We start from the raw sequence: 72089 nt of genomic DNA, 5'->3' as shown, positions 1-72089 counted from the left end.
ATATGTTTAATTTATCAATAATTGAGAAAGTACTAGGTAAGATTGAGAAATTTAGAATATGCATAATATATAACAGCAGGAATTATAATCTGAGAGAGGTAAGATCCTAAGATTCACAACCTCCAAATGTATACAACCCAGTGAAATCTCACAAATAGGGTATAGGGAGGGTAGTGAGTACGCAGACCTTACCCTTACCTTGAGGGAGTAGAAAAACGACATAAGAACCAAAAAATAGATGAAACGCAATAACAATAACAAGTAAATAAGACACTATACTATGGAAAACGAAAGAATAGTGTGAACACAATATTAACCACCGGCAATCTAAAACGAAACCCTATCAGGCTAGCCTCACACCCGGTACGAAGTAGAAAAATGCTCAACTACCTCCTAACCTACAGCCCTAATGCTCAACCTCCACACCTTCTTATCAATGGCTTTGTCCTCGGAAATCAAGCCACATCATAACATCTCCAAATGTAATTATTTATATTATAGTTTAAAAATTCATTTTTTTTTGTTACAGCTGAAGCAGAAGCTGCAAATGGGGGTAAAAGGAATAGAATGGATGGGGCAGCCAATGGGAACTATCATCACTACTACAATATTAATGACAAAGCCTTCTTTGGTGCCCATCCTTGGTTCGTCTAATTAACTTTTCGGAGTCTCTTTCTTTTTTCTCATCAATGAGTTCATGTAATTAAATTCCATTTTTCTATGAAAAGTTATAGGAGAAATAGTGAGTTTGATTTCTCTGCACTAGGAGCATGAATAATTTTTACACGATCAATATAACTTAACAATAATGTTGTCTAGCTTATTTTTCAGGCTATTAATTTCAGTTTATGAGCTGCATTATATAACTTAAACTCTTGCTTAATTTGCTCAATTACAAGTAGAATAAGCTAGTAACCTAAAATGAGAGACATGTAATCAGCTCTAACATATTAAATTACATTGATTGTAAAAATATTCTTTAGAATGCTGTTGTTGTACATATATAAGTGCACTCTTGCTTACTTAGGTCCTTTTACAGGAAACATATGCAAGAGACCAAGGAAAATAGGATCATGGGATTGGAAGGAAAGTCTAATTATTACACCATGTTCAGGGATATTTTCAATGGCCACAATGTTCAAGTAAATATAAACGAAATCTCTGGCTTTCTATAAGCTATAATTCTTTAAGTCGATACAATAAATTGGAAGCATTATATATTAGATTGGTACCTATGACTACTTAACTAATTAGTAGATATTTTCTGCCTTTTGTAGGATGTTGGCGACGGGAATAAAGTGGTACGAGAAGCTAGCAGTTTGTCAAATAAGAGTCCATCTGCTTCAATTATTGAAACTACAGGAGAGGAAGATTTCTCCAGTAGCACCATGTCCTTAGACTTAGAGCCATCTGCCAGTTTAGATGTGAATAATATCTCTCTTGAGCTCACCCTTGCTTAGTATATATCTTTTGGTCTGTTTCTTGCACAACCACCGCTCTTCTGAATTCACCGGAAAAAGGCTTTTCATTATCCTAATTTTACTCTCAAGTCCTTGAGATCTTTTGTCATATATGGTAACCAAGCTAGGTAGAACTTTGTACTAATTAATCAGTTTTTGATCAATCTGAAAATCGTTTAAACTTTAGTATCATGACACTTTTGAGGGTAAGATGTTGGGTTCGAATCTCAACTTTAAATCCAATTAGGGTATAAGACATTCTTTTAATTCCAATTTTAATTATGATTCGGCCTAACTCTCAACTTTTGTACTCAAATTGTGTTAGATGCATGCTTTATTACTATATTGTGAGTTTATGGGATGTCGAATTCGATTATGCTTTATGTTTTTCCCGCTGCTACGAAAAACTGTACGTTAAATTATTATTATTATTCGTTTTTGCATTGAGTTATGAACGTTGATTGCTTAGTTAGTAGTTGCTCGCTAAGTGTCAAACAGGACCTCTAATTGAGTTTGGATTGTGACAGCTACGATTTGATAAGAGCATCTATCATTGAGTTTAATTTCACTACTTTTAATTTCACTAAAGTCACTTAACTATTTTTTATCACTTAAAAGTAACTAAACTTTATTATTGTTACTTAAAAGTCATTTTGGCTCAAACCCTACCATAAATATGACAAGGCATAATATTTAATGAGAAAAATCCAAAAATAAATACCACATAAGCTTAAATGGGTCATACCCACTAAATCCATTTCTCCCTTAATGTGATTTGACCCATAACCCAAATGGGTTTCAATAAGGGAAAAAACGCATACCCCCGATAAAATTAGGTCTTGTGATTTTTTTGGGGTTTTGATCGTATAGATACAATCTTTTTTTATATATATTAATTACGTCATATGATGGCATGGCCCTATCATTCAACCAACAAAGAGTACAAAAATATGAAGGGGGCCTATGTTGTTACCTCGCACAAAGGAGGCAACGGTTACCCCTATTTACTAACTATTTACTTCCCTTATGCATTACATACAAAAACAAAAGTGCGTTGTGCAGTTTGGCATATACACCATTGCATATACAATAACCTACCAATCAAAAAAACTCTTCACCAAAAAGTATTCTTCCTATGTTTATGCCTTAGTGACACCATCTGGATGTAATCCAATCTGTAAGGTCCAACTGTAGAAAAAGGAAGAGCATGATGAGAGAAAATAAGAAGTTCTTCATTGTCAATGCTCTATTTTGCTAATGCATCCGCAACTTAATTAGCTTCTCTATAACAATGGCGATTAGCATAATTGAGTTGACCGACAATGTCTTGAATCTGTCTGATAATGCCCTGCATTTGCCAAGGAGGTTTTGGTTTACCATTGATCAAATCAACCACAAGCTGGGAATCACACTCCAGTATAATGTTGTTGCAACTATTGCGACTACACCATTCCACCCCCGCTAAGGCTGCACTAGCTTCAGCCATGTTGCTACTTGTTCTGCAAATTGAAGAAGCAAATGCCATAGTTAGCTTATCCCTATAATCTCTGCATATGCCACCAATACTCGAATTTCCGTCCGTGTCTTTGCTTCCATCAGTATTAATCTTAAGCCAATATTCAGGAGGTTTATGCCATTTAACAACTACGTAATCAATTTTGGGAATGAATAATAACACATGTCGACAGATATCAAAATAACTCCCTGCCCATTGCCTATTACACTTAGCGTTTGATATCACAATAACAGATAAAATCTTTCTTTTGTCTAAACAATTGCAATAGGTTGTGCTTAAATGGACCATACCCACTTTAGATCTATTTCTCCCTTAATGTGGTTTGACCCATGACCCAAATGGTTTCGATAAAAAAATATTAAATTCCACATTAGTTTAAAATAATTATCCTGTACTACAAAATTCTTGCCTTTTCTGTTACATAATGCCCATTTATAATTATTCTATACTAAAAATTTATTCTCTTATTTGTATGCCTCATCCGAGTCGTTTTATAACTCTACTGAAGTTAAAATACTACTGTATCCAACTCACATAACATATTTATAATTTTTTAGTGAAGTTAAAATAGTATTGTATCTAGCTCACATAACATATTAATGTATCATAAGCATACAAGAATAACAAGGCTAATAAGAATCTATTTTCATAAACTATCATTCTATTAATTTCAAAATGTTGCTTATTAAGCAACACCAGCATACAAATAACCTGCTTAGTAAGCAACACATGTAATTAAAGTGCATAACGAAAATTGTCAATAGACATGCAACTATTATGTGGTATTTATTTTTAGATTTTTCTCATTAAATTTTATGCCATGTCATATTTATGGTAGGGGTTTGAGCCAAAATGACTTTTAAGTGACAATGATAAAGTTTGATTACTTTTAAGTAACAAAAAATAATTGAGTGACTTTAGTGAAATTGAAAGATAGTCGAAGACCATGAGTGAAATTAATCATAAGAAATTAACCTCCTTCATTGTTTAAGAAATTTCAAGAATTGATCAATATATACATTATTAAGAGATGCTAATAGCCAACACAGTATCCAAACAATTAACTATGTTAAAAAATACACATGTAAGATGATTAAAGAATATGTTCCGCTACTACTACAAGGATATGTAAAACATCAGAAAAGCTTGCTTGCAAACTCGTCTGAATCTGCTTTCAATGAAGAAGAAGCAGCAAGATTTCTTAGATCAGATAAGCTCCTTCCTAACTTCAAAGCCACCTTCATTTCAAACAATTCACCATTTTCTCTTCTACCCGTTTCTGTTTCTGTCAAGTTAGATTTAATTGACTCTTGCATGTACTCGAAGAAACCAGCGTTACTCCTATACATCTCGAATACCATTCCAACTTGTCCACCATGCTCAATTGTGTTAACTACACTTGCCAAAGCGCCACCAACAATTCCAAGCATAGCTGCCCAAGATCCATGAGAAGGAGAAGAACCTACAAATGCCGAGCCAATCGCTGCTAGGCCTGTGAGAAAAGGACCAGAGATGGCTAAAAACTTATTCAATTTCAAGGCCTTTTTACCCAGCCTAATATATTCTTCTTGGTCCTTTCTGCCCAACACACCCATTATTTCTTTCATTTCCTCCTCCAATTTACTGTTCCAGTCATTTCCATTGTCGCTGACCCTGTTAGGCTGTCTACGACGTTGTTGAGGCCACCAAACAGCAGGTTCAACACAAGTTGGAAATTTTTCAAGCATTACTTCAAGAAGAGGGAGTGGGTAGGCTTTGTCAAGAGCCAATACTTTGTCAATAGCTTCTTTGACATCAATCGCTGAAGGATGACCGATTGATAAAGTTGTTTCGATTTGGTTATAGAGATCTTGAAACAGCCTTGTCGCCTTTCTTTGTTCTTCAGCAAGCTGGGATGGTTGAATTTTGTTGATGATCACCAACATCCCAGTAGCAGCCAAATACATCAAAGTAGAAGACATTTTTAGTCCCAAAACAGAATCACCACTAGTAGCTGCAACTCCAATCATTGTAGCAGCAGCTAGAATTATTCCATTAATGGACGTCAAAAGCATACTGTTCCACTGGCTTCTTTGCTCCCCTATATTCCTGTGCATCTCTACTCTATCTGCAACTGCCTCCTTGATTGCGTAAAGCTTCTCGACAGCAAGCAGATCAGGATCATTAATCATATCACCTCTTTTTGAAGGGGCGCTAATAAGTTGTTTCTCAATTGGGTTGAAGGTGAGCTGTTCATGCTCTGATATTCCTCTTCTTTGAATTAGTCTAGGGAGGGAGATTTTATTCGTCCGAATATTGGGAATATTGATCTTTGCTGTAATATTTGTTCCTCTTCGGAAAGATGAAGATGAGGAAGCAGAACAAAATGAGCTCAAGATACTTGAAGCTTGAAGGGTTGCCATATATAAATTTCTATAAAAAAAATTTATATGTATATATTGGTCTATGCTGGAAAAGAATAAGTGTTTTTTTCTCTTTTCTTTTGATTATGCTGGAAGTGTTTCCTTTGAATTCGTTGGGGGTTATGCTGAATGCTTCGAATTGGTAATGTGTTTGTGATTATGGCAAAGGAGGGGTTTAGAGATGGCATATATATATAAGGAGAGTTGACGAATGGAAATAGTACGTGTTGTATATTATTTTCAGCAGTTGTATTGAATGGAAGTACATGGCTAAGATTATTTTTTAGGCTTCAGTCTTGGTGACCTCGGGCGCGCAGTCATAAACTTTGATATTGTCTCTATTTCAGGTATAATTGGCTACTTTTGACATTGACTTTCAAACAAAACTTTTGTAGAGTATGAATTTTGAAACGACCAACCTAGGGGTTTTCATTCTCCTTTTCCGTTCTTTGAAAACTACGTCTCTTTGGAATGATATCTTCAAACCCAATAAAACAGTTGCTTTTCCTAAACGTAGAATTATCACTTTTGCTTTCTTTCTTTAAGTTATCAATTAAAAGGTCGAAAATTATGTATAGGCCAGCCAAGATCATAAATCAGAAGTTAAGTAAGTTCCTTGTTAAGGTTTTATTTATGTAAACAAATAGATAGGATCTATTTTTGACCGATCATTTCTTTCTATTTTTGTTTGAGATAGTTTAATCATGTTTTGTATTGATCTTCAAATGAACTGGTCCGTAGCTTTGAAATCTTGGTGAGTGAAAGTTTTAAATGCGGATGAGGTAAACTTAAAATACCATAGAATAAAGTTGTCTCGAAAAAGATCTAAAATTTCTCAGAATCATTATAAATTTATCGAAAGATAAAACTACAATGGAAGAAAAAGATTTATATATAGACTGTACTAGTTAGTTGAAAAATATTCTAGTCGTATTAATATGTACTTTAGATCTACGCTTTCTAGGAGTATTAATATTCTAGTCGTATTAATATATGTACGTTATCTTTGCTTTCCAGGGGTATTCTATCCCTATCAGTGTAGGAAATATAGAGAACCTGCACTCGTTATTTGTTTTTTTTTTGTAATGTTAAATGGGGAATATTTTTAGTAAAAATTCATATATTCAATCTTAATTTATTTGGGACTGAGCCGTAATAATTATTGTTATTCGTTTGAACTTCGGTTATTCCATTTTTATGCTGCAAATTAAAACGTAAAACAATTTTTGAATTTGGATCATATTTTTTTCATTTTAGTTGGGTACCTTGATTATTATCATATTATATTATGCACGCTTTGTCCCTAAGTACGCATATAATATTTTCTTGTATCCCAAAGTATTACTCACTTTCCTCTAAATGGAAAATTACACACATTTGAAAGAGCACAAGAAATATAATTCAACTTGTTCCCCAACAAAAAGTATTGCTAGTATAAATTATTTATATATTTAATTTTTGTCATAGTAATATGTTTCTGAGCACCCAAATTGGAACGAAAAGAGCATGTCATGTCTTTGTCATGCTTGCTTGTGCAAACGCCATGCATCCCTACAAATTCTGCACATATAACTTGACAAAAATGACAGCAATTTCAAACAAAATGCAAGCAATGTTGAAGTTTCTTTCTACCCATATACTATTGCTGGTGTATATCGTACCGCTATAATTTCTGCAAATATCGTCCAAAATAGATGTCAGAATGTCGAAAAAATGAAAAACAAAGTTGAGAATTTCATTTTTAATACTAGTAACTAAATGTGAGAAGCTGCGCATATTGAATTGGGATATGAAAACCGTCTTTAGCTCGTATTATGTCAAATAGTAATCAAACACCACTGATTATCGAAGTCATAAAAGCTACGTAAGAATAGGCGTTAGCTGTGCGAGGATGTAATATAGACTAATAGCTTTGCGGTGGAATCGCGGTATGAGTCATTTACCATCTTAACCGGTAATTATAGACCATTTATCGTCTTTTGACTTCCATTTTCGACATACATTTTTTTGTAGTTTTATGATCAACATAGCATTTGCTAGAGGAGTAATGAATCCCCAATTTCACCGGCGTCATTTTTCATCTTTCACTGGAAGATGGAGGGATATTCTTAATGTTGTGAGACCTTTTGTTAAAAATTATTATTTGTGGCTTGAATTATTTTCTTATATTTTTAGGAAACTCATAGTCCCTATAGGTTTAGGTAAACCCATTATCCTAATAGATTTGGAAAAGGAAAATTTATAGTCCTTGTCAAATTGGGAAACCTTTCTCATATATGTTTGGGACCTTTGACATTTCCTAAAAATAATTATATTTTGGATTTTTCATCTGCAAATAATTAATGAAATAAGTTTAAACTGAGGCGTTAATATAATTATCAAGAATTTGGATTAATGGAGGTGTTGCCCTATACTGAGTATTTTCTATCTCTATTGTTGTTTTGAGGTTTTATACACATTGTGTGGAGCCTTGGGCTATTTGTTGTAAAATTAATTAATTTTGTTATATCTTTGGAATTAGTTGTGGCCATTGAGCAAATTGTGATATGAATTGATTTTGTTATGTTGCCGTGATAATATTCCGTGTAAATTATTGTGTTATTTGAACTATTATTATGTGGGTATAAGGGTGACATTCCACTGTTGATATTATGTGGGTATAAGGATGGCATTTCACTGTTGTTATGTGTGTTGGGATATTGCCTAGGCGGAGTAATAAGAGTGGATATGGGAGATATAATGGTCGTTATAGGAGCGATAAAGGTGGCTATTGATATTGTCAGGGCGGAGGGATAAATGAGGCTATTATAGAAGTGATAAGGGTGGCTATAGGAGAGATAAGGGTGACTATTGTCAGGAATGATATGTGATGATGTGGAGTTATTGCGTTGGAAAATTTTATGTGATGTTGTGATTTTTCTTGTGTTTATTTCTATATCTTGTGCAATTTGTCTTGTTATTTCGGTAAACTTGATAATAGTCTGATCTATGTTGAAAATAGGAGCTTGCGGCTATTGCCAGGCGGATTATGAAATGAAATGTGGGCACGAGGTGTCATGAGTAAATAATGATGATATTGGCACGTGAATTAGCCGTACAATTGTAATATGAAATGTGGGTACGAGGTACCGTGGTTAAATAATGATGATATTGGCACGTGAGTTGTCCGTGCAATTGTGATATGAAATGTGGGCACAGGGTGCCATATTTAAATGATGATGATATTGGCACGTGAGTTATACGTGCGGTTGTGATAAAGAAATTGGCACGAGGTACCGTAAAAATATGAAAGTGAGCTGAGACCCGTATTTTATGATTTTGAAATGAGGTGTCACATGATGACTTTTATTCGAAAGATATTTATTTGAAGAATTATATTTGAAAGAGATTTATTTGAAAGATATTTATTTGAGGGAATTATATTTGAGAGAGATTTATTTGAAAGAATTATATTTGAAAGATATTTATTTGAAGGAATTATATTTGAAAGAGATTTATTAAAAAGAATTATATTTGAAAGATATTTATTTGAAGGGAGTATATTCAAAATATATTTATTGGAAAGTATTATATTCTGAATATTATTTTTTGAGAAGCATATAGGCGAAAGATTTATATTTGAAGGAATAGATTAATTTATTGTACTTGTATTTATTAATTATGGAGCAATATTAATGGTGTTCATGTTTCCCTTCTATGTATATCACTGGTTGATTAGTGTATCCATTATTGTTATTTGTTTTCTATTATTCTTATATACTATATTGCACAGGTTATTAGACTAGTGAGTGTCTTGACTGTACCTCGTCACTACTCCACTGAGGTTAGTCTTGATACTTACTGGGCACCGACTGTGGTGTACTCATACTATACTTCTGTACATTTTTGTGCAGAGTCAGGTATTGGAGATATCGGACTCGAACATAGTTAGAGTGTGATCGCAAGGATTCAAGGTAGAGCTGCTTGGTCGTCGTAGTCCCTTGGAGTCTTTCCATTTTATTGTATTGTTAATTATTAATCAAACAATATTGAGTATTCGATCCTTGAGATCACTTCATGTATTCAGTTAGAGTTTGTGACTCGGTATTACCAGTCTTGGGAGGTTGTTTGTAATTATTTCCGCTGTTGGTTTTGACACTTGCATTATAATTATATGTTTAAAAAATAAATTGGCTTGAATTATAATTATAATCGGCTTACTTAGTCTTAGAGACTAAGTGTCATCACGACGCCTGTGGTGGAATTTTGGGTCGTGACAGGACAAGTCAGAAAATATGCCTTTATAATAATAATAAGAAACTATCATAAAAAATAAAATGCCCTCTTAAAAACGGCAAATACAATTAGTCTATTCATGTACTTCTTGTAACAGAAATCAATTTAATAAATCGATAATAAACTCGGTAAATACTATATCATAGCAAATCTTTATATTTGGGAGGTTTCAAAGAAAGGATCATGTAATCTGTATCACTGTATGGACCCCTACGTAAAAGGAGTCAAATATAACTGTAGGTCCCTACTCGAGGGAAAACTGTAATTGTATGCTAGTTCTACCTTCCCACTAGCGAGAGTTATAACTGTAATCGGTAATCTGTAAATACAAGGTGCACCTGGTCTAACGAACCCGCCGTTACCTACGGGATCTTTCAAAGTCTCCTCCCATTAATACCCTTTCTTATAAACAATCAACACTCGTATGAAAGCAATTTCAAAATAATAAAGGGAATATTATTTCTTATCAAATCATGTAATTTTATTTCGGTAACGGTAAAAATATCTAGTAACAACGAGAGTATTTAAAATAACAATAATCATCTCAAATAACCATTTCGGTATCATATCGAGTAAAGGACTTGCCCCACATGCAATTTCAAAGGATCGGTAACTCATTTATTTCTAAAATCATATATAAACCATGCATGTTATCAAAATACAAATTGCGGAAAGGTTACTACTCACAGTACTCGTGTCGAAATACCAAATATTTTACCTCGAGCAGTTCGTACGACTTCCTCCAATCAATCTATAATTACATAATATCGATCTCATGTTAATTTCTTTATTTAGGCTAATTTATAGCTAATTTAGAATACCCAACCCTCGAGGTTTCATATTTGACTCTTAATTCGTCGAATTATATTTACCCACACGATGAGTAATTACTAATCTATCAACTCCAACCTAGTCATATAATTTATTAATCCAATTTCATAAAGTTTTATGGATTCTTCAGGAAAATAATTCTCAATTACGTGAATGAACTAGTGTAATTTTTATTACTTTGTAGAATCTTTTAATCATGGGAAACGAAATTAAAATTTACCAGAAGAAGAAGCAGAAGTATTACCCATAAGACTCAATTAGTACTTAAGATTCCTCAAGAGTTATAGCTATAGTTCCAACGCACTGCATCAACTTCTTCCTCCTTCTTTTCTCTTTTCCTTCTTTCTTTCTCTGTCCGCTTTTGGGTTTTTTTTCGTTTCTCCTGAAGCTTTTGCTTCGTTCCCCTTCCCCTAACCCTTTTCAATTTTTGGCAGATATGTTCTAATGAGCTTCGGCCATTTTGTTTCAATTCCTTATCGTTTTTTCCTTTATTTCTTTTTGTTTTATTAGTTAGTTCTATTTTTTTTCCTTTTAGACTTAAATTATTTACTAAATATCCAATATGTCCTCATTTAAAATATTGGGGTATTACATTCTGGAAATAAATGGAAATACTTCGCTTGCATATCTTTTTCTACTTCCCATGTAGATTCTTCAACTGTATGATTTCTCCATAATACTTTAACAAACACAATTTCTTTTGACCGTAGCTTTCTTACTTGCCTATCAACAATAGTCATCAGCTCCTTCTCGTAAGATAACTTCTTATCGAGCGGTATAGTGGTACTTCAAGCACCTGAGATGAGTCTGATATATATTTTCTTAGCATTGAGACATGAAATACTGGATGAATAAAAGACAACTCGGTAGGAAGTGCCAAACGATAAGTCGCAGCTCCCACTCGGTCTAGTATCTTATACGGTCCTATAAACCTGGGGTTGAACTTGCCTCTTTTGACAAACCGCATCACACCTTTCATAGGGGAGACTCATAGGAATACTTTGTCCCCAATTGTGAACACTAAATCTCTTCTTCTCTTATCTGCATAAGACTTTTGTCTACTTTGAGCTGTGAGTAATCTTCGTCTGATCAATTGGACCTTGTCAATAGCTTCTAGTACTAAGTAGGGTCCCAATAAGTTTGTCTCAGCAGCTTCAAACCATCCGATATGAGTATGATATTTTCTACCATGCAATGCTTCGTACGGTGCCATTTGAATACTGGACTGGAAGCTATTGTTGTAAGTAAATTCAGCTAAAGAAAGATAAACGTCCCAACTACCTCCAAACTCAAGAATGCAAGCTCTCAACATATCCTCCAAGATCTGTATAGGACGTTCAGACTGCCCGTCTATCTATAGGTGAAATGCAGTACTAAGATCTACTCATGTACCCAATGCTTCTTGAAAAGATTTCCAAAAGCGTGAAGTAAATTGTGATCCTCTATCAGAGATGATGGATACTGGAACTCCGTGAAGTCGGACAATTTCATTTAAAAATATCGTTGGATACCTTACTCCACCATATGTAGTCTTCACTGGCAAAAAGTGTGCTGATTTTGTTAGTCGATCTACAATAACCCATACAGATTCATAACCTCTAAGGGTTCGTGGTGGCCCGGTGACAAAATTCATAGTAATTCTTTCCCATTTCCACTCTGGAATTTCAATTTGTTGTAGTAGTCCTGCGGGTCGCTGATGCTCAGCCTTGACCTGCTGATAAGTCAAACAGTTAGAAATAAAGTTAGCAACATCTTTCTTCATACCTTCCCACCAATAAAATTGCTTCAGGTCATGGTATATTTTTGTGGATCCAGGATGTATAGTGTATCTAGAGTTGTGGGTTTCTTCAAGAATAGCATGTCTCAAACCATTTACGTCTGCTACCCATAGTCTGTCACCTGTTTGAAGAACACTCTCACTTTCAATAATCATATCCTTACTTTTACCAGCTAATACCTCATCTCTGTATTTGCATAATCGCCCATCCTCATATTGGGTGGCCTTAATGCACTCGACTAATGAATACTAGACTTGAACACAAGTTAACAATATATCTACTTTCCCACATTAAATTTGATACATGTACCTTCTAGTCTCTGAATATCATTGGCCAAAAGTCTTTTTGTAAGGGTTATATGTGCCAAACTTCCCATAGATTTTCTGCTCAATGCATCAGGTACCATATTGGCTTTTCTAGGATGATACAAAATAGAACAGTCATAGTCTTTGAGTAGTTACATCCACCGGCGCTGCCAAAGATTCAGATCTCTCTGCTGAAAAATGTACTTCAAACTCTTATGGTCAGTATAGATCTCACAAGTTTCACCGTATAGGTAACGCCTCCAAATTTTTAAAGCAAATACCATTGGAGCCATCTCCAAATCATGTGTAGGATAGTTTTGCTCATGCTTTTTCAATTGTCTCGAAGCATAAGCGATAACTCGACCATTTTGCATGAGAACGCATCTTAATCCCACCTTTGATGCATCACAAATCACCGTAAATCCTCCAGAACCCGATGGTAAAGCTAATATTGGTGTTGTTGTCAAACATATTTTGAGTTTCTAAAAGCTCTGATCACATTTCTCGTCCACTTAAACTTTGTATATCTCTATGTTAACTTGGTCAGTGGCGCTGCTGTTCTGGAGAAATCCTGCACAAAACACATGTAATAGCCTGCCAAGCCTAAGATGCTACGAATCTCTGTAGGAGAAGTAGGTCTGGGCCATTTTTGCACAGCTTCTGTCTTCTTAGGATGTACCATAATTCCATATTTGGATACAACATGCCCCAAAAATGATACTGAGTCCACCCAAAATTCACACTTTGAGAACTTAGCATTAAGCCAATGTTGTCGCAATGTTTGCAACACAGCCCTCAGATGATTCTCGTGTTCACCTTGGCTACGAGAATATATCAGGATATCATCAATAAATACTATTACAAATCTATCCAGAAACGGTTTGAACACCCTATTCATTAAATCCATGAATGCAGTTGGAGCATTAGTCAGGCCAAAAGGCATCACAAGAAAATCATAATGCCCGTACCAAGTTCTGAAAGCAGTCTTAGAAATATCTTCATCTTTGATACTAAGTTGATGATAGCTAGACCGTAGGTCAATCTTTGAGAAGTGGGCAGCTCTTTGTAACTGATCAAACATGTCATCTATATGAGGCAAAGGATATTTATTGCGTATCATTATCTTGTTCAAATGCCTGTAGTCAATGCACATTCTTAGAGATCCATCTTTCTTCTTTACGAACAGTACTGGTGCACCCCATGGAGATATACTCGGTCTGATAAAACTCTTATCTAACAAATCCAGCAGTTGTTGCTTTAGCTCCTCCAACTCTGCTGGTGCCATCTGATATGGGCGGTATCGATATGGGTTGTGTGTTAGGTGGCAAATCAATACCAAAATCTTTCTCGTACTGGAGGTAATCCTGGTAAATCCTCAGGAAATACATCAAAAAATTCTCTCACACTGGTACATTTTCTATACTAATTGTTTCCTTTCTTGTGTCATTTACAATAGCTAAGAGACCCAAGCAACCTTTCTTTAGAAGCCGTTGAACCTTCATAAAAGATACAACTTTGCAATTTTCTGGAACCTGACCCCCTTTTAGGACAAAGCTGGGCTCGTTTGGTATCTCAAACTTAACTATCTTTGCATGGCAATCGACGATAGCATAGCAAAAGGATAACCAATCCATTCCCATCAACATGTCAAAGTCAATCATATCGAGTACAATAAGGTCAGCTAGAGTATCTCTACCCTCAACCCGAATCCGACAAGCACGATACACGTATTGAGCTAATAGAGACTCTCCAACAAGAGTAGAAACTAGAAAAGGATCATCCAATAGCTCAGGCTGGCTACCAAACCTCAAAGAAAAGTACGATGACATATATGAGTGAGTAGCTCTCGGATAAATCAACACAAGTGCATCAAATGAACAAACAGAAAGAATACTTGTAACCACAACATTCGAGGCCGAGCATCTTGTCTAGTAAATGCAAAAAATCTCGCATGACCTCTACCAGCATTCATTTGTCCTTGATTATGTCACGACCCAAACCGATGGGCCGCGACGAGCACCCGGTGCCTTACTCAACCGAGTACCAACATAACATATCTTTTCGTATCATACTATCATAGATAATTGGGCTGGAGAGGCTGCCGTGAGATAAGTAGAATACAACATGAAATACCAACTTATACATAAGACATACGAGCCTATAAGACCAAAATAACCACTCGTACACTGAACATATGCCGACAAGGCCATACAATCTTTTACGTACATGACATTTATCTACAAGCCTCTAAGAATACATAATTGTCATAAAGGTTGGAACAGAGCCCCACCATACCAAACAATACACGTCTAAATCATACTGACCAAACAAGTAACTTCGGAGCAAATGGAGCGTACCAACACCTTCCGCTGAGCTGATAGCTTACTTGGAGGACTCTCGACCTGTCTATCGGAACCTGTGGACATGAAATGCAGCGTCCCCAGGCAAAAGGGACGTCAGTACAAATAATGTACCGAGTATGTAAGAAATAAAAATTAGTAAATAATAGACATGAGAGAGACATGGAGTAAAAGACTCGACATGTAAGTCCGAATAACTCTGTGAATCATTAATATTTTCAACGTCATGCGTATGCGTATAAATGCGTGACGATGCTTAGGTATATGCGTTCATAACATCATCAAGCCTCTGAGGGCATCCCATCATATCATCTCGGCCACTGTGGGCAAAATCATCAATGTATACCAGCTGATCAAGTGGTGGTGCGTATATAACGCCATAACCTTTTCCCATATCCCATATACATATAATATACGCGTATATAACGCCATCTGGTAATAGGTCAATGTACATGTATAAATGCATGAAATGCATAAGAAATATGTTAATAAGATTGCTTGAAATTTCATAAAATTAATATGCCTTTCGGATAAACTTTATCAAATACGTATTTTTCTAAGACCCATAAACAGAAGATATAATAATAATTCACATGGGGAATCAAGAATAAAGACACCCCTAGTATTTCTATGAAAAGAGTCATTTATGGAAATTGTGCATTTGCTCATTTCGTTTGAATCGTATTGATCATGCCAAAAAGAAAGAAGGGATAGCCTTAACATACCTGAACCGATTATCTTGACAATCCCTTTAATACCCGTTGATTGCGACAACACGTAATAGCGGATCGAAGTAGAAAAATATCCGTATGATATTCTTGAGAAAGATTGTACCGTGCTCTCTTAGAATTGCAAATCCCATTGATATTACGCAGTATAACTTCGTATGAAATTGTTGAAGGAGATTTGTTACTTATAGATGCATCTCTCTTAAAGAGATTTTTGTGAGCTCCATCCGTTACTTGAAGACTAGATATAAGCATCTCACTCTTTACTTTGTAGAGACAAACACCTCATTTAGGTGAATGAGAGGTCTTTTATCATAATGGGTGTAGGCCCACTCTTTTGATGACTTTGGCCACAAAGTCCTCTAATTGTGCCATCTTGCTTTGTGGGTTAAGACTCATTATCAAGAGTTCTTTGGGCTGCCACGTTGGAGTTTAATCAAAACTTGTCCAAATACACTAATTAAATAATTAATCTCCCACTAAGATCACTAATTATCCACATAATTAAGAATTACCTCAAATTACTTAAAATACTACTCACTTTTAACACACCTCATACACTTTACTATCATAGTCATGTGGTACCTTGTATGGCACTAGTCCATAAATACCGAGTATTATAGCTCGGACCATATTTTATCCCAAATTGTCAAACTTCGACGAAACTCGTTTTCTTCGATTCGCTTACCCTCTCACCGTCACGAATTTACTTATCACTTGTTTTGAAATAGCATAAATGCTTATAATCTCAAAATAATCTCATTTTTGAGCTTACGTCGATTAACTTACGACGAAACTTTAACGTATGAAAATGTGGGATGTAACATCTCATTTCCGAGCTTATATCAATTTACTTATTGCGTACTTTCACGTACGAAAACATAGGGTGTAACATCATTTCCCCCTTTAGAACATTCGTCCTCGAATATTGACTAATACACTTATCATTATCATAACTTATAGTCCTTGCGAATACTTTAGTACTCTTCTTGCCATCTAGGCAACTGTTCTGTGAATAAATCCAAAGGCCCGGACATTCCTCCCTTTTGGCCTCTTTCTCATACCATGACTTGTGGTCGGAATTTTTTTCAATCTCGTAAATATTGCTACCTTCTATCATGTAGCTTGTACGACTCGGACCTTGTATGTGCGCCTATGCGACTTTTCTCTCCTCTTTCCTCCATCTTTTAGCCAATCTATAGGCCTCACTTTGTGAACATATATAAAATTATGACAAGCTGTTCCTATGGGTATCATTAGTCTTACTACATCTAAGTAGGCCATACTATACCATAACTCTTACTTTGATTTATCCTTACTGAGGTCTGCTACCAAACTCCAGGTTACTTTCGTTGCTTATCCCATATGTATAAATCTAAGTCCTTTAATGCTTCCTCATTACTATTCATCTTAAGAATGACGACCTAATCTCATTTCATACTTTGTGACTTTTATCCATTCATTGTTGATTCACCTCAATATTGAAATACAATCTACCACTGATAACTTGAAACCTCTTACGTAATCACTAGGGCTCACGTTGCATCGAGGAACATTTGAAGTGATTAGACTGATCCACCTAGGGGCGATACTATACATTCAAAACCATATTTCATAGCATCCCAATGTGATTTTCCTCACGTGGGTATTTTAATCCCGTACAATTTATAAAATCATTACTCAATCGAAGGCCCAAACGTTATCCTTTACTTATCACAATTACACCCTCATTCTACTATCAGGGTAGCATTCCATATCTTCTAAATGCTACTAGTCTTAGACTCCTTTGAGTTCATTCAGGTTATACTGAGCTTTATATAACTTTGAGAAACCATCAGCTCTCTCGTTTTCGTGGGCTTAATCCCGAGGACTTATCCATTCTTGTTACCTTCTCACTCGCTCTTTCTTATCCTTACTCCTGCCTTCCTAAAACCTTGTCGCTCTACCATAATTTAGTTTGCAATTTACACATATCCATTTATACTACTCGCAACCTTCCTTCAACTTGCTTGCACTATAGATTTCCTCGTGTTATTCTGGAACATCAAGTGAGACATCACATCGTCTCTAACTCTTATTTACTCTTTTAACTATACCTCTCGATACATAGAAGCCATAGGACGGAAAATATGCCACTGACGATGCCATTATCATTACTGGATACTGAGTCTCAGCGCTTCTGGCCTTCTATCTGAAGTATGGACTATTCACAACCTTCTGCATTTGAGTATCTCGTACGTTGTTCACCTTTACCTTACTTACCTTAAAATCTCGCCTCATATCTTCTATATATTTTATGACCTCCCTTCACATATGTATAATTCACATCCACAACTTGAAGCTCTATCATAATACTTGTACCTATGGTGCATACACAATCCGGTGGGAGCTCCATACTGACTTCTTATGAGGCTGGTACTTTTCTAACTGGCTTTATCGTAGGGCCGTTATAGAATATGGTTGTTCTAACAAATCGATAATAAACTCGGTAAATACTGTGTCATAGTAAATCTTTATATTTGGGAGATTTCCAAGAAAGGATTATGTAATCTGTATCAATGTGTGGACCCCTTCGTGAAAGGGTTCAAATATAACTGTAAGTCCCTACTCGAGGGAAAACTGTATTTGTATGCTAGTTTTACCTTCCCACTAGCGAGAGTTATAACTGTAATCGGTAATCTATAAATACAAGGTGCACCAGATCTAACGAACTTACCGTTAGCTACGGGATCCTTCAAAGTTTCCTCCCATTAATAGTCTTTCTTGTAAACAGTCAACACTTGAATGAAAGCATTTTCAAAATAATAAAGGGCATATTATTTCTTATCAAATCATGTAATTTTATTTCAGTAACAGTAAAAATATCTAGTAACAACGAGAGTATTTAAAACAACAATAATCATCTCAAATAACCATTTCGGTATCATATCGAGTAAATGACTTGCCCCACATGCAATTTCAAAGCATCGGTAACACATTTATTTTCAAAATCATATATAAATCATGTATGTTATGAAAATACAAATTGCGGAAGGGTTACTACTCACAGTACTCATGCCGAAATACCAAATGTTTCATCTCGAGCAATGCGTACAACTTCCTCCAATCAATCTATAATTACATAATATCGATCTCATGTTAATTTCTTTGTTTAGGCTAATTCATAGCTAATTTAGAATACCCAACCCTCGAGGTTTCATATTTGACTCTTAATTCATCGAATTATATTTACTCACACGATGAGTAATTACTAATCTATCAACTCTAACCTATTCATAAAATTTACTAATCCAATTTCATAAAGTTCTATGGATTCATTAGGGAAAAAAATCTCAATTACGTGAATGAACTAGTGTAATTTCTATTACTCTGTAGAATCTTTCAATCATGAAAACAAAATTAAAATCTACCAGAAGAAGAAGCACAAGTATTACCCGTAGGACTCAATTAGTGCTTAAGATTCCTCAAGAGTTATAGCTATAGTTCTAACGCACTGCATCAACTTCTACCTCCTTTTAACGATCGGTCGTTTTGAACTCTAGCGCGTCATTCAGCGGTTTGAGTTCTTGAGTAGCTTCACTTCAAGTATTATGACTTGTACATGTGGTCGGAATTGAATTTCATAAAATTTGGAGTTGACTTGGAAAGAAAATTCTAATTTCGGAAGCTTTAAATTGGAAGAATTAACTAAGATTTGACTTTTGAGTAAACGATCTTGGAATCCGGATTTGAAGGTTCCAATAGGTTCGTATGATGATTCCGGACTTGGGAATATATTCAGATTGAGTATCGGGTCGCCCGGGAGCATTTCGACACTTATTGTGAAAAGTTGGCATTTTGAAGATTTTAGAATTTTCTAAATTTGGTTTGAGGTGAACTTTGTTATTATCGATGTCCATTTGGGATTTTGAGACTTGTAATAGGTTCGTATTGTGATTTGTGACTTGAACGCAAAGTTTGGCATCATTCTAGAATTTTTTGATATGATTCGGACGCGTTCGTCGAATTTTGAAAGTTTGAAAGTTCAAAGAAGGATTTTTATCGTCGATTCATCATTTAGATATTATTTGGTGTGATTTGAGGTATCGATCAGGTTCGTTTCATATTTTGGGACTGGTTGGTGTGATTGAACGGGGTCCCGAGGGCCTCGGGTGTGTTTCAGGGTGGTTTCAGACCAAGTTTGGCTAAGTTGTTGTTGCTAGTTTGCTGGTGATGGTGTTGTTCTTCGCGAACGCGAAGGGCCTCACGCGTTCCCGAAGAAGGAATTTTGGACTGGGCCCTTTTGTTCTACGCGTTCACGATAAGGAATTCGCGTTCGCGAAGGTCTGGGCAGTTGTGCTCTGCGTTCGCGATTGACTGGTCGCGTTCGCGTAAGGTAAGCTGGGCATGGGAGTTTTTGGCCTACGCGTTTACGAGGATGGTTCCGCGTTTGCGATGGCCAGGCCTGGAAAGGCATCGCATTCACGAGCCTATCTTCGCGATCGCGAAGGAGGATTTTGGAGCTGAAGCAGGTTGTGCTTCGCGAACGCGAGGGCAGTGCCGCGTTCGCGAAGAAGGTCGGACTGGGCAGTGTTCTTTTAAAATCGGGGGTTTGGCTCATTTTCACTTCATTTCGTCCATGGGAGCCGACTTTGGAGCAATTTTGGAGTGCCATTTTCATCATCTATTATAGAGTAAGTGATCTTTTCACATTATAAGTTAAATACATGGTTTATATATGGATTTAAGCATGAAAATTTGTAAAAATTTTGGATCTTGGTAGAAAACCTAGAAATTGGTATTTTTATATTTTTACTACGAAATTAGACATGAAATTAGGAATAAATTATATATTTAAGTTAGCGGTGTCATGGGTAAATTTTATCTTCAAGAATTTTCGGAATCCGGGCACGTGGGCCAGAGGGTTGACTTTATCGACTTTTCAAGCGGAGTTAGAAATTGTTATAAATAAATTAATTATGATGTTGGAGTATATTTTTATTAGTTTTCATGATTGTTTGACTAGTTCGGATCAATGGGCTTTTGGTTTGAGGTGTTAGAGTGGCGTTGGAACCGATTATGGAACTTCGGAGCGAGGTAAGTCTCCTGTCTAACCTTGTGAGGGGAAAACTACCCTCTAGATGATGTAATTGTTATGTGCTATTAGTTGTGGGTGCTACCTATGCGCGAGGTGATGAGATTCCGTATGTAGCTAAAGCATATTTATGTCCGAGTAAACTTAGGACTTTATCATGTAATATTTGGAATATTTGAATTCATTCTGCTGGCTTAATTAATTAAAATTATAATTGAATTTGATTTAGAAATATATACATATATATTAGGCTGAGCCTTACTACCTTGAGTTGTTGGCAATTTATTTGAGAAACGGTAAAGGTTATACTCACATTGTGCTCATATACTGTATCATAAGCTCGTGTCTCGTAATTCGATAATTCATTTTCTTTCTTGTGGAGCGGGCCGAACACCTCGGCAAGATTATGTACCACACTCTCATGCGAGCGGGTCGTTCTCATTGGCAGTATAATAGATGCATATATGGTTCATGCCGCTCAACCCTCGACAGTATACACGTTATGATGGGATCGGGTCGATCGCCTCGACAATATCATATTCTTTCTGAAATCTGGTCGTACGACTTCGACGCAATCGTGCGTTATATCGCTAGCAGTCCGAATATTCACGAAATTTTTCCTTCCACTGATGCCTTACATTTATATGGTATTTTTTATTTATTTGATATTGGCATTAGGTATTTTTTGTGCTGTTGAGATAGAATACGAGATGAGAAACTGATATTGTTTAAAGAAATTTTTGGAGATTGTGTTAGTTACAGATTTACCTCACTACTATTGTTTTGCTTCTTATCTATTTATAATTTACCATATTGATTTACTAGACCACTAGTAAGTATCGATGTCGACCCCTCATCACTACTTCTCTGGGGTTAGGCTAGATACTTGTTGGGTACGCGTTGATTTACGTACTCATGTTGCACTTCTACACTAAATGTGTAGGGTGTGACACGTTTATTTGGTGGCCATCTTGGCGCGTAGGCGCAGCTGCTGGGGAGACGTTATGGTTAGTTACATTCCAGACTACGTATCGTTGCCCATAGATTCCCCATCGTATTATTTATTTTTCCCTGTCTTATTTACATTCCAGACAGATGTTGTATTATTATTGTACTCCTTAGTAAACGCTTATGCACTTATGACACCGGATTTTGGGATATATTAGTTGATGCTTACGGTTCTCTATATTATCATCCCCTTTCATTTCTCTTACAAACTACAAAGTTTGTACGCTCCCGTGGATTTAAAAGTGTAAATTTCCTTTCTTACTAAAAATTTATGATTTTGAAAGTAATAAAATGAGTAATTAAATTGATCGATCACTGTTGGCTTTCCTGACGGTGGCGTTAGGCGCCATCACGACCTATAGTGGATTTTGGGTCGTGACAGTTAGTTAAAAAGAAAAAGCTAAATATAGACGTAAGAATACTCATAATGGTATGAGGTCTTCTAGAAAAAATCTTGTGGGTTTAGCCCAAAATAAACGAATTAAAATCCTTGCGCGCTCTAGGTTTGGAAGATCTTTGAATCCCTCCTGCTAAATAACATTAAAATTTTCCAAGGTCAACATTTTTATCATTCACCCATCTAATCATTTTTAAGAGCCCTTTTTGCTTGATGTATCAATATTGTTTTATTCCAGCTTTAGTCCTAATAAAATTTGACTAATGGCTATTTACCTTTAATAAAATTAAACAGAAAGTGTAATTTTACTCCAATTATTAATTGAAGTAAATTATAATTCGGATTGTTTACTTTGTACAAAGGGTAATTCAGGTCACCTGAGTTAAAAACGATTCTGCAATTTCATAATTCTTTTTAAAAAAAGGAAAAAAAAAATATTTTAAAGCAAGTCTCTTATTTTTTATGCGATCTATAGATAAGTAAAAACTCATCGTTTTTCATTTCTCTACGCATATGTATAGTTTAAATTCATCAATTTCTCCTCACTCTTCACTCTCAAATCTCAGCTCCAATGGACGACACCGATAATTTCTCCATATCCACATCACCTCCATCTTGTGGAATCCATCTAAATAAATAAATAAAAGAAATAAAGAAAAACAAGATGGAAACAAGTTGCAGGAAGAAATTGTGGGCGGCAACAACAAGTTGTAAAACCAATTTACTAAAGTTGGTTTTCTGATGGATTTTGCAAATTGAAAAGACCAAGCATTTTGATTGGCTGAAATTTTGGCAAGTTTTGCTATAAATAGCAGGCTTCGTTCCTCATTTTAAGCACACCAAAATAGAATGAATGCAATAGAGCTTAGAGAGAGTAATCCACAGATTGTAATCTGTGAGAAAATAGAGTAAATTTGGTGTTATTGTTACTCTCTTGTGATATTATTATTTATCGTGGATATTATTCTTAAGGCGAGATATTATTTTTCCCAACAACGTGGTATCAGAGCCATGGCGAGTAATGGTCCGCTGTCTTTTAAGTACTCACGTCTCACAAAAGATAATTATGAGAAATAGTGTTTACGCATGAAAGCCGATCTTGGCTCCCAGGATGTGTGGGAAATCGTAGACAGAGGGTATGTAATACCCGATAATGAGAAATCTCTACCTCAAAATAAAAAAGATGTCTCGGAAAAGACAAGGAAGAAGGATCAATAAGCTCTCACGCTCATCCACCAATGTTTGGATAATTCCATGTCTGAGAAGGTGGAAAATGCTACCACCTCAAAGGAAGCTTGGGAGATTTTACAAAATTCTCTTCAAGGAGTTGACAAGGTGAGGAAGGTAAAACTCCAAACTCTAAGGGCTGATTTTGAAGTTTTAAAAATGAAAGAGTCCTAATGCGTTTCGGATTATTGTTCAAATATGAAGGATATTGTGAATCAATTAACAAGATAAGGGGAGGATATAGAAGATGTCCGTGTGGTAGAAAAGATCCTTCGCATTTTAACACCTAAATTTGTTTTTGTAGTTTGTGTTATTGAGGAGTCTAAAGATTTAGACTCTATGATGGTGGAGCAATTGGAGGGTTCTTTACAGGCCCATGAAGAAAAGATCAAGAGGAGACAAGAAGTATTATTGGAGCAACTTCTTAAAACTCAGGCATCATTTAAGGATTATGGAGGTAAAAAAGGCTATCGAGCGAATGGACGAGGACGAGGACGAGGTCGGAGCAGTCATGGAAGAGGAAGAAATAATGGTAACAACTTCAACAATGAAGTTAAAATCCATCAAACATTCAGAGGTCGTGTTCATGGACAAAGAGGAGGAAGAGGACGTGGCAACTACCAAGAAAATAATGGACAAAGGTATGACAAATCAAAAATTGAGTGTTATAATTATCATAAATTTGGCCATTACTCTTGTGAATGTCGTAGCAGTGTTGAAGAGAAAGCTGACCTTGTTAACAATAAGAAAGAAGAAGATGAGTCCACATTGTTGTTGGCACTCAAAGAAGAAGACAATGATGATTATAGCTCTTGGTATTTGTACAATGGAGTAAGCAATCATATGTGTGGATGCAAAGACAAGTTTAAGGAGATCAATAAGTCGGTGAGAGGTAATGTGTCCTTTGGAGGCAGAGGCAAACCCAGGATTTGAACGCCGCGGGGGCACCATTATCTTTAACGTAAATATGAAAATAACATTAGTTGCAATAAAGTTTGGCGTGCAACTCTTTGAAAACTTAGTGATTACAAGTTCGTGGCCGAAAGAATCTTCAAAAACATAAAAACCTTAAACAAAATCATGACTAATAAAAGTCTGTAAGCAGTCCAAAAAGTCTCAATCGAAATCTCAGAGAAACGAATACTTGCTACTTTGCCAGAGTAAACGTGGAAGGGAGAAGGGTTTTAGTTGTCTTTATTTTTCTATATGAAATAATAATAAAAATTGGTTAGAGATAAAGATTATTGACTAATGAAACTAGTTAATGAAATATTTTATCCCCCTTTACTACTTTCTTTATTCATTATTTTTATGTCTCTTTATTAACTTTTTAAAGTCTAGAAAGATGTATCTCCAATAGAGTTTTTGAGTATTTTGTGTAGAGGATACAAAGAACTAATCGTGAAGAGAAGTTGAGTTTTGGAGCTTAGATGGAGAGATTTTAAAAAAAAAAAAAATTAAACTAAGTGACTTCTATGTACTAGTACTAAATTAATGTTTGAATTAAAAAATAAATAAACCAAGTTGATTACTAAATAGGCAAAATGGCCTCCGGGCCACTTAAACTTGTACTCAATTGTCATCCCGGTACAAAAACTTTATGTTTTCCCATTTGAACACCCCAACTTAACTATTCGCACATCAATAGATACATTTGACCGTTGACTATGCTTATGTGGCAATATCATATGTGATATGGCAATATTGTATGTAATTCACGCAAATTAGGCGCGTGAATTCATTTTTTTATGTAAAAATAAATAAATACTAAAACATAAATAGAATTAAAAATGAAAAGATAAGACAAAAAGAAAATCATGTGAGTTCCACCGTCCCCTTCTCCCTTCCCTGTTCTTCCCATCTCCCACCTCCCCTTCCCACATTTGTTCTTCTTTTTCAGAATTCTCGTCTCCCATTTTTCCCTTCCCTTTCATCTTCCTCTCCCTAATTAATTCTCTTCCAACTTTTCTGTTCTTTCCCCCCTTCCTCTCCCACTTCTTTTCTCCTTAATAAGTCAAGCATTGAGATTATTTTTCACTAAATACGATGCAAATAACTATTTAAGCTACTCCTAAATCACCTTCTAATTTAAAGAAAGAATACATGTGCCAACAATCTGAGTGTAGATATGAGCGTCATAATTTTTTTCCGGCCAAAAATATTTTCTGGTGAATTGACCCGGTCAAATCGACTCATTTTTTCTAATTTACAAAGGACTAGATTTGAAGATGAGAAAACTTGAGCAAAAGCGATTTTTCTTTTATTTTAATATTTGGGTTTCAAAATTTTATTAAGATTTTTTTCTTTCTTCTTCATATTTTTTGTTTCTGGATTGTAGTTTTGATGTTTAGAAAATGGATTGTAGGCTTCCCATAGAAAAGATGGTGGCAGTGTTAGCGGCGGTATTGCTGCTGTACACCGGAACGAAGTTCTGGGAAAAAAAAGAAGAAGAGAAGTGGGAGGAGGTAGTGTTTCAGTGGAGATGGTAGAACCCATTGAGGATGGGTTATTTTGAGAATCATTTGGTAAATTAATTTTTTTTTAAAGTAGGACCCACAAATTACACATGTCAAACTATAAAAGGCTAATTAAGTGGCGTGTCAATTATGTCATCGCGACTAAGAAACACGCTCAACTGAGTGTGCCTATTGATGTGCGAATAGTTGAGTTGGGGTGTTCAAATGGGAAAGCACAAAGATTATGTACCGGGTTGACAATTAAATACAAGTTTAAGTGGCTCGGAGACCATTTTGTCTACTAAATATAGAGTACTAAATTGTCGTTCAATTAAAAAAAAAAAAAAAGAAATGGTGAATTATTGCTGGTGTTGGGACTCGATCCTGGGTCTGGAGGGAGTGGAACTAAATAGCCCGCAAAACCAGTGCAACCAAGAGGCATTTTGTTCTTCTGGGGGCACAATAAAATTATTATAGGGGTCCTCGACGTATCTATAGTAATATATACATGGTTTTTCCCGAGCCTATAGGGTGCCAGTGACCCCTCACCTCTCCACGTGGGTCCGCCCCTGTTTGGAGGTACGTCAAAGATTCAAATCGAAGGGATAGGTACGATTCTGATCTCTTGTAAAAATGATGGCCACAAATTAATTCAAGATGTTTATTCTGTGCCAAAATTAAAAAGTAATATTTTGAGTTTGGGCCAACTTTTTGAAAAGGAATATGACATCCACATGAAAAATATGCATCTTTGGCTTAGAGATTCAAGTGAAATTCTAATTGCTAAAGTGCATATGGCAAAGAATAGATTATTTTCTCTGAATCTTAATATAATTGATGCAAAGTGTTTGAAGGCTAATGTGCAAGATAAATAATGGTGTTGGCGCATGCGATTTGGGCACTTGAATTTTGAAGCGCTCAAATCAATGGAAGAAAAGAACATGGTGCATGGGGTGCCATCAATCAACCATCCCAATCAATTGTGTGAAGCTTGTCTTCTTGGAAAACATGCAAGGAGAAATTTTCCAAAGGAGACCATGTCAAGATCAACAAGTCGCTCCAGCTTGTTCACATTGATGTAAATCAATCCACCTTCCTTTGGTAAAAATAAAAACTTTCTACTTTTCATTGATGACTTTAGTAGAAAGACTTGGGTTTATTTCTTGAACCAAAAATCTGAAACTTTTGCTGTTTTTAAAAATTCAAAGTACTTGTAGAAAAAGAAAGTGGCTATGGAATAAAGGCTTTAAGGTCTTATAGAGGAGGCGAATTCACTTCAAAAGAATTTAATGGCTTTTGTCAGTCTCATGGAATTCATCGCCCTCTAACGGTACCTTATTCACCCCAACAAAATGGAGTTACAGAGAGAAAGAATCGAACGATTCTTAATATGGCTAGATGTATGTTAAAAGCTACAAGTATGCCCAAGGAATTTTGGGCAAAAGCTATTTCTTGTGCAGTTTATTTGAACAATAGGTCTCCAACAAGAAATGTTAGAGATCAAACTCCTCAAGAAGCATGGAGTGGAAGAAAGCCAAGTGTCAAGCACCTGAAAATCCTTTGGAGCATAGTATATGCTCATGTGCCACAGCAAGGAAGAGTAAATCTTGACGATCGAAGTGTCAAGCATGTGTTTGTTGGCTATAATACGAATTCAAAAGGCTACAAGTTATACAACCCAAGCAGCGGCAAGGTGGTGGTGAGTCGTGATGTTGAATTTAATGAAGAATTGGCATGGAATTGGGAAGCTCAGGAAGAAACTTCATATGATTTTCTTCCATACTTTGGTGATGAAGAAGAACCAGAGACCGTGGAACCTATGCAAGATGCAACTCCACCTCCTTCACCAACTAATATTGCATCTCCTTCTTCTCAACAAAGTTCAAATAAACAATCGCAAAGGACGAGGAGCATTCAAGAGCTCAATGATGGCACAAAAGAAGTTACTAATTTTGATTTTTTATATTGTCTCTTTGCTGTTAGTGAACCAATGAACTTTGATAAATCTTTACAGACAAAAGGTGGAGACAAACCACGGAGGAGGATATCGAGTCAATAGAGAAGAACAACACTTGGGAGTTAACAACTCTTCCCATGGGTCATCGCGCAATTGGAGTGAAATGGTTATACAAGACAAAGAAGAATGCCGATGGAGATGTGGAGAGATACAAGGCACGACTTATGGCAAAAGGCTATAAGCAAAGGCAAGGCATTGACTATGAAGAAGTCTATGCATTTGTTGCCCGCATGGAGACAATTCGTTTGTTGATCTCTTTGGCGGCCCAAATGAAATGGAAGATCCATCAACTAGCCGTCAAGTCAGCCTTCTTGAATGGCTATCTTGAATAAGAAGTCTATGTTGAACAACCATTGGGCTTCATGGTCAAAAACCATGAAGATAAAGTATTGAAGCTGAACAAAGCTTTATATGGGTTGAAGCAAGCCCCACGGGTATGGAATAGTTGCATCGACAAGTATTTTCAAGAAAATGGGTTTACTCGTTATCTCCATGAATATGCTCTTTATCTTAAAGTTCACACAAATGGAGATATCTTTCTTGTTTGTCTTTATATTGATGATCTTATTTTCACGGGTAATAACCCAAGTTTGTTTGAAGCTTTTAAGAAAGATATGTCCCGTGAGTTCGAGATGATAAACGTAGGGTTCATGTCATACTACTTGGGCCTAGAAGTGAAGCAGATGGAAGATGGAATTTTCATCTCTCAAGAAAGTTATACGAAGAAGATCTTGAAGAAGTTCTTCGATTGCAACCCCGTGAACATACTGATGGAGAGTGGAACAAAATGATCCAAGTTTGATGAAGGAGAAAAAGTAGATCCCATATTTTTTAAAAGTCTTATGAAAAGTTTGAGGTACTTGACTTGTACCAGGCGAGATATACTCTTTGCAGTTGGAGTAGTAAGTCGCTTCATGGAAACTCCTAACTCCACTCTCTTGAAGGTAGCTAGAAGAATTCTTCGTTACCTAAAATGTATGATTGACTTTGGGCTATTTTATTCTTCCTCTGGTGATTTTAACCTTATAGGATATTGTGACAGTGATTATGCCGGAGATATTGATGATAGAAATAACACATCTGGTTTTGTATTTTTCTTGGGTGGTTCTGTTATTTTGTGGAGTTCAAAGAAACAATCAATTGTTACTCTCTCGACTTATGAAGCTGAATATGTAGCAGCAACATCTTATACCTGTCATGCTATTTGGTTAAGAAAATTATTGAAGGAGCTTAATTTACCCCAAATTGAAGCTACAGAGATTTGTATTGACAACAAATTTGCATAGGCATTCGCGAAGAATCAGGTGTATCATGATCGAAGCAATCATATAGATACAAGGTATCACTTCATCAGAGAATAAATTGCCAAGAAGGAAGTCGAGCTCAAATATGTGAAGTCTCATGATCAAACTGCAGATATCTTTATAAAGCCTCTCAAGTTTGAAGATTTTTGGAGATTGAGATCAAGACTTGAAATGAAAAAGAAACAATCAAAATTAAGGGGGGGATTTATGGGACTCATCTAAATAAATAAAATAAATAAAGAAAAACAAGATGGAAACAAGTTGGAGGAAGCAATTATGGGCGGCAACAATAAGTTGCAAAACCAATTTGCTAAAGTTGGTTTTCTGATAGATTTTGCAAATTGAAAAGACCAAGCATTTTGATTGGCTGAAAGTTTAGCAAGTTTTGCTATAAATAGCAGGCTTCGTTCCTCATTTTAAGCACACCAAAATAGAGTGAACACAATAGAGCGTAGAGAGAGTAATTCACAGAATGTAGTATGTGAGAAAATAGAGTGGAAGTAATATTGTAGTGAGGTATTTAAAAATAAAGAGTGTTATTTCTTTTGAAGTTGTAGTAGTCTCTTGACACTACCAAGTTGTAATATTATAGTAGTACTATATTGCTCCGCTCGATATTGTATTTTATCCCGTTAAAAAAATTGATGTCGTTGTTACTCTCTTATGGTATTGTTATTTATCGTGGATATTATTTGTGGGCGGGATATTATTTTTTCCAACACATCTTTCAAGTAGAAGCTGAAGAACTCCCTCTGTTTCTCCTGTTGCTTCCCTCCTCCGCCTCCATCCTCCTCCGCCGTCAGCGGTCAGCCTCCAATGAGAATCCGGAGCTGATTACAAGGTTTTAACGGTTCTCAACTTTGGATCCAACTGACACTCCTCCACTAATCAGTTTCGTTATGACCCTTTAAGTTCTACGCACTGAAATGGTAAAAAGTATTTACCCAATTAGATCTCTACCCTTATTAGGTATTTACAAATAAATCTCTTCTTAAGTAATAATTAGTAATCTAATAAAAATATTAATTAACCTACCAGTACATGTTAAATTTTAATGATGATGATGTAAAAAAGATCTTTTCCATGCCTGCCAGAAGTCCTTTGAATTATTAGGAAAAGATGAGATTTTGAAAGAGGGGAGGAGGGTCATATTTTCAATTAGATTTTGAGTGATATTCAAGAAATTATAGCTAAATGCTAATGAAGCTTACTTTCGATCGTTATGCGGCAGCGTTGCAGAGGATATATACATGATGCAAAATTGTTGTTGAAAAAGAAAAGAAGAAAAACATGCCAGAAACATGTGTAGGTGCATGGTTAATATTATGTTCAAAAAATAGAAGAGAGGAGTATATTTGAGTTGATAGCGCTGAACAGATTGGTATTATACAAAATATAAGAAGTTAAAAAGTGAGTAATATTTATATTGGAGCTTCATTCATATATGCCTCCATTAGAAGCATGATCGTTACTATATATATGTGTGGTTGATTGGTTACTGTTTTGATGCATCCAAGAGAATATAAAGGGTTGATTACTATAGAGCAAAAAAAGGTCCCAACTTTATTGGATAAAATTATGTAATAATACATACTCATAAAATATCTTTCATTAAGCAACAAAATAATTAAGAACCAATCAGGTCATATGAACAAAAAATTAAGAATCAAAAAGGTTATATGAATTAAGGAATCCCTACTCGGATGTACAGATAGTAATTGAATAAAAAAATAAGTTTACACTTGATTTTGTCAATGCTCTATACAGTGAATAGCCAAACTCTAAAAAAGTTTGCTCCCAAACTCGTCCAAATCTTCTGCTTTCAATGATGAAGCAGCAGCAAGATTTCTTAGATCAGATAAGCTCCTTCCTAACTTAAGAGCCACCTTCATTTCAAACACTTCACCATTTTCTCTTCTCTCCATGTCTGTTTCCGTCAAGTTTGATTCAATTGATTGTTGCATGTACTCGAAGAAACCAGCGTTACTCCTGTACATTTCGAATACCATTCCAACTTGTCCACCATGCTCAACCATGTTAACAACGCTTGCTAAAGCGCCACCAACAATTCCAAGCATAGCTGCCCAAGATCCATGAGAAGGAGAAGAATCTACAAATGCAGAGCCAATCGCTGCTAGACCTGTGAGAAAAGGACCAGAGATGGCTAAAAACTTGTTCAACTTCAAAGCCTTTTTCCCCATACTAATATATTCTTCTTGGTCTTTTCTGCCTAATACTCCCATTATTTCTTTCATTTCCTCCTCCAATTTCCCATTCCAGCCATTATATTTATCGCTGTCGCTGACCCTTTTAGGCTGTCCACGACGTTGTTGAGGCCACCAAACAGCAGGTTCAACAGAAGATGGAAATTTGTCTAGCATTGTGCCAAGAAGAGGGAGTGGGTAGGCCTTGTCAAGAGCCAATACTTTGTCCATTGTTTCTTTCACATCAATAACTGAAGGGTGACCAATTGATAAAGTTGTTTCGATTTGGTTATAGAGATCTTGAAACAGCCTTGTCGCGTTTCTTTGTTCTTCAGCAAGTTGGGATGGTTGAATCTTGTTGATGATCACCAACATGCCAGTAGCAGCCAAATACAACAAAGTGGAAGACATTTTTAGTCCCAAAATAGCATCACCACTAGCACCACTGCTAGCTGCAATTCCAGTCATAGCAGCAGCAGCTAGAGTTATGCCATTAATGGATGTCAAAAGCATATTGTTCCACTGGCTTCTCTGTTCCCCAATATTCCTATGCATCTCAACTCTATCTGCAACTGCCTCCTTAATCGCATAAAGCTTTGCGATAACCAGCGGATCAGGACTATTGTTCATATCATCACTTCTTGTTGTAGCTGGGCTAAGCTGTTTCTCATCTAGGAGGTTGTTTACTATGGTTGAATAGCTAATCAGCTCTTGTTCATGCGCTGATCTCCCTCCTATTTGAAGATTGGGAAGAGAGATTTTGCTTGTTTTAATTCTTGGAATATTAATACTCGCTCTTATAAATCCTCTTCTACAATTGCAAATAGATGATGTTGAGGGAACAGAATTCCTTGAACTCAAGAAACTTGAACATTGGACGATTGCCATATTTTCTTTCTCCAATGGGATGTTAATTGATTTAGGATGGAAAAGAAAGACGATAAAGATTTGTGTTAAAGAAGAGAGAAAAGATTTTAGTTGTGATTATGGTAAAGAAGAAGGGAAATGGCACATATTTATAGGGAGAGTTGACAATTGAAATTAATAAGATTTGACTGAAAACAAGAGCTAATTAGAGTTATTCAAAGTTTGAATTGAATGGGTACATGGCCAAGACTCTTTCTTATTTTGGCTTCGGTTATTTTGGGTCTCTTGAAAATTTTCAGCCCCCTATGTTTATTTGTTACACATACTCCTTATATTGACTTTCAACGTAGAATACTTCTATGGTGTCTCAATTTAGAAACCGCCATCCGTAATTGTACTTAAGACCCGACCAACTAAACTTTCTTTCCAAATTAGGAGTATTTCATGCACGATAATACTTGGCATAAACAACTATTTTTTTGTTGTTTATATTATGGAATAGCATTTTAACCACATATTTGAAAAATGAAGAGTAAGAAAGAATTGTCATGGTTGAAAAAAAGAATTGCCAATACTTCACATTAACAAACAAGAAATAATGATGACGAAGTAATAAATATTCAAAAAAAATTACTTTGCATTTTGACTTTTTTAGGCTGCGGGTACATTAATGATCTGACCTAAATGCACCTTTTCATGATCAACTTTTACATGAAACCGACAAATCACACCAATCCAATAATTATAGTCAAATCGGAAAAAAAAATCGACTATGATTTGGTTTGATTTGATTTGGTGTTGGAAAAAAAAAATCGACCATATTTGGTTTGGTTTGGTTTTAACTAAAAAAAGTCAAACCGAAACCAAACCAACCCGACATTATATGTATAGAAGTTTTAAATATATTTAATATATAAAAATATTTATTGTAGTGTCGTTTATAAATATTTCTTAAACTTTTTCATAGTTTTATCTTTTAATATATTATTTCAAGCTTAGGCATATAATTTTTGGATGCTCCAATAAGTTTTATAGTCCATAAATATTAGTAACGCAAATAAATCCTAAACCAAAGTCAAATCAATAATAATGCTAATAAAACATTCAATTCAATTGTAGTATGAATGAAAATAGTGTTAGATATCTATTTTTTAGTTTTTTCATGGTTTAGTTAAAATGTACTATAATTTATTTTTCTTTTAGTGGTTAGTCATGTAAATAATAGTATTTATTAGTCATAATTTTAAATTATGTTTGTTTTCATTATGGCTTATTAATAATATTTATTTTATGCAATTTTATTATCTTTATTGTTGAATATTTTAGTACAATGTCATGACTCGTCTCATATTTATGTTATTTTATTGAAAACACCTTATATAGTTCTGTCTTGCTAGGATTAAAGAAATATTTAGAGCACAAATTTTACGTTTTGTGATATGAAGACTTTATGAAAAAACCCGAAAAATTCGAGAAAAACCGAGTTTAAAAAACCCGACTTTTATTGGTTTGGTTTGGTATTTAGGTTTGATAACCCGATACAATTTATTTGGTTTGATAATTAAAAAATTCGAGCCAACCCGACATATGTACACCCCTACCTGTATTGCTAAGTGGTGCAATGGTTTTTTATAATTTCTCTCTTACTCGTACTTTTCTTTTTGAGATGTGATTTATTAATTAGAGTCCACACAAGCATCCTGACTAAGTGTTTTACTGGTATTAGCTTAAGAAGAAAACGATGTTTTGTGTTAGAAAGGATAAAACCCAAAAATACTAGTGCAAGACAATGTCATTGCTTAATAAATACTCCGCCATAGTTTTCTCAATCCATTTAAAATTTAAATCAAGAGGAGCAAAATAGCTCAAGCACAATCTGATGTTCACAGCAAGTATAGTATGCAACAAAATAAATATGGTAAATTTAGGGTGTCAAATTGGCGGGTTGAGCTGATTTTGGGCGGGTCAAAACAAGTTGAGTCAATAAATGGGCGGGTTATTTACCCGTCCAAAAGTAACTTGGACTGACATGGGCTGGTTCAAGTTGAGCTAAAATTTGGGTCATAACCCAACCCGCCCAATTCTTATCAAACTTTAATTAATGTGTATTATTTCCTTATGAATTGCTTAATTATCTAAAAAGACTTTTTTCTTTTGTTATGGTCATATATAACATATCAAATAAAAAATTATTACAAAGATATTTTTGCGAAGTTACTCATGAATCAATTTGAGCTAAAAATCAGCCCAATTTTAAATGGTCTGAAATAGGTTGAATCAAGATGTACTGAGTTCAACAGATAGGCGGGTCAATGACCATCTCAACTTTGGGCGAGTTGGGCGGGACAAATGAATTGGAGCTTAAATTGCTATCCCTAGGTAAATTAAAGGGAAAAGTACGAAAATAGCCGAAATTCGCTCAAACTTACCAACAATTAGCCGGCAAGAACTAAAATAGCCACAAAATGTTGCACAATTTAAATAGCTGTCAATGATCTTTCGATTATGTTAAAACTTTTATTTGGTCAATCCTGAACTTCCATCAAGGTCCTCTTTTTTATGTCATTCTTTCTTGTTAGTTTAACCTTGAAGAACTTCAGAAACTAAAATTGCCCATTATTTGATTTTTACACAAAGATTACGTAGAAATTGCACGTTCCTCTCTTTCCTTATCATGGCAAAAGGAAGTTAACAAGGCCGTCTTTCCCTTTGCTTGCTCAATAATCTAGTCTGTATCACAAACTTAAACTCTACAGCATATTATTGTTTGAGTTTAAGTACTTCCATACACTAATAGTGAAAGTCACCTAAGAATAATTAAAATAATTGTTTTCAACGGGTAGCATGTAGTTAAAAATTTGTAGTTAAAATCGAGTTTAAAAATTTCTCTACGACACATGTATCTAGCATGTATCTCACATGTATCTAACACACATGCATACACATGAGATACATATTTAATACATATGGGATACATAAACGATACATATGGATACACAAGAGGAAACACATCTCATCTTTTTTTATGTTCATTTTTCACTTCGATTTTGGCTCAATTTTCAATTCAAACTACCTCAAATCGTCCAAAAATTAATATTCAAGCTCCTTGAGATGTACCCAATTTATTTCAACATCCACTCTAAACATTGGAATTACCCTAGCAGTTTATTAAACCTAACTAATTATAAACATAAAGGAATTGGAAAAATACGCTAGCAAATGACTACTAAACACCTAACACACTTATAAACGCACCGGAAATTTAAAAAAAAATACGCTAGTAGTTGAATACCTAAATTTTTATAACTTAAATAAGCTAAGCAACACAATAGAGTTAGGCCTTTTCTTCACTGGGTTGTACTCAACTCTTCCTCTTAGGATTCCTAACTCCAACGTTCTATCTAATTTACTTTTTAAAAAATTACACATTTAAATTTTGAGTTTTAGTATTTATCATAAAAGAAAGATGATGTCATCTGGTGATTTTATTTTGTCTAACTGAAATTGATATTTAAGAATAAAATCCATTAACTTGGTTAGATTTTATTACTATTAAGATTGACTAGAATGAAACAAGACGAATAAGAGCTTAAATGCAACATAAAATAAAATAAAACAAAAAATAAAAAATTATTGAAAAGAAACGATCACAGAGTATAGGATTAACATCATCAATATACAAAAAGGGAAGACTCACGGTCACTGAAATGCTAAAAATCAATTGCCTAATATTGATAGCATTTGGCTATTATTGATAATATTTTATCAATAGACTAATATTGGTAGCATTGTTGTTCTAAAAGGACAAACTTGGTAATTTTCCTAAATTAAACCACCAAACAGAAGGGGACAACAAGATTTTCCAGTGAAAAACTTATTAAAATTAGCGAAGACCAAAAATCATGAGATCTCCGGTTTATCAGCTAAAATAATACCAGTGACAAAGAAAGATAAATATAGCAACGAGCGTAACGGCCGCAAAACAAGTGAATATAGAAAGATTCATATAAGATGAGCTAGTGTTTACACCGCTCCAACGCTGCAGATTGATACAGATTTCCAAACACAATCTCCAGTGAAGAACTGGATCTTAGGAACCCCAGACCAAATCACAATCCCATGTTGTTTTCTAATTTAGTTCACTTGCGTGTTTTAAGATAACATTGATGGATTATTACAAGCGGCGGAATCCATCACAATATCAAAATCATATGTAATCTAGACAACTAGTATAAACAGTATCATAATCACATGTAATCTAGATAACTAGTATAAACGGAATTTCACGGGTTCACTCTTGAAGCGTGAACAAAGCTCCTCTATCATGTGAGCCTCCAATTCCACAGCAACTCAATGAAATCTCCACCACCCGCACGATCACGTTCTCCGAACGTTCCACGGTCTTTTGCTGTGTTACCCAAATAATATCTGGAAATAACAATTTCGTGTGGGCGAAATTTCTAGGAAAAGAGGCTGAAATTCGGCCACCATGTCTTCCCCCGCTAGGTGAAAAACCTTATGTATTTATAGCACAAGTTTTAAGGGCTAAAATATTTTTTTCAAAACCTGTTGGGTTTTACTTTCCACCAGAAAAATGATTCATTTATTTCTTATTATTTAGGCACAGCATGGACTACAGAATTTAATTCACAAGGCTTTCAATTATGGAATTAATTTTTAATTTTCGATATTAATATCCACCATAATTAATTATGAATTATTCCAATAAAAATTCATAATTGCACTCCTTGTTCAATTTCGAAATTCATCCATTAAATCTTATTTAACTCCCCATGTTAAGATTCAGATACTGACAATTACATTTATTGATTATTTTCTTTAGACTTTCGCTTAATTTATTTCATGTATCAGATATAAAATTCACCGGTCGGGTTTACACGTGAAAACTTATAAGCTTTCATAAAGATGTATCATCAATCTCTAAACTGAGACATGGATTCTATCAACTAACTATTACTTCGCCAATGTACATTATTATTATTATCCAATTTACCAGGCATATTGACCCACGAAAGGATCTCGCCTTTTAATAAATCAAAACAATAATAATATATACAGCTAATAATAATTATATCAAGATTAAGATTATAAGTACATTTAATGGCTAGAGAGTTTATTTTATTAAGTCAGTATAAAATACTTATCTCTACTTGGTCCGTTTAATACATATAAAATGTACTAGCACAAGAAGTTAGAATTAAACCATTCTCGTAATCAAGATAAATTATATTTAATCTTGTGCTACAATCATCCATGATGGTTTGTCCAATTCTATTATTAGATTGTGAACTCAAACTTTATACTTATAAAAACCGATGATTTAATCTTCCGTGTATAAGCTAAACTTTATACACTAAATCATCTACTATATAAGCAAAGGACACAAACTAATATATGATCTATTTAAAATTTTATTAAAACTAAATAAATAATTATTTCATAATAAATACTATATCTAATCCAAACCTATGTTTAATAGTATGGGTATTTACCAGACGGGCTGGACCATACTGGACATGGAAAAAATAGTCCGCCCGGTTAGTGGGGCTGGCTGGTTAGTGGGCTGGGATTCCGGGCTGGTAGTGGGCTGGGATATTCTGAGTTTTGGTGGGCTTGTCCGGGTTCGGGCTTATCGGGTCCGGACCGGGTTAATTTTTTTTGTTTTGTTTTAAGTATATTATGTTTTCTTGTTCAATGTAATTGTTACTTAAGTGTTTGCAAATTTTTAAATAATAAAATAAGTATTTTAAGGTATAAAATTAAACTTTTAAGTTTTAAATTTGAAATTTGAATTTTAAAATTTTAAAATTGAAATTAAGTGGTTATATAAAATTATTTAATAAGATAAATATGTAAGAATCAAACTTCAAAGGCATTCATTGCATAATAATACTTCAAATTAACTTATCTTACAAACTAACACATTAAACTTAAATAAGTCTAACAAATTCAAAATAACCCAAATTGTCTCAAATCAACTTAAATACGAATTCATGGAGGACGTACAAGACAACCCTTGATATGCCTCCTTAAACCAGTTGTGCCCTCCCACTTTCGATGAACATTAAAGACTCGACCACAGTTCTTGCACTCTACTTTGCGAACTTCTTCATTTTTTTCTACCACCTCAAAGTGTTCCCAAATATGTGAGCGCACTCTAGAAGCACAGGGTATGATTTAACTTGAACCTAATAAAAATGGTAACCACACTTCATTTGATAATTGTAATTTTGTAGTGGTTACCGTAAATAATTGATAAAACTTAAAATATTAATTAATTGAGAACTTGAGATCAATAAGCAATTCAATAATCAAAAGGGAATTGAGAAAGAGTTGAGTAGAAGAAGAGAGGAAGTTGTGAAAAAAATAAAGAAGACGGAGGCTATTTATAATTATTAAAAAGTTAAGAATGTAATTTATCAATTATTAGAGGGTGGAGGGGCTATTTTAGTAAGGGGATAGGATGAAATGACTAAAAGTACAAAAAATGACTGCTGCCCAACGGTCATTTTTTATTTTGACCGTTGGCAACGGTCAGAATTAAAAAAAAATTACCACATAAACCGGGCCGGACAGGACTGGAAGGGTTAGCGGGCTAGTCGGGTTCCGATGCACCGATAGCCAAAAAAGGCCCGATCCTATCCGGCACAACCCCTACCCTAGCCAACCCGTTTTTCGCTATTGACCCCATTCTTGTTGTTGTTGGTTTTGTTCACTTGTTCAAACTGCAAGAATTTGAGAAGAGAAACAGATTCGATCTTCCTCTTCACTCACTGCCTTCTTCGGGCTTTCATTACATTTACAACAGTTTGGCGAATTTGTACCTAAAATATAATCGAGTGTCACATCGTGTGGGGCCCATCTAAAGCAGCCGAATCAGATTATACGGAGAATCCCATAATAATCTGTGACCAGTTTCTGCATTTTGGTTAATTATGAGTTACTATTGACTCTGTAAAATGGGATCTTTGAAAGGTAAAGTATATGCTGCCTCACATGTATTTAAAAAACGACAGATAGTCGATGTAGAATTAAAAGAACATGTATATAATTGAATAACTCTTAGGACATACATTCCCAAATACTTTTTGAAAAAGTTAATTTGGGTAAAGTTTGTTAGGAAATTAAAAATGAATTTGGACATAAATTTTGGGACAAGTTTTGACATGTTAATTTTTATTTTTATTTTCAGCTAAAAAATCTCAAATGGTCATGATTTGGCTATCCTACTTCTTAGGCATTGAAGCTACGTACCTGGACAACTGATGGGTTGCATTTGTCACAAGGCAAGTATGTAATGGACCTCCTCAATCGTGTTCAAATGGAATCATGTAGCTCGGTCTCCACACCAGCTTCGTCTTCAGTAAAGCTATCATTAGCTGGTGGCTCTCAATTTCATGACCAGGCTTTATATCGAAGTGTTGTTGGGGCATTGCAATATTTGACATTCGATAGACCTGACATAACATATGCAGTGAACAAAGTCTCACAGTTCATGCACTGTCCCATGGATTCTCACTGGGTCGCGGTAAAACGTACTCTTCGCTACGTCAAAGTTACTGCCTATCATGGATTGTTTTTTGCAAATGCATATCCACATTACTCCATGGATATAGTGAGAGACGGAGTCAGAATTTAAAGTTTATGGGTTCAGGGTTCTAATTCTTTTAAGTTACTAGGTTCTAAATTAATAATTTGTATATATTCAATGAATTTTTTAAGACAAATACATGAATTGGACCAAAGCGACTGGGTTCGGCCGAACCTCCGCCCCGGATATAGTGATTCGGATTGGGGAGGTGATATTGATGATCGTAAGTCCACAACTGACTTTGCTATTTATCTTGGTTCACACCTAATTTCATAGGCTTCTCCAAAGCAAAGAGCTGTATCACGATCAAGTACTGAGGCGGAATATAGAGCACTAGCTTCTGCTACATCGGAAATCACATGGGTAGAGCTTCTTCTTGGAGAGATCGGTTGCTTCTCTTCCTCCATTCCTACTCTTTGGTGTGATAATCTTAGTGCCACCTACTTAACTGCAAATCTCATTTTCCATTCTCGTACCAATCATGTGGAATTGTCCAGGAAAAGGTGGCCGCCAAATCTTTGTCTGTCAAGTATGTGAGCTCCCATGATCAAGTAGCCGATGTGCTTACCAAGTCACTGTCAAAGGCCAGGTTTCTCTTGTTAAAGAGCAAGTTGGCAGTGGTTTCACCCCAGCTCAACTTAAGGGGGAGTGTAAAGGGTAATTGATATTGCTAAGGATTCCATGTATAGAATTGATATTTCTGTAGAATTAGGAGACTTGATCTCCAAGAGTTTCCTTGTAGACTTAGGAGACTTGCTCTACAAGATTTTCCTTGTACATATATTCTGATGTAACCAAACGTTCTAATAGATAGAGAGAAAGAGCTTTTACAGTGTTTACACCGCTCCAACGTTGCAGATTGATACAGATTTCCAAACACAATCTCCAGTGAAGAACTGGATCTTAGGAACTCCAGACCAAATCTCAGCTCGATCCAACAGATAACACAATCCCATGTTGTTTTCTAATTTAGTTCACTTGCGCGTTTTAAGATAACATGGCACGGCATAGTACTAAACTGTTCCTATCGATACATATGTGTGCGGGCCAGGGGCGAAGCTATGTGTGTCCAAGAGTGGTCAACTGAACACCCTTGCGCGAAAAATTATACTGATTACTGTGTATAGGGTAAGATATTACTTGTTATTGATAAAAAATAGACTTTGAACACCCTTGCATAGCCCACTAGCAAAGAATTTTGAACATCCTTATTGAATTTTCTGAATTCGCCGGGTAGCCATGGTTAAGTGAATTTGTCAAAGCATAACGGTTGAAGTCAAGGAACGAACTGAACTACTGAGATGAATATTTATTCCTCGTAGAATGAAGAAAAAAGAACAAATCAAGCCATTTGCAGCTAGCAAGATGGCCTGAGAAACTGTTATAAGCAATATAATTAAGCAACATTTGAATCTGAAAGAATGAGTTAGCCCTACTCTTAATTATAGACAATGATATGTACTTGATTTTGTCTATGCATTACACTATGAATTGTCAGAATTTTAGAAGAGCTTGCTTCCGAACTCAATTTGCTCTCCCTTCGATGAAGCAGCAGCAGCAAGATCTCTTAGGTCAGATAAGCTCCTACCTAACTTCAAAGCCATCTTCATTTCAAACACTTCACCATTTTCTCTTCTCTCCATGTCTGTTTCTGTCAAGTTGGAGTCAATAGATTCTTGCATATACCTGAAGAAACTAGCGTTACTTCGATACATTTCGAATACCATTCCAACTTGTCCACCATGCTCTACTGTGTTAACTACACTTGCCAAAGCGCCACCAACAATTCCAAGCATAGCTGCCCAAGATCCATGAGAAGGAGAAGAATCTGCAAATGCGGAGCCAATCGCTGCTAAGCCTGTGAGTAAAGGACCAGAGATGGCTAAAAACTTGTTCAATTTCAAGGCCTTTTTCCCCAGCCTAATATATTCTTCTTGGTCTTTTCTGCCCAATACTCCCATTATTTCTTTCATTTCCTCCTCCAATTTCCCGTTCCAGCCATTATACTTATCGTCGTCACTGACTCTTTTGGGCTGTCTTCGACGTTGTTGAGGCCACCAAACAGCAGGTTCAATACGAGTAGGAAATTTTTCAAGCATTACGCCAAGAAGAGGGAGTGGGTAGGCTTTGTCAAGAGCCAATACTCTGTCCATAGCCTTTTTCACATCAATAGCGGAAGGATGACCAATTGATAAAGTTGTTTCGATTTGGTTATACAGATCTTGAAACAGCCTTGTCGCGTTTCTTTGTTCTTCAGCGAGCTGGGATGGTTGGATCTTGTTCATGATCACCAACATGCCTGTGGCAGCCAAATACAAGAAAGTAGAAGACATCTTCAGTCCCAAAACAGGATCACTACTGCTGACTGCAATTCCAGTCATTGTAGCAGCAGCTAAAGTTATCCCGTTAATGGATGTCAAAAGCATATTGTTCCACTGGCTTCTCTGTTCCCCAATATTCCTATGCATTTCTACTCTATCTGCAACTGCCTCCTTGATTGCGTAAAGCTTCTTGATAACCAGCGGATCAGGACCAATTCTTGATGGGCTAAATTGTTTCTCAATTGGGTTGTTGGTGCTTATGGTTGAAATTCCACTAATCAGCTCTTGTTCCTGCACTAATCTCGCTCTTCTTTGAAACCTGGGAAGGGAGATTTTAATTGTCTGATTATTTGGAATATTAATATTCGCTCTAATCAATCCTCTTCTGCAACTACAAGATGATGTTGAGGGAACAGAAGAACTGCAAGAACTCAAGAAACTTGAAGATTGGAGGATTAATGCCATTTTTTTGTTCGTCAATGGATGTTAAATGGTGATTTATGATTGGAAAAAAGAGGAGAAAACCTGCTAATTGATTGTGATTATGGTAAGAAGACATTGGACATATATAGAGAGAGATTATATATATATAAAGTGAGAGAGAGAATTGAAAATGGATGTAAGATTTGACTGGAAAAAAGAATGGCAACAATAGTAAGTTATTCGAAGTTTGAATTGAATGGGTACATGGCAAAGACAATTTCTTATGTTGCCTTATGGCCAAGACTAATTCTTATTTTGGCTTAGCCTTTTGCCTGATTGCACTTACTCTTATTGACCTTTTTTTTTTCTTGTCGTCTACTCGTATTGACTTTCCTTATAAGGAAAATTTTTACGGGGTTTGATTGTTTGAAATTTGAAACAGCCAAAACTATACTAACGACCCTAACAACTCAAATCCTGTGTTTCAATTATATATCTCATGTATGATACTACTTGCTTAAATTACATTCTTTCAATTATTGAATTTAATTAAGAGTTAACCACATTTCTTGAAAGTAAAAATGATTATTTTGTATAAATTTATAAGTGGATTTACGTCATTAACCAGTCAATTACAAGCAAGAAATAATGAAAAAATGTACGATTATTTTTTCGTTTATATTCCGGCCATATTTATTGTTTACTTTTCTAGCCATATACATAGATTACACATTGAATATACATAATTATACATATATAATATATAAATTATGCATATATTATACATCCATCGGCTATTTTTAGTTTAAGCAATTGGATAGACGACTATTTGGGTTAATTTTTCTATAATATAATTAAAACACATACATTAGACACCGGTTCTCGGAAAACAAGATCCAAACTGTTATAAAAAAAACATATCTAGTTTTCTTTTTCTTTTTCTCTTTTTTCAGTTTGCATGATCAAATTATTAGCTCGATCTGCGTCGCAGATTGATGAGAAGAATTTTACGGGATACCAAAATTAAAAAAAAAAATATTTTGTAAGAAATTCGAAAGAAACTAGATTGAGTGCGTGAGTATTTACACAATTAACACCAATTAGCCATACTGAATTAGTTTCATGAATAATTAATTGCAGTCTCTACATTTATCGGCCAGAAGTAATAGCATTTGAAAGGCTTATTAAATTATAATTCTCTACGTTGATTCTAAGATAAATCATTTTAAAAATCACGTGGACTGTCAATTTTCCGAGATTTTTGGAATCATATGATATTGTAGTTGTAAAAGTTCATATAATTCTAAAATACTCCTGCTTTAGAAGACAACAAGGAGTATATGACATATTTTTCAACTCAGGAGACGGACTTTATTTATTATTTCAAAGATGAAAAAAGTTTCAAATTAAGATTAATGCCTTTTACGTTCATATAGCCAGCCACTGTTGAAATCCTAAAGCTGATCAGCTTTTACTTTCTTGAAAGTTGTATACCACGTGTTCAGTTCTGAGCGCTACTACTTGCGTGTGGACCCTTTTACTACCTGTATTAAAAGTTCTACCTCAAAGCCAAGATAGTATGGCTACATAAATAATGTTAAATTGTGAAACGTATTATACTGTAATCTTTTGCCACAATCTTTGCTTTCTTGAGTCACATTTGAAGTGCGTTACAACTGACAACTTTTCACATTGCCATGTGAGAAACATTCTGAGTATGCACTTGCTCTATCACAAACAAGCCATTTTGTTTAATGAAGATGTCTTGCTTTTAAAAAGAATAGAAAGAAAGAAAAAAGTGAAGATCAGAACAAAATAAGCAACCATTTTCAATATCTTTGAACTACACTAAGAGATGTTGCCATGTTCATATATCAACTCTGAGGATTTCAAGCCTTTTTTAAAACCATCGACCTTGCACGTAGATTCAAAAATATTCCCCTGAAAATTGATAAAAACAGAGAGCATTAATAATACTGTGATTGAAATCATAAAGATCGGAACATACTTGACTGTAGCATAAACAGCAACAAGCAGGGAAATGGTGCATACCAGCAACATGCGATAATACTGTGAAAGATCACTCTGAATTGCAGTGGAACATACTGGTGATTTACCCACCCAACAACTGGCCAAAACTGCACATTTAAAAAGAATACCTACAGTCATCATTCACTAAAGAACAGAATTAGAACCAAATTGGACTTGGGAGAGGGCGAATTTGACAAACCGTCCAAGCTGTATACTGCACTTTTGGATATTCCCTCTTGATATTAGATTTCACCTGGATCCAGGGTCTTCCTATGAATAATACAAGATAATGTTCAGCCAAAACCTTTATTCTGTGTGTATATAAGCATACCTCTAACTAATGGAAGGTTCACAAACTTAAATGAGCCAGACTGTTATAAGGAGAAGAAATTTGTAAAGAGACGAGAAACTCATGGTTTGCTTTTATGGAACATTCATCACCTGTTTTCGATTGTTTCTAGGATAGGATGGAAGATAAAATGATATATTTCCTCATTTTAAACTAGTTTATGCATTACAGAATGAGTGTTAAAACCTCTTAAGCCTTATTTCAGAGTGTTCAAGAGCTCCTCCTTTAATACTACAAGCTTCTTTGCAATTATAACTCTTTAACTTGATGATTATGTCTATTTGCAGGCCCTTTGACTCCTTAAATAACAAATCCTAATTTGACTGGAAGGCCATTTTTGTCTACTTGGACATTTAGCTGTAGAACATGATGTTGAAGTTTTGCGTGATGGTATACCATGCAATAGTTTATGAGTTAAAAAGTTGAAAGGCAGTGGCAATTCGAGATAGAAACTCACTTTCAACAACTAATCCATAGTAAACCATGAAAAGCAAGTTATTCCAGGGTGACGATGTAACTTGTTCCAGCAACACCTGAAACAATTTAAAATGCAAGTTCACATTCTTGTATATTTATCAGCATTGTTTATTCAATTCTTTCTCTATCTGTTAACATTATTTGGCAAAACACTAAACAAGTAGACTTTCAAGCAGGGCAATGTGGCAATTTACCAGGCCGTGAGTGTATAGTTAAGCAGTTTTATTAGTATAGATTCACGTTGAAGACAAAAAAGGAGGTAGATCAGATCCATAAAGTACAAGATAAATGTGTAACTTCTGCTTACAAGATAGAATATCCTGTTTCCTGATGCTTATCCTAATCATCCACAGAAGAAAGGGTTTAGCATACCTTTTTGGCAACTGTACTCTTGTCTCGTTTCCCCTTGAATATTTTGTCCAGTAATAAGTGAAGAAAATGTCCAAATGGTCCAAGATAGACAACGCCAAATAGCTGCATGTAGTTACAGCCAAAGCAGATGATGACATCCCAAATAGCAGCTTATACACGCAAGCAGAAGAATATGATACAAATGATACTAAATGAAAATGATTTTGATGTGCCCTGTCAGAAACAACCCCGAAACTGAAGATAATTAGACACACAATTGCAACTAAACTTAACCTACACCAATAACTACTCCCCAAACTAGTTGAGGTCTGCGGTATGAATCCTCTATATCCATTATTGCTCTACTCGCGCGTTGCAACTAAAGTTAGCCAGGAGCAAAAGTTTTATATATATGCGTACAGGCAACTACTTACCCTGTTTTCAGTTTCTCAAACCTCAATGACAATCTTTAAAGCAACTCAAGATATTGAAGTGATCTCAAGCATATTCCATGTATAGTTCTACTTGTAAGATTCCGCTCCTCTTTTAGGATTTGACAATCTCGAAGCGGAAATTATAAGATTAGCCAGAAATAACCCCTCTTCTCCTCAACAAAGTCTACAGTTCTAAGACTCACATGCAGAAGCCTTTGTGCAGTAGGGGCCAAAAAAAAAGAATAACTGTAACATCCTTTGCGGCTCATAACCAAAACACTTTTTCCCGTAAGTTGTAAAATTTTCGTCTAGAAGAAGAACAAGAATCTGAAATCAAGTTATCCGTCCAACCACCAGATGGGCATATCTGAAGTATTTATCCAAACGAGAATGGATCACTGGGATCCTAACATAAAGATTCAAGAGAAAATGATGTCATCTGTGCCAATGTAAACTAGAGTGCATTTAAGATCAATTCTGCTGAAATATGCACTCTCTTCAGCACAATAATTCTGCCATATTAAGAAAATTCTGAGAAAAGCCGATCATGTTCCCCTGGGTGACAGTTGACATGTAAATTTACCACTTCCAATCTAAGCCAAACAGCATGCTAACGACGAATTGGTTCACTTGGCGTTAGCTTCCTGTACCTGATGCACTTGGAGGCAAAAATTATGTACAGTTGGCATGACATAAAGAGACTAGGGCTTAAGGTTATGGCTGAATGATTGAGGCATAGAAGTTCTATATTCCAAGCGACAACACTCAGTGTGTCTGCTCTAACCTTGACCGGCCGGTTTACTCAATACAAGTACTTATGGGTTATATCAGGCTGCCCGGAATATTAGTTCATGTGCGTAAACTGGCCGATCACCACCATCATCGAAAAAGAAGCGACTAGTGTCTAAGGTAGTGTTACAGAACCAAGCTGGCCTTTTATCAAAAGAAACAGAGACCAATACATAAATGTAACTGTGACACCCTACGCGAATCCCACATGGACAAAACACGGAAGAGAAACTGGGTTAATAAGTAGACAGGCCTTAGACTCTAGTGACGCGCTTTAAAGCCGTGCGGGGCTAGGCCCAAAACGGACAATATGACTAATGGGCTGGGCTGTTATAGTAACCATGGGAGTGCATAAATGCTAAAGTTTCATCAGATTAACAAAGTCCAACGTACACGAGCTCAGATAGATAAAATGCAACCACTGGAGTGCATAACAATTTGCAAAAATGACCTCCATTTTGTAGTAAAAGTATAAACCCATGCAAAGAGAAGCAAGAGAAACCGCACCACTTTGAGGAGAAGACGTCTGACTTGAAGTTTCTGAATGCCAGTGATCTTCTGAGCCACTATATCACTAATCGCTGACAACACTCCCGCAGTTATTGCCTGCCATCATAAGTATTTCCAAAGATTCAATCAATCAAAGAATATCCCAGTACCAATTCTGCTAAGCAAACTTAGCAAAAACATCAAGAAAGTACAGGAAAAAAAAAAGGTGTGATCTTTGTACCAAGATAGAAAATTTACAAGAAATTAAAGAAGACCCACATCATCAATTAAGCTAACACCTCAAAATAGCCCAAACCCACTTCACAAATCAAAGAGAAAAACTGAAGGAAAAGAAAAAGACTGGTCAAGAGATGAGGAAAAAGGTGTGACCTTTGTTCGTAAAGGGTGTTGCTGAAGCTGTAGCAAGTACTGTTGCAGACCCTTTTTCGCTATTGACCCCATTCTTCTTGTTGTTGGTCTTGTTCACTTTGTTCAACTGCAAGAACTGGGAAGAAGAACAGATTCGATCTTCCTCTACACTCACTGCCTTCTTCGGGCTTTCATTACATTTACAACAGTTTGGCGAATTTGTACCTAAAATATAATCGAATGTCACATCGTGTGGGGCCCATCTAAAGCAGCCGAATCAGATTATACGGAGAATCCCATAATAATCTGTGACCAGTTTATGCATTTTGGTTAATAATAAGTTACTATGACTGTAAATGGGATCTTTGGAAGGTAAATAAAGTATATTCTCCCTCTTTTCCTACTTTGTCCCACCCATCAATTTTCAAACGCGATCACAGGTATTAAAAGAACACATAATAGTTGGTAGAATAAAAAGAACATCATACATATAATTGAGCAACTCTTATGTTCTACAATTATTCTTTTGGAAAGTCAACATAATTTTTTACTATCATTATTCGTATTGAGATTCGACTAAAGTTGGATACACACCAAAGAATTTTATATTGGAGGTAAAACACTGCCGAATAAAGAACAACTCTACTTGAACCTAAAACCTCTGAGGATGAAGATGTACCACAATTAGTTACTCAGCTTAAAGTTTGCTCTTATGTACTGTTGTTAGTTTTTCGAGAGAAAAAAATTGGTTAGCAATACTTTTATAGATAATGGGAAAAGACTACTTTAGCAAGGTGATTATAGACAGTAATGTTAGTCCCGCCAATATTGTTGTATTTGTAAATAATAATTTTGGGAAATATAAGTTATCGTAATGAAACAGTAATTAATTCGAGCCCACTGAATTCACAGTGTTTCCTTAAGGAATTTAATCCCCTCTTAGTACCCAAGGTTATGGATTATTTCCTCCTATGATAGAACGAATCACACACTGGTGTAGCGGTACTTCAAACCTCAGTGTTTCAGCGAACACAAAGTTCGGTAGCAAATCACACTTACAGTTGCTTTGTTTGAAGTTAAAACAATGCAGAATAAAGGAGTAGAAACTCAGAAAATCGTATGGAAATGCTGAGAGGAAGGAGTGCAATGTATAGCCAAAGTTGAGCGTTTTCAGTTTGGTGTTTCTTTCTTCAACAGTTGCTGCACATATTTATAGCAGTCAGCTTTGAAGATGAACGACCCTCCACCCTCCATGGTGGAGCATGCACTAGCTTGTTTGTGGAGCAAGCACTTGGCCATGGTGGGAAGAGCATTAGGCGGCTGCTATTACAGCTGGTGGTCAATACACGGATTGGAACATATCCGTTACAAATGCGGATAATATGGGACAATGTCTCATTGTCAAGAGGGGAAAATTTAAAATTTTACTCAAAATTTTTATTTTTCCCTCGATTTCCCATTCACCCAGAATTAAATCAGCAACTCCCAAGTCTTTCATATCAAACTTGCTATTGAGCATACGCTTAGTAGCATTTATGTTGGCAATGTCATTACTCATTATCAGCATATCATCCACATATAGGCAAACAATGACTATGTAATTTGGAACATTTTTAATGTACACACATTTATCTTAAAACCATTTGACAACATTGTTTGGTCAAATTTCGCATGCCATTATTTGGGTGCTTGTTTTAGTCCGTAAAGAGACTTAACAAGTCTACATACCTTCTTTTCTTTACCTGGAGCCACAAACCCTTCAGGTTGTTCCATGTAAATTTCTTCCTCCAACTCTCCATTTAAGAAGGTCGTCTTAACATCCATTTGATGAATTTCAAGACCATACACTGCAGCTAATGCTACTAACATCCGTATGGACGTAATTCTTGTAACTGGAGAGTATGTATCAAAGTAGTCTAGACCTTCTCGTTGTCTATACCCTTTGACTACGAGTCTTGCCTTGAATTTATCAATAGTGCCATCATCTTTGATTTTTCTCTTAAAAATCCATTTAGAACCCAAAGGTTTATTTCCACGAGGAAGATCAACCAATTCCCATGTATGGTTGTTCAATATGAATTCTATTTCACTATTGACTGCCTCTTTCCAAAACAATGATTCGGAAGAAGTCATAGCTTCTTTAAATGTTTGAGGCTCATTCTCCAATAAAAAAGTCACAAAATCTGGTCCAAATGAAGTAGACGTTCTTTGACGTTTACTACGTCTTGGATCCTCCTGATTACATATACTTTCTTTTGTTTCTTCCCGAGGTCGTTTAGATCCTTCACCAAACGACTCACATTCCTTTTTATACGGATATATATTTTCAAAGAGCTCAGCTTTATCTGATTCTATAACCGTATTATTATGAATGTCGGAATTTTCTGATTTATGAACCAGAAATCGATATGCTTTTCTATTTGTTGTATATTATATGAAAACACAATTAACGGTTTTCGGTCCTATCTTTACCCTTTTGGGTTTAGGAATTTGCACTTTTGCCAAACACCCCCACATTTTAAAATAATTCAAGTTGGACTTCCTCCCTTTCCATTTTTCATATGGAATGGATTCTTTGGCACGGGATCTGAAACGCGTTCATTGCACACTATATTGATTTGTGCTCTTCTAATGGGTTCAGTTTCAAATAATTAGGTTTAACAATTATCTCCATTTTGTCCTCTCGTTAAGCATAGGTTTGCATAGTACTAGTCGTGAACGAATGATAAATTGTAGTATCACGCAGCTCTAATTACTCCCCCAGCCTAATATTTCCTTTTACTATTTTTCGTAGATCCAATCCTATAATTCTGACTAAATAATGGAGTACAAAATTTACAAGTCACAACTAAGTGAGTCTTGAAGTGGTGGCTGATGACAAAGGTGGTAGTGGTGATTGTATGGTCAACAATGTGATTTGTGGTAATAATTGCATATCAAAATTGGTGGTAATGGTAGGCACTAGTGACTGAAAGCGGCCGCGATTGGGAATGGTGGTTGATGATTATGAGTGTGCAATGAAAACCAGTCCTAGCAATTCTGTGGTGAGCCGACGATAGTAAATAAAGTAATAGTAAAAATTAGAGGTACCTTCACATGAATGGTTAAATGAACACAACCTTAATAATTTTAAAGCTCATTGTAAGTCTAAAGGAATCACATTTGTTCAAAGCAAATAAATAAATGTAAAAGAAAAAATATTACACTTAATGACTTGAGATTTAAATTATTTAGATCCAAACCCTCCATTTAGTATAAAGAATGGGGCCAAAAATAGGCGTTAAAGGTACCAAACAAACGAAAGAGAAATGAATAGAGTTTGTGAAAAGGCCATCTCAACTCTTGAGAAATTGGAAGTTTGTAATCCTCTACCACCCAAATTCCTACCACTCACTAAAGATGGGTTCTCGATTTGGAACAGAAAACCTCATCCACCCACTCTCACTCTCTCCCACCAACAAATCTCTATTTTTTAATAATATATATGTATATAATAATATTTTTACAAATATAAATATTAGTAATTGTTTTTCCTTGTTGCCTACCACCAACTCCAAGATTGGTATTTATCGATAAAAAGGCAGCCTCTTTTTTCTCTGTCCATATATAAGTTGCTATGACTGAGCTCTTTTAAGCTCTCAGATTTATCTTTTCAAGAATTAAAAGATTCAATCTTTTGCAAGGTGGTAAGTGTTCTTTTATCTCTTCATCAACTCTTCTCGTGTAATTAGCATTCCTTTACTACTTTAAACACAAGATTGTAACCTTTTGTCCTCAATTTATTCTCTTTCAGCAACCTTAGAGATCTGTCATTGAGATGATTGTATTTGGATCTGAACTGGTGAATGCTGACACAATTTGCACACTTAATTAATTGTTTCTGTTGTGTGGTTCCCAATCTTTTTTACATCCTATTGTGTATATAAAAGCGTTCCTCCTTCTTCAAAGAGATAAAAGCAATTGACCCTTAGGGATAGATTCAATATTGTTAGAATCACATGTAACACACCAAATTACATAAAAGAGATGAGGCTTTTCAACATTTTGGTGTGATTTAGGATGGATAAAGTAGTTAAAATTTATTGTTAAGAAAGAGTGGTGTTGAGGGTCATTGAATCAAACGGATTAATACATGTACTAGTGAAAGTTTATATACTCTTCAAGTTGCCTGCTCAATGATTTTAAGTCGATGCACAGGCTCAAGATCATGATAAATTTTCAAATTCCATAGCTTCTTTACTTTAGCCATTGCAATTTTAATGACTCTTGCACGAAGTGTCTCATGACAAGTTAAATTATCATACTTTCTAATAAAACTTAAACTTAGAAAATTTACTTTACTAGAAGATTTATGAGTTGGTTATCATAATACACATTCTCACTTTCTGTTTATTCTCTTGTCACTAAGGAGAATGGTCTTCTGGATAGTTTCTCAGTCTGATTTAGATATTTCTAAATTAGATGGATTAGTTTTTGCCTCGAAACACCCAGATCAGTTTCAAAGTCTTAATTTTGATGGTTCATCTATAAACTGCTCAGATTATTTGGAAAGATGAGAGGAGGATTGTGGCAACTTGGGCAATCGATCACTAGGCGTTTGGCTCAGGCTGATAAGAAGACTATTGGTCGCAGATGCTTCGCTTCAGATGCTGAACTCAAGAAGACTGTTCTATACGACTTCCATGTTGTTAATGGGGGCAAGATGGTGCCTTTCGCTGGTTGGAGTATGCCTATCCAGTATAAGGACTCAATTATGGACTCTACAATAAATTGTAGGGAGAACGGTAGCCTCTTTGATGTTGCTCATATGTGTGGCCTAAGCCTCAAGGGGAAAGATGCTATTCCTTTCCTAGAAAAGCTTGTTATTGCTGATGTTGCTGGCCTTGCTCCTGGGACTGGTACTCTCACTGTCTTCACAAATGAGAAGGGAGGTGCAATTGATGATTCGGTGATCACCAAGGTTACAAATGATCACCTCTACCTTGTCGTAAATGCGGGTTGCAGGGACAAGGATCTTGCACACATTGAGGAGCATATGAAATCATTCAAGTCAAAAGGTGGTGATGTTTCATGGCACATCCATGATGAGAGATCACTTTTAGCACTTCAGGTTAGCTCGCTCTTTCCAACAATTGGTACATGCCAATGTGCTTTATATAAATATGCTCTTATCATAAATAGGAGTATAATGTTTATCACATGCTCTGAGATCTGATCAATAGATCGAAAATGGGCACTTTAGTAGACAAGGATAAGAAAAAGCGACATCCATCTTCACAGTGGATATAGAATGTGAAAATTCAGGAGATCATTTAAGCGGTTGTGCTTTTTTGTTTGCTAATTCCAAGCTCTTAGTAAATTCACTTATCTTAGGAAACTTACAGGAGCTGCATTTCATGGGTACATTCTTAAATTTATTTTTTGTCGTGATAGTTACAGAATTTTTCGTGGCTTCTTTTTTCAGGGTCCCCTTGCTGCTCCAGTTCTTCAACATCTGACAAAAGATGATTTGAGCAAGATGTACTTTGGGGAATTCAGGGTTTTGGACATCAATGGGGCACCGTGCTTCCTCACAAGGACAGGGTATGTTTCTTTTCTTGCTTTCCTCTTCAAGCTTGAGTGCTGAGTCTGTGCCTGGGAAAAAAAAACATTATCCTTTAGTTTGATTTACTTTTTAAGAATATTTCTGAGTTCAAAATCAGAGTCTTTTCAGATAAATGAACAGTGCCAAGCATTTCGTCCGGCAGATCCTTTGTTAAGTGTTAAATAACGGGTTATTCCTTGCTTGTCTGGTTGGTCGAATACCCCTTTGGTATTGCACACTAAATATGTAAAACAAGCTATGTCTGTATCCACAAGGCAACTTTTCTCTGTTTCTTGTTATTCAGTGTGCTAATTTCTCTCCATGCAATTATTTCCTGCTTCCTATTACGCTTAGCAATTGATCCTTACGCAAGAAATCTTTGCTTGAGACAAGCACTGATATAATTTCTGTGTTTCGAGAGGTTTTCAGGTATACAGGTGAAGATGGATTTGAAATTTCGGTACCTTCAGAAAATGCTGTTGACCTTGCAAAAGCTATTCTGGAGAAATCAGAAGGGAAAGTTCGGTTAACAGGTCTAGGAGCTCGTGACAGTCTTCGGCTTGAGGCTGGTTTGTGCTTATACGGTAATGATATGGAGCAGCACATAACACCTGTAGAGGCAGGGCTGACATGGGCCATAGGGAAGAGAAGAAGGGCAGAAGGAGGTTTCCTGGGTGCTGAGGTAATACTAAAACAAATTGAAGAAGGTCCTAAAATCAGGCGAGTTGGCTTTTTCTCTTCAGGCCCACCCCCTAGAAGTCACAGTGAGATTCAAGATTCAAATGGACAAAATATTGGGGAAATCACCAGTGGTGGTTTTAGCCCTTGTCTTAAGAAGAACATAGCAATGGGATACGTAAAAACGGGTAACCATAAAGCAGGCACCAATGTCAAGATTGTGATTCGAGGGAAGTCCTATGATGGAGCGGTTACCAAGATGCCTTTTGTACCCACCAAGTACTACAAGCCATAATAACTCCTTGTTGCATCTTAAACTTGTTGATTCCTCTAATTGCTACCTTGTTCTTAATGTTTTTGGTGAAAGCGTAACTCTGAATACTTCAATCTACATGTTTCCTCTTTTGCTTTATGAGTTCCTTTCAATGCAACATAGACCAATTTGATTCTTGCATGATATGTGTATTTCCCCTTTCACCTTCCTCTGGAAGTGTCTTTTAGAATTAGCACTGGGGCACTGATCTCAGTAGATATAGGATGTACATGAATTATGTAGTTAGTTTGGCCTCCATTGAGTTAGTCTCTGTCCATTCTGCAAATGTTGGCATTTATATTAAATGAAACTCTCCTGCTCTGGTGCTGCAGTTCTGAAGAGGTAATAACATAATGGGAGTTGTAAAGCACATTTGTGGCCTTTGTTGTTGATTGGAAACCCTTTCCTTGCTTGGACAGCAGCCTAATAGTCAGGAATATACTATCTGGTGACTAAGGGTGTGTTTGGTAGGGAGGAAAACATTTTCTGAAAATGTTTTACCATTTTCCCATGTTTGGTTGACATAAATAGTTTGGAAATCATTTTCCCTACCAACATATTTTTCTTTAATTGGGGGAAAATATTTTCCCTAAAATTTGAAGGGAAATTTTTTTCCTGAAAACAAAACGCGCGTCCCCCCCCCCCCCCCGTTGTTTCCCAATCCCAAATCAGTCGATTCATTTCTCTCCCTTCTCTCGATCTCGCTTCACTCCGATTTCTCTCTCTTCAGTCTCGGGTTTTAAGATCCTCTGTCATCGCGCCAATCTAGGGTTTTGGCGAAGCTTTACTTCGTTCTCCGCTCGCTGCAGCACTAATCTACCGTTTTCCGGCAACAACACTGTATTTGTCGTCGATGCTTTGCAATGCAGTTTTTTTTGTTTTTTGTTTTCTGTTGTTTCATCTTTATTTTCCTAAATGCTTTATGATCTTTGATTGTGCTTTTGTGTTCTGATTTGTCGATCTCTCTACTTCTGGTATAACCCTAGTAAATGTTAGAAGTTAAAAAAATTCCTCCACTTTTCTTCTTATGATTTCTAATAATAACAAAGAAAGGTTGCTCTATAGTGTGTAGAAAAATTAAAGTTTCTAATATGTAGTACCATTTTTAGCATTTGTTGCTCGTACTAATGGTACAAATGCAAATTGGCTTTGGTACTTATTCTTTTTTCTTGAAGAGACAGTTACATACTTTTAATCCACTCTTTTCATATTTTGTAGTACTTTTTCTTCAGTGACAGCTTTAATCCCACATTAATCCTAATCTTCTCCAAAGGATTGTATGATGTGTATTAAGTTGGTTGCAATTCTTTAGTTAATAACTAAACACCAATGAAAGTAAAAGATTCGTATGGACAATATACTAGAAACAAGAAATCTACAGATTCTTATATCTTTGGGCTGTTTGAGTGATTTACTAGTTCCAAGTTCGATTTCTTTTAGGCTCTTTAATGTTTTAATCCATCCATTTTTATGAGTAGAAGTTCTAAAGTTGGGTTGCAACGGATGGATTCGATTGAGAACGACGAAGATGATGCAATAGTTGGAGCGGCAGCCACATCTGTCTTAGCTGGTGGGGCTATAATTATTTTAGCCTACGAAAATCAAAGTAACATTCCTAGAGCACCTTATACCAATAAGGACCAGGAGAGGGAATTTTATATGAATAGTATTTTGAATGGAAGTAATGTTCATTGTGTAGGTCAGATAAGAATGAGCCAACCCGTATTTTTTGAATTGTGTAATTCTCTTAGAAGAAATAATTTCTTGAGATCAACCAAAAATATGTCTGTGCAAGAACAAGTACTAATTTTCTTAGAAATTGTTGGTTTTAATGAACGGTTTCGCAAGATAGGGTCGCATTTTTATAGGTCGATTGAATTTATTCATCGATTCTTCCAAACTGTACTTCAAGCAATTTTGAAGCTCCGTCCAACCCTTGTGAAATCACCGAATGATACTATCTGGTCGGAGAAAGGAACAACCATCGTTATTACCCTTGGTTTGTTGTGAGTAACATATTAAATATTAAGTTTTTAATTAATTTTGAACATCAGTATATATTATTAACTTTAGTTGTACATATATGACCGTGTATGAGCAATAGATGGCACACATGTGCTTGCATTTGTTCCTATCGAACACCAAAATAGGTATCGTGGCCGCAAAGGCACAACAACAAAAAATATCTTGGCTGCTATCAGCTTTAATTTGAAGTTCACATATGTGTTTGCTGGTTGGGAAGGATCTGCTCATGACTCACGCATATTAAATGATGCATTGGAGAGACCACGGGGGTTTCAAGTCCGGCAAGGTATCTTATTCAACCTAAAGTATTTCATAAAAAGAAAAAAATAAATATGCTGAGAAAAGGCAATTTGTGTTTGTGATGATGGTGCCATTTAGAACCCTATCTACAGTGTGTCTTATGTGAAAAGGCAATTTGTATCTACTGTTACCCAACAAATTGCTAATGTTTCATGTATTTGCGCCTTCAGGAGGAGTTCGAGCAGAATACTGAGAAAGCTAACACATTGCCCGAGAACACAACCAATGGGAACTTACTACTACTATTATTTTGTTTTATCCATTTTGTAATTTTTTCCTTTAATCTGATAGTAACTTCTTGTTAGCTTGATAAGAATAAAGAGTAACATTTTTAATCCTAATAAATGTATCTGTTTGTTGGGTTACATAGCCTTGCATTGGATTTGATTATTTTGTTACGTTGGAATTTACATTATAAATTTGATTAATGGATGTAGATTCTTTGTTTCCTTATGTTTCATTGGGCAGTAAATATATGGTCTTTGTACAGGAACTTCTTGCTTGTAAGAATTTTATATATAAATACTTTTTTGCTCATATTAACAAGGCATTCAAGCGGCAAAGATTGAGTTACGATAGTAGTGGTTAGTCCTATGGGTTGATCCTAAGGGTTGGCCCTAGACAAATTTCTCTATTATTAAAAATTTCAAGGCGATCACTTTTTCTTAGCTCTTCTGGAACTGCATTTGTTGTTGAGATATTATAGTATTAACAGTAGATAGTAGTGAGAAGAGTTTGAGTTGATTGTGATCACGTACCAAGTTGATTGTGATGTCCCTTTGCGAAGTGGTATCAAGAATGATTTCTCATTGGAAAGAATAACTATTCATGTTTATTCATGTTTATATTTAAAGGTAATAATTTTGGAGTTCTATATTTATGGTGTCTGTCATTCTGGTTTTATACATTTTCCCTACCATGTGAAGTAGTCCATTTGCCTTGCTTGTCCTGTTTGCTATCTGTTTAGCTGGATTAACTGCTATATTGGTGGTTGTCTGTTACTGTCTTGCTTGTCCCGTCTCTTATACTTTTTGCTTTGTCGTTGTATTGTAGGCTCATCCTACTCATGAGAAGTTCATTAACAAAAAGATTGAAATGTTTGAAGAAATGTCCCTCTTGTGTGGGAATGATCGAGGTAGGGGTAATTGTACTAAGTCGTTTGATGATATCGGCTTGGATTGTAGTTTGGAGAAAGGTAATGATAATGACATTGAAGGGCCATCAAAGGAAAAAGCTGTGCAAGACGTAGTAAGTGAAACTTCTCAAGTCAAAGCAAGTCGTAAACGAAGTTGTTCTTCTGATGTGCAAGATGTGGTCGGTGATATATCAACAAAATTTGGAGAAGTGGCAGCGGCAATTAGTAAGATAGCTGATAGTCGATTAGATGTGACAATATTGTACGAAGAAATTATGGCAACAAAAGGTTATGAAGAAGAGTTCTTAGGTGAAACTTTTGATTATTTGCGTGCAAAGTGATATGTTAGCTAAGGCATTCATAGCAAAAAATCAGAATCTCCGCAAGGTTTGGCTGGAAAGATTCAAGCGACAATACTAAAATATACAAATGGGGTTGGAAGAACAAAGATGGAATAAGAAGCAATTGTTATAGGAAAATATTTTGTTGCTTGTCTATGTCACGACCCGAAATTCTCTCATTCGGACCGTGATGGCGCCTAACATTTCACTTGCTAGGCAAGCCAATGTTAGAATAATATTATCCATTTTTAAAATAATTTTTAAATTTGTTAATAACAAAGAACAAATATAGAAGTAAAGTCTAAAATATAGTGAATAATCCATAAAAATAACGGTGTCTAAATACCATCCCAGAATTGGTGTCACAAGTGCACTAGCTTCTAGAATAAATACAATTAAAGGTCTGAATAAAATAAAGCTGTCTGAAAATAAACACACGGCTAGAGTAAAATAAACGGGGACTTCAGAACAGCGGACGCCATGCAGTTATACCTCCAGTCTCCTCCGAGTAGCTGAAATCCTAGCAAGTCTATGGCACGCCGCTGGGACCAACTCCGAAATCTGCACAAGAAGTGTAGAGTGTAGTATCAGTACAACTGACCCAATGTACCGGTAAGTGTTGAGCCTAACCTCGACGAAGTAGTGACAAGGCTAAGGCGGGTCACTTACATTACCTGTACGCAATATTAGTAACAACAACAATAATAGAAATAAATCAGGTAACTCATTTATAATAATTGAAGCCAACTCAGCAGTCATAACCAATTATCATTTTCATCAATTCTGTTGCAGCGTACAACCCGCTCTCACAATATATTCACATTCAATTCTATTGCAGCGTGTAACCCGCTCTCACAATATATTCACATTCAGTTCTGTTGCGGCGTGCAACCCGCTCCTCCAATATATTCATTTTAGTCAAGTCTGTTGCGGCGTGCAACCCGATACCCCAATATCCAAATATATATATATATGTATATCGACTTTTAAATAAGTCTGTTGCGGCGTGCAACCTTATCCTCCAATATATACATTATAATTAATTCTGTTGCGGCGTGCAACCCGATCCTCCAATATATTCATTTACCAATCTTATAGAAGAAATTTCCCCAATAAATGTAACAATTAATATAAAATTATAAGATAACAAGCATACAATAATTATGATTTTATTATGAAACAAACAAAGGCAAATAACACATTATTATGAAAATCAGAGAGAAAATATGCAGTTTAATATTTAATATGCTAAATGTCAAATAACAATTAAGGCACATAATTCAAATAGCATGTAACAATTAATGCAGGAATTCGAGAATTAATATTTGACAAAGAATAGGAGAGAAATAATTATTATAATAATGAATTCATGATTTAAAATAATTTATGATTTTTCAAGTAAGCAGGCGAACAATTAATTTGACGATGTATAGACACTCGTCACCTCGCTTATACGCCGTTCACATTCAATTCACATAACAAATAATTTGAGGGTTCTATACCCTCAAGTCAAGGTTAACCACGACACTTACCTCGCTTTGCAAATTCCAATCAATTACTCAACTACAGCTTTTCCTTTTAAATTTATCTCCGAAAGCTTCAAATCTATTCACAAACAATTTAATATATTCAATACTAATCATAGGAATTAATTCCATATGAATTTATAAATTTTTCGGATAAAAATCCGAAATTCATTAAAATATTCGACAGTAGGACCCACCTCTCAAATCACGGAAAAACTCGTGAAATCCAAACGCCTGTTCCGCTACGAGTTCAACCATACAAAAATTATCCAATTCCGATGTCAAATGGGCCTTCAAATCTAAATTTTTTATTTTTGGAAGATTTTAAAAAAAACTGATTTTTCTTCCATAAATTCACGGATTCATGATATGAATGAGTATGGAATCATGAAATATAATCAATATAGGATAAGGAACACTTACCCCTAATATTTTCCAGTGAAAATTGCCCAAATATTCGCCTTAACCGAGCTCAAAATGACCAAAATGAGTAAAAATATCGGACTCTTCGATATATACACTGCCCAGGTATTTTCCGTACCTGCAGTGCCTGGACTCGCACATGCGAGCTCACATCAGCGAGAAAAATCTCGCATCTGCGAAATGGGGCTGCCAAGCGAGGCCTCGCACCTGCGGAGGAAAAATGCGCTCCTGCGCTGCCTTCCGCTTCTGCGATTTCCAAGTCCGCTTCTGCGGACGCGCGAATGCGTGCAAGTTTCCTCACTTGCGGACCTTTGCCCAGCCTGCCCAGGCCACTTCTACGATGGAAGGCTCGCTTTTGCGATATCGCACCTGTGGTCAAAAATCCGCAAGTGCGATTACAACAGAAGGCAAAAATTCAGATTTTGCTTAAGTCCAATTCTTGTTCCGATTTCGATTCGAGTCACACTCGGGGTACTTGGGACCCCATCCGAATATACCAACAAGTCTCGTAACATAATACGGACTTACTCGGGGTCAAAAATCACGTCAAACAACGATGAAATTACAATTCACACCCTGATTCGAACTTTGAGTTTTAAACTTTTTCATTCACCAATTTTTTCTTTTCTTTTATTCTGAATTGAGACTTCTTCTTTTGGTCATCTCGAACCCTGTGCCTCGAGGTAAAACCTACTCAGACACCAAAACAAACAAACGAACGAAATTTTTCTGCCCCAATTTGCACTAGGAAATCTTCGTGAGTTATTGTAACAAAATTCTAAACTACTTCTTTATTAAAAGCAATAAAAGGTCGGGAATGGTGTAGTCTAAAAAAAATAGAGACTAGGGAATTGAGACCCTATATCTAAAATGAAAAAAACTAGGGAATTGAGACCCTATATTGAAAAAACGACTAGGGATTGGTATACCCCACAGCAACCTATTTGGCATCATCGTGCTGCACCGTGTCCTTAAGGACAAGTAAATGAGGATCATCATACTGCCTCTCTCTGATGCGCTCATATAAAGAAGACCGAGCGACTGTGCAAGCTAGAACCCGACTGGGTTCTGAAACATCTAACCTCACGAACTGATTAGCCAAAGTCTGAACATTTGCAGCTAATGGCCTCTCACCAACCGTAATATACGCAAGACTGCCCACACTCACAGCCTTTCTACTCAAAGCATCGGCCACCACATTGACCTTTCTGGGGTGATACAAAATGGTGATATCATAGTCTTTCAACAACCCCAACCATCTTCTCTGCCTCAAATTAAGATCCTTTTGTTTGAACAGATGTTGAAGGCTATGATGATCAGTAAATACCTCACACGAGACATCGTAGAGGTAATGCCTCCAAATCTTCAGCACATGAACAATGGCTGCCAATTCTAAGTCATGAACAAGATAATTCTTCTCGTGAACTTTCAACTTCCGTGATACATATGCAATTACCTTGCCATCTTGCATTAATACTGCAGCAAGCCCAATGTGAGATGCGTCACAGTATACCGTATACGATCCCGAACCTGTGGGTAATACCAACATTGACGTTGTAGTCAAAGCGGTCTTGAGCTTTTGAAATCTTAACTCACACTCGTTTGACCATCTGAATGGGACACCTTTCTGGGTCAATCTGGTCAATGAGCTTTCTATAGATGAAAACTCTTCCACGAACCAACGATAATAACCTGCTAAACCCAGGAAACTCCGGATCTCTGTCACTGAAATAGGTCTAGGCCAATTCTGAATAGCCTCAATCTTCTTAATATCCACCTTTATGCCTTCTACCAATACAACATGCCCCAAAAAGGCAATTGAGTCTAACCAAAACTCACATTTTGAAAACTTGGCATATAACTGATTATTCTTCAAGGTGTGAAGCATACTTCGAAAATGTTGCTCATGTTCCTCTCGACTACTGGAGTAAATCAAGATACCATCAATGAATACAACCACAAAAGAATCCAAATAAGGCTTGAATACCCGATTCATCAAATCTATAAATGCTGCAGGGGCATTTGTCAACCCAAATGACATCACTAGAAATTCGTAATGCCCATACCGAGTTCGAAAAGCTATTTTAGGGACATCAGATGCCCTAATATTCAACTGATGGTAACCAGACCTCAAGTCGATCTTCGAAAATACCTTGGCAACCTGAAACTAATCAAATAAGTCATCAATTCTTGGCAGTGGATATTTGTTTTTGATAGTGGATTTGTTCAACTACCGATAATCTATACACATCCGCATAGAGCCATCTTTCTTCTTTACAAATAATACTGGTGCACCCCATGGCGAGACACTGGGTCTAATGAATCCTTGATCAAGCAAGTCTTGTAACTGCTCTTTCAATTCTTTCAACTATGGCGGGGCCATATAGTATGGTGGAATAGAAATGGGCTGAGTGCCCAGAGCCAAATCAATACAGAAGTCAATATCCCTGTCGGGTGGCATCCCTGGCAAATATGCAGGAAATACTTCTGTAAATTCACGAACAACTAGTACTGAGTCCATAGAAGGAGCATCTGCATTGGGATCGCGAATATAAGCCAAATAGGCTAGACACCCTTTCTCTACCATACGCCGAACTTTTGTATAAGAAATAACCTTGTTGGCAGAATGACCAGGAGTTCCTTTCCACTCTAACCGAGGTAACCCCCGGCATAGCTAGGGTCACTGTCTTGGCATGACAATCCAATATAGCATGATAAGGGGACAGCCAATCTATACCCAAGATGACATCAAAATCTACCATATCAAGAAGTAGAAGATCCACACTAGTCTCACGATTACCAATAGTAACCACACACGAATGATAGACATGATCTACTACAACAAAGTCTCCCACCGGTGTAGATACATATACAGAAGCACTCAGAGAATCATAAGGCACAACCAAATATGAAGCAAAATAGGAGGACACATAGGAATAAGTAGATTCTGGATCAAATAGAACTGAAGCATCTCTATGGCAAACTGGAATAATACATGTGATCACAACATCAGATGACTCGGCCTCAGGCCTAGCTGAAAAAGCATAAAATCGGGGTTGGGCCCCACCACTCTGAATTACGTCTCTGGGACGACCTCTAACTGGCTGGCCTCCACCTCTAACGGTCTAACCTCCACCTCTAATGGTCTGACCTCCACATCTAATGTCCTGACCTCCCCCTCTAGCTGCCTGACCCCTACTAAAATTACCTCTGCCTCCAGACGAAGCACCACTGAAACCACCGAACTGAAGAGGCCTCTTATCGGACCTCTGACCTCTCCCCTGTGTAAGAACCATCTCGATCCTCCTTGCGACATTAGCAATCGCATGAAAAGAAATCTTACTTCCGGTCTACTTGGCCATCTGAAGTCTGATAGGGTGAGTGAGTCCCTCAATAAACCTCCTCACTCTCTCTCTCTCTCCCTCCGTAGGTAGTAAAAGGAGATCATGACAGGCCAAATCCACAAAACGGGACTCATACTGAGTAACAGTCATACTGCCTTGCTGTAGACGCTCAAATTGCTTGCGGAATTCCTCTCTCGGTGTGATAGGGAGAAACTTTTCCAGAAATAGCTGAGAGAACTACTCCCATGTAAGTGCAGGCGATCCGACTGGTCGGGTCAATGTATAATCTCTCCACCACCTCTTGGCAGAACCCGTCATATAAAATACAACAAAATCAACCCCATTGGTCTCAACTATACCCATGTTCCGCAGCACCTCATGGTAGCGTTCAAGATAATCATATGGGTCCTCAGAAGGTGTACCACTGAAGTGAACTGGAAAGAGCTTGGTAAACTTATCTAGTCTTAATAAGGCCTCAAAAGAAATGGCGGGCCTATCACCGATCTGTGCCGCAATAATTGGCTGAACTACCCCAACTGGCGGGGCTGCTGAAGCCTAATTCTGGGGAGCCATCTGCTCCGGAGTGGGAGTAGTGGGAGTTTGTGCTCCCCCCCAGCCTGTGAGATGACTGGTGCCAATGGAAATGTACCATTCTGGGGCACGCCCTCCATAAGACTTACCAAACGGACTAGAGCGTCCTGAAGTACTGGAGTGGCTATGAATTCTTCCGGGACCTGAACTGGTCCAACTGGTATATTTTGAACTGGAACCTCCTCCTGAAGGTCCACCTGAGGTTCTTCAATAGGTGCAGCTGCTCGAGCTCTGGAGTGAGCTCTACCTCGGCCTCTAGCACGACCTCGGCCTCGACCTCTACCTCTGGCCATAATTGCCACCGGGGATTCTGATCCCTGACCATCGGTAGAGGTATTACGTGTTCTCACCATCTGCGAGAGAATAAGAGTATAATGGTTCAATCATCGATGATAGAATAAAATCGCGCGACAGAATAAGAAAGAAGTGATATTGTTCCTAAACCTCATAGCCTCTAAGAGATAAGTACAGACGTCTCCGTACCGATACTTCAGACTCTACTAAGCTTGCTCGTGACTCGTGAGACCTATGTAACCTAGTGCTCTGATACCAACTGTCACGACCCGAAATTCCCTCCTTCGGACCGTAATGGCGCCTAACATTTCACTTGCTAGGCAAGCCAACGTTAGAATAATATTATCCATTTTTAAAATAATTTTTAAATTTGTTAATAACAAAGAACAAATACGGAAGTAAAGTCTAAAATATAGTGAATAATCCATAAAAACAACTGTGTCTAAATACCATCTCAGAATCGGAATCACAAGCGCATGAGCTTCTAGAATAAATACAATTAAAGGTCTGAATAAAATAAAGTTGTCTGAAAATAAACACACGGCTAGAGTAAAATAGACGGGGACTTCAGAACTGCGGATGCCATGCAGTTATATCACAAGTCTCCTCCGAGTGGTTGAAATCCGAGCAAGTCTATGGTACGCTGCTGGGACCAACTCCGAAATCTGCACAAGAAGTGCAGAGTGTAGTATCAGTACAACCGACCCCATGTACCGGTAAGTGCTGAGCCTAACCTCGACGAAGTAGTGACGAGGCTAAGGCGGGTCACTTACATTACCTGTACGCAATATTAGTAACAACAACAATAATAGAAATAAATCAGGTAACTCATTTATAATAATTGAAGCCAACTCAGCAGTCATAACCAATTATCATTTTCATCAATTCTGTTGCAGCGTGCAACCCGCTCTCACAATATATTCACATTCAGTTCTGTTGCAGCGTGCAACCCGCTCTCACAATATATTCACATTCAGTTCTGTTGCGGCGTGCAACCCGCTCCTCCAATATATTCATTTTAATCAAGTCTATTGCGGTGTGCAACCCGATCCCCCAATATAGGCGTATAACCCGATCCCCCAATATATATATATATATATATATGTATGTCGACTTTTAAATAAGTCTGTTGCGGCGTGCAACCCGATCCTCCAATATATTCATTATAATTAATTCTGTTGCGACGTGCAACCCGATCCTCCAATATATTCATTATAATCAATTTTGTTGCGGCTTGCAACCCGATCCTCCAACATATTCATTTACCAATTCTTATACAAGAAATTTTCCCAATAAATGTAACAATTAATATAAAATTATAAGACAACAAGCATATAATAATTATGATTTTATTATGAAACAAACAAAGGCAAATAGCAAATTATTATGGAAATCAGAGAGAAAATATGCAGTTTAATATTTAATATGATAAATGTCAAATAACAATTAAGGCACATAATTCAAATAGCATGTAACAATTAATGCAGGAATTCAAGAATTAATATTTGACAAAGAATATGAGAGAAACAATTATTATAATAATTAATTCATGATTTAAAATAATTAATGATTTTTCAAGTAAGCAGGCAAACAATTAATTTGACGACGTATAGACACTCGTCACCTCGCCTATACGTCGTTCAAATGTAATTCACATAACAAATAATTTGAGGGTTCTATTCCCTCAAGCCTAGGTTAACCACGACACTTACCTCACTTTACAAATTCCAATCAATTACTCAACCACAACTTTTCCTTTTAAATTTGTCTCCGAAAGCTTCAAATCTATTCACAAACAATTCGATATATTCAATACTAATCATAGGAATTAATTCCATATGAATTTACAAATTTTTCGGATAAAAATCCAAAATTCATTAAAATATTCTACAGTGGGACCCACGCCTCAAATCCTAGAAAAACTCGCAAAATCCGAATGCTCGTTCCGATACGAGTTCAACCATACAAAAATTATCCAATCCCGATGTCAAACAGACCTTCAAATCTAACTTTTTCGTTTTTGGAAGATTTTTAAAAAATCTAATTTTTCTTCCATAAATTCACGGATTCATGATATGAACGAGTATGGAATCATGAAATATAATCAATATAGGATAAGGAACACTTACCCCCAATATTTTCCCGTGAAAATCGCCCAAATATTCGCCTTAACCGAGCTCAAAATGATCAAAATGAGTAAAAATGTCTGACTCTTCGATATATACACTGCCCAGGCATTTTCCGTACCTGCAGTGTCTGGACTCGCACATGTGAGCTCGCATCTGCGAGAAAAATCTCTCATCTGCGAAATGGGACTGCCAAGCGAGGCCTCGCACCTGCGGAGGAAAAATGCGCACCTGTGCTGCCTTCCGCTTTTGCGATTTCCTAGTCCGCTTCTGCGGACGCGTGAATGCGTGCAAGTTTCCTCACCTGCGGACCTTTGCCCAGCCTGCCCAGGCCGCTTCTACGATGGAAGGCTCGCTTTTGCAATATTGCACCTCTAGTCAAAAATCCGCAAGTGCGATTACAACAGAAGGCAAAAATTCAGATTTTGCTTAAGTCCAATTCTTGTTCCGATTTCGATTCGAGTCACACTCGGGGTACTTGGGACCCCGTCCGAATATACCAACAAGTCTCGTAACATAAGACGGACTTACTCGGGGTCAAAAATCATATCAAACAACGATGAAATTACAATTCACACCCTGATTCGAACTTTGAGTTTTAAACTTTTTCATTTGCAAATCTCGGGCCAAAACATATTAAATGAATCCGGAATGACTTCAAATTTGGCACACAAGTCCTAAATGATATAACAGAGCTATTCAAATTTCCAGAATCGGATTCCGGCTCCGATATCAAAAAGTCAACCCCGTGGTCAAACATGGAAGTCTTTAGCCTTTAAATTGCTAGTTCCGTTAAATGGTCATAACTTGAGCTAGGAACCTTCAAATTAAATTCCGGGCATACTTCCAAGTCCCAAATTACGATACGGAGCTACCGAAACTGTCAAAATACTAATCCGGGTTTGTTTGCTAAAAATATGACCAAAGTCAACTTAGTTGAGATTTAAAGCTCTATTTCACATTTTAATCCATTTTTTACATGAAAATTTTCCGTAAAATTTTACGGACTGTGCACGCAAGTCGAGGAATGATAAATGGTGCTTTTTGAGGTCTTAAAACATAGAATTACTTATTAAATTTAAAGATGACATTTTGGGTCATCATAGTCTAATATGGTCTGTGATACTTCTGTATACAGGTAAAATCGGGCTCAATGTTCGATCGAGCTTCCAACCTCGCTAATTAAGGCCATCGTCAAAATATTCATAATCGGGTAAAATTCGAGCTCGAAGTTCGATCTTGCGTCCAACACAATCAGCCAAGATCGAAATATGGTAATTAAGATCGGACCCAAAGCATTGGTAAAATTAGTCATCGACACCACCAAATTTGCCCTCGAGTTTACCGAAGTCATAATCGGTCCTGGTCATAATGGTCTCAAGGAATATATTGCCAGCTTATCCGAAATTCCCGCAATTAACCAGACATTACGACGAAAATCACTAAATATACCAAAAAAGGAACCAACGGTCAACAAATCAATGACTTTTTTACCTTTTGTGAAATAATAGAATAATATCTAAAAAGTAGGTTCCTCTCATATATAAAGGGGGTGTCACAATTCATGAATACATGATAACATACACTGATAAGCAATACATTCTCTAAGTTCTTACTCCTTGGTATCTTTGTGTCAATATAAGTGCATTCAACTCAAGGGTGGCTTGCTTTCCTAAGCTGAAATCATCCAATTCACGTGGTTTGCAGTTAATTTATCATTATTTATTTCAATTACAATCTAATTCATCGCTTTGTATCAAGTTAATCTGCATATCCTTTGAATCACTAATAAATTCAATTGTTATCTGATTTCGAGGGTAAACAATTTGGCACCCACTGTGGGGCTAAGGATAATAGTGGCTATTTGATACAAATCTCCATAACACACACTACTTTACACTTTCTCTTTGAAGTGTCTTTGATTTCAGGCTAAAAATGCCAAACTCTCAATCAGCACCCCTATATATCGATAACGAGTCCGATCATCAAGGTGAAAATAACAATATGGCACCCGGTAACGAAGTGCCGCCTGCTGATCCTGTTGGAATTTCGATCGTAGATCTGATTGATGTTAATTCACATATAGACATCGACGCAAACTTGCCTACCGACCCCAAAAATAGCGTCCGTGGTGGAGCCCGATCGTCAACACGAAACACGTAAAACATTGAAGAAGACGGGATCAACCTACAGATGATCTTTGAAATGCTGCAGTTACAATAGGCGGCGATAAATCAGTTACATAATTAAAGCCAGGAACCGAGCAGGGTTGAGCCCGATCCGCCCCGTGAAGTCACCCGCAGAAATGAACCGGTCATAGAAAGGTCAAATGAATAAGAATCGGGTGCTAACCCCGAGATTATAAAAATGCTCGAGGAGCTGACATAGCAGATAAAATCAGGGAAAAAGAAAATTGAAGCAAACAACAAAAAGGTGAAAACCTACAATTACAGGGTAGATCAAATCTGAGGAGCACCTCCGATATTGAAAGGACTGGATTCCAGGAAGTTCGTGCAAAAACCTTTTCCTCCGAGCGCGTCTCCGAAGCCGATCCCCCAAGAAATTTCGTATGCCCGAAATACCTAAGTATAACGGAATGACCGACCCAAACGAGCATGTAACCTCTTATACATGTGCCATCAAAGGAAATGACTTGGAAGACGATGAGATTGAGTCTGTTCTACTGAAAAAATTTGGGGAGACCCTATCAAAGGGAACTATGATATGGTATCACAACTTACCTTCTAATTCTATTGACTTATTTGCTATGCTTGCATTCTCTTTCGTAAAAGCACAAGTTGGTGCCATCAAGGTCGAAACAAGGAAATCAGAACTTTTCAAAGTCAAACAGAAGGATAACGAGATGCTTAGGGAATTTGTGTCCTATTTTCAAATGGAACGAATGGATCTGCCGCCGATCGCTGATGATTGGGTTCTTCAAGATTTCACTCAGGGACTCAAAATTCGAAGCTAGGTGGCTTTGCAGTAACTGAAGCAGAACATGATAGAATACCCGGTCGTTTCCTGGGCCGACGTGCATAACCAGTATCTATCAAAAATCAGAGTCGAAGATGATCAACTCGGGGCCCCTTCGGAGTCTGTTTATCCCGTTAGAACCCTCGACAGAGTCAAGAGAGACATCGATCGTGAACCAAGACCAAACAGGGATCGGTATCAGCCATATAATGGAGATCGGAGAAGCAGTGGGTCCGGGCGGAACCCCATGAGAAATGATCGAGGTCGAAGCAATCGGGGGCTCATGACCAAAAACATCTTTGATAGGTCCATCGGGCCTAAAGAAGCGTTGAGGCTATCAGAATACAACTTTAATATCGATGTTGCCGCCATTGTGTCGGCTATCGGGCGCATCAAAGATACCAAATGTCCTCGACCTCTACAATCTGATTCAACTCAAAGGGATCCTAACCAGATGTGCAAATATCATGGAACTCACGGTCATAAAATGGAATATTGTCGAAAGATGAGAGAAAAAGTAGCCCGACTATTCAACAATGGGCACCTTCGAGAATTCTTGAGCGACCGGGCCAAGGATCATTTTAGGAACATGTATTCTAACAAACAAACAGAACAAGAAGAACCTCAACACATCATTAATATGATCATCGGTGGAGTCGATATCCCACATGGGCCGATGTTAAAACGCACCAAAGTATCCATAACTAGGGAGAAACGAACTCAAGACTACATACCGGAAGGAACTTTATCTTTCAACGACGAGGATGCAGAAGGGATCGTACAGCCTCACAATGATGCACTGATAATATTTGTAATCATAAATAAAATTTGAGTTAAACGTGTGTTAATTGATCCAGGTAGCTCGGCCAACATCATTTGGTCTAGGGTCGTGGAACATCTCGATCTACAGGATAAAATCGTGTCTGCAGTACGAGTTCTAAACGGATTCAACATGGCATGTGAAACTATCAAGAGGGAGATAACGTTACCCGTCAATACCACCAGGACCATACAGAAGGCCAAGTTTTATGTGATCGAAGGAGACATGAGGTACAACATCATACTCGGGAGTCCATGGATCCACAACATGAGGGCAGTGCCCTCAACTCTTCTCCAAGTATTAAAATTCCAAACTCTGGGAGGGATTAAGACAATCTACGGGGAACAACGGGCCGCGAAAGAGATATTTGTAGTCGAAGAAGTGATTCCAATATCGACACTCGCAACATCGAAGGAAACAAGTTCGGGTACAAAACAAAAGGCCAAATAGCAGTAACTGATACCGGCCACAGCCTAACCAGATAAGCAGAGGACTGATGAAGACGATGATTACTGGGTTCCCCGATCTTTTATAATCCCCGATTACTACGATGCAACCAAATCGACGGTTGAATAGCTGGAACAGGTCATATTGATCGAGCATCTACCCGATCGGAAGGTATACCTGGGCACGAGGTTAATTCCCGAGCTCAGGAAAAAACTTATTCAATTTCTTGTAGCTAAAATAGATTGTTTCACTTGGTCCCATCTTGATATGGCAGGGATCCCACCACAGATAATCACTCACAAGCTAAGCCTGGACCCGAGATTCAATCGGTCAAGCAGAAGAGGAGGCCCAGTCCGAGGTCAAACATGCTTTCATCAAGGACTAGGTATCTATACTCCTTAAAATAAGGTCAATTCAGGAGGTCAAATACCCTGATTGGTTAGCAAACATAGTGGTAGTCCCTAGCAAGGGGAAGAAATTAAGAATGTGCATAGATTTTAAGGATCGGAACAAAGCATGTCCCAAGGACTCCTTCCCTCTACCCAACATTGATCGCATGATCGATGCCACGGCCGACCACGATATCCTCAGTTTTCTCGACACCTATTCCGGGTACAACCAAATACGGATGAACCTGGATGACCGAGAAAAAACCTCTGTCATCACTAAGTACGGCACATGCTGCTATAATGTGATGTCATTCGGATTAAAAAATGCCGGTGCCGCTTACCAACGCTTAGTAAACCGGATGTTTGAGGAACAAATAGGAAAATCGATGGAGGTTTATATTGACGATATGTTGGTTAAGTCCCTGCGAGTAGAGGACCATTTAAAACTTTTGCAGGAAACCTTCAACATATTAAAGAAGTACAATATGAAGCTGAACCCAGAAAAATGTGCATTCGGAATCAAATCAGGTAAATTCATCGGGTTCCTGGTATCCAACCGAGGAATCGAGATCAACCCCGACAAGGTCAAAGCCATCGAAGATATCACGGTCGTGGATAACGTAAAGGTAGTGCAAAGGCTAACCGGGTGCATAGCCGCCCCGAGGCGATTTATTTTGAGGTTATCCGACAAGAGCCACTGATTTTTCGCACTATTAAAAAAGAAGAATAACTTCTCATGGACTCCGGAATGCCAACGAGCTTTGGAAGAGCTCAAGAGGTACTTATCGATCCCGCCGCTGCTTCACACGCCAAAGACAGGCGAACAACTGTACTTGTATTTGGCGGTCTCAGAGATAGCGGTAAGTAGAGTCCTAGTTTGGGAAGAGCAAGGTACGCAATTTCTAATTTATTATGTTAGTAGG

General features: G+C 36.6%; 7 protein-coding genes across 8 annotated transcripts in view; 2 read left to right on the top strand and 5 right to left on the bottom strand.

Annotated features, from left to right (window-relative positions):
- LOC107777941 (uncharacterized) overlaps positions 1-1557 on the top strand; it is a 2720-nt gene extending 1163 nt beyond the window's left edge. The window contains exons 4-6 of the mRNA XM_016598111.2: positions 530-644; positions 1040-1142; positions 1278-1557. Coding sequence (XP_016453597.1) covers positions 530-644; positions 1040-1142; positions 1278-1460 — 401 coding nt within the window. The 3' untranslated portion in view covers positions 1461-1557. The remainder of the gene's footprint in view (positions 1-529; positions 645-1039; positions 1143-1277) is intronic.
- Positions 1558-3959: 2402 nt separating this feature from the next.
- Positions 3960-5378, bottom strand: LOC107777940 (putative F-box protein At4g22030). Its single transcript, XM_016598109.2, has one exon. The coding sequence runs from the start codon at positions 5376-5378 to the stop codon at positions 4113-4115; it is 1266 nt and encodes a 421-aa protein (XP_016453595.2). The 3' UTR covers positions 3960-4112.
- A 6094-nt stretch (positions 5379-11472) lies between these two features.
- On the bottom strand, positions 11473-13852 carry LOC107777939 (uncharacterized). Its single transcript, XM_016598108.2, has 4 exons — positions 13752-13852; positions 12572-12678; positions 11996-12500; positions 11473-11716 (listed from the first exon to the last, which is right to left on the bottom strand). Exons 1-4 carry the CDS (start codon positions 13850-13852, stop codon positions 11473-11475), a joined length of 957 nt encoding a protein of 318 aa, XP_016453594.2.
- A 16932-nt stretch (positions 13853-30784) lies between these two features.
- On the bottom strand, positions 30785-32314 carry LOC107777937 (putative F-box protein At4g22030). Its single transcript, XM_016598107.2, has one exon. It carries the CDS (start codon positions 32228-32230, stop codon positions 30920-30922), a length of 1311 nt encoding a protein of 436 aa, XP_016453593.2. The 5' UTR covers positions 32231-32314; the 3' UTR covers positions 30785-30919.
- Positions 32315-41110: 8796 nt separating this feature from the next.
- Positions 41111-42691, bottom strand: LOC107777936 (putative F-box protein At4g22030). The gene has a single exon (XM_016598106.2). The coding sequence runs from the start codon at positions 42605-42607 to the stop codon at positions 41324-41326; it is 1284 nt and encodes a 427-aa protein (XP_016453592.1). The 5' UTR covers positions 42608-42691; the 3' UTR covers positions 41111-41323.
- Positions 42692-44157: 1466 nt separating this feature from the next.
- Positions 44158-48065, bottom strand: LOC107777934 (peroxisomal membrane protein PMP22-like). The gene is made up of 7 exons (XM_016598104.2): positions 47876-48065; positions 47504-47602; positions 45795-45896; positions 45403-45478; positions 44796-44866; positions 44618-44703; positions 44158-44506 (listed from the first exon to the last, which is right to left on the bottom strand). The coding sequence occupies exons 1-7, from the start codon at positions 47945-47947 to the stop codon at positions 44455-44457; spliced, it is 558 nt and encodes a 185-aa protein (XP_016453590.1). The 5' UTR covers positions 47948-48065; the 3' UTR covers positions 44158-44454.
- A 3299-nt stretch (positions 48066-51364) lies between these two features.
- Positions 51365-54570, top strand: LOC107805971 (aminomethyltransferase, mitochondrial). Of its 2 annotated transcripts, none has more exons than XM_016630088.2 (4): positions 51365-51540; positions 52394-52964; positions 53319-53437; positions 53868-54570. In XM_016630088.2, the coding sequence occupies exons 2-4, from the start codon at positions 52407-52409 to the stop codon at positions 54409-54411; spliced, it is 1221 nt and encodes a 406-aa protein (XP_016485574.1). In that variant the 5' UTR covers positions 51365-51540; positions 52394-52406; the 3' UTR covers positions 54412-54570. The 2 variants fall into 2 exon arrangements, with proteins under 2 accessions (XP_016485574.1, XP_016485575.1); XM_016630089.2 differs by having other exon boundaries at positions 51391-51537.
- Positions 54571-72089: the final 17519 nt, after the last annotated feature.

Source organism: Nicotiana tabacum, chromosome 17 (assembly GCF_000715075.1).
Source record: "Nicotiana tabacum cultivar K326 chromosome 17, ASM71507v2, whole genome shotgun sequence".
Lineage (NCBI taxonomy): Eukaryota > Viridiplantae > Streptophyta > Magnoliopsida > Solanales > Solanaceae > Nicotiana > Nicotiana tabacum.
Note: the sequence above shows the minus strand (reverse complement) of the source record. Positions and strands in the feature narration are given on the sequence as shown.

Coding starts and splice junctions, on each gene's coding strand:
- LOC107777934 (XM_016598104.2), bottom strand. CDS start 47,947: ATGGGGTCAATAGCGAAAAAGGGTCTGCAACAGTACTTGCTACAGCTT. Junction 47,603..47,875: donor AACACCCTTTACGAACAAAG/GTCACACCTTTT, acceptor TTATGATGGCAG/GCAATAACTGCGGGAGTGTT. Junction 44,507..44,617: donor AGTATTATCGCATGTTGCTG/GTATGCACCATT, acceptor ATCAATTTTCAG/GGGAATATTTTTGAATCTAC.
- LOC107777940 (XM_016598109.2), bottom strand. CDS start 5,378: ATGGCAACCCTTCAAGCTTCAAGTATCTTGAGCTCATTTTGTTCTGCT.
- LOC107805971 (XM_016630088.2), top strand. CDS start 52,407: ATGAGAGGAGGATTGTGGCAACTTGGGCAATCGATCACTAGGCGTTTG. Junction 52,965..53,318: donor GATCACTTTTAGCACTTCAG/GTTAGCTCGCTC, acceptor TTCTTTTTTCAG/GGTCCCCTTGCTGCTCCAGT. Junction 53,438..53,867: donor TGCTTCCTCACAAGGACAGG/GTATGTTTCTTT, acceptor AGAGGTTTTCAG/GTATACAGGTGAAGATGGAT.
- LOC107777937 (XM_016598107.2), bottom strand. CDS start 32,230: ATGGCAATCGTCCAATGTTCAAGTTTCTTGAGTTCAAGGAATTCTGTT.
- LOC107777939 (XM_016598108.2), bottom strand. CDS start 13,852: ATGGCACCAGCAGAGTTGGAGGAGCTAAAGCAACAACTGCTGGATTTG. Junction 12,679..13,751: donor CCATGGGGTGCACCAGTACT/GTTCGTAAAGAA, acceptor GTATCATCCTAG/AAAAGCCAATATGGTACCTG. Junction 12,501..12,571: donor TGATATTCAGAGACTAGAAG/GTACATGTATCA, acceptor AGTATTCATTAG/TCGAGTGCATTAAGGCCACC.
- LOC107777936 (XM_016598106.2), bottom strand. CDS start 42,607: ATGGCATTAATCCTCCAATCTTCAAGTTTCTTGAGTTCTTGCAGTTCT.